We start from the raw sequence: 72,089 nt of genomic DNA on the forward strand, positions 1-72,089 counted from the left end.
GGTATTTCTGTAGAAATTGGTAAGCAGATAATATTTACATCACAATACAAATAAGCTAGTATAGCCACAGCAAACTTGGGGAGAAAAAGGGAAAATGAAGAATTTACATGATTTGCATCCTTCAGGGTTCACTTCCAGAATAATCAAGAAGAACAATAAAGGTTAGTTTTGGACAGAGAGAAGTGTTTCTTCCTGTCAGATGAGACTATTGCTTCCTGCTGAAAGTCCTCTAATCCTCTACCTATGGTAGTTATTTTTTTGTAAGTGTTACAGGCTGAATATTTGTGTCTCTACAAAATTTACATGTTAAAATCATAACCTCCAATGTGATGGTAGAGGAAGGTGGGATCACTGGGGAGTGAATAAGTTATGGGGATGGAACACTCCTAAGTGGGATTAGTGTTCTTATAAAAAAAAGACCCTGGGAAGTTATCTTGTCCCTTTTCACCAAGTGAGGACACTTTGTGAGAGAGGAGAGCTTTCACCAGACATTGAACATGCTGGGGCCTTCATCTTGGATTCCCCAGCCTCCAGAACTCTGAGAAATAAATGTTTGTTACATCACCTAGTCAATGGTATTTCTTGTTATAATTGTCCAAACAGGATAAGACAATAAGGGAACACAAGTAAATTTCTGCTACATATGGTCATTTAAGCTAAGCTCTCCCTGAGAGCTAGAATCAATGGCCAGCAGTGTGAATGAGCTGCAAGAGCTAAGACAATTCTTCTGTACTATGTGTTCAATGTGCTAAGTGGTTAAATTCTTTCTTTCAATGTTTTACAACATGCATATAGAATAGAATTGATTATATATGTCCACTTCTTTACTCTGACTTTACTTGAATCTTTTAATTATTGAGTGATTTTGCGGTTGATTTTGTGTGTTTTATTGATTTCTTTGGATATTCTACATTAAAAATTGTTTTTTTTTCCCTTTTAGTCTTTATGCCTTTTTCTTTCTTTCTTTTTTTTTTTTTTACCAAAATTGCCACACACAATGTTGAATATTAGTGTGAAAGAGCATCCTTGTATACTCCTTACCTCAGAAGGAAAGCCTGAACTCCCTCACCATCAGATACAAAGTTAGGTGGAAGGATTTCAAAGATGTCATTCACCAGGTGGAGGAACATGCCTTATGTTCCCTGCTTGATAAGACACTTGGATCTTATTTGAGCACCTACTGAAGTTTGTCAAATGCATTTTCTACACCTGGGGAAATGTTTACATGGATTTCTCTTTTATTCTGTTAACATAATGAATTGCATTAATTTATATTCAGAATGTGAAACCAACTCTATTTCAGAGATTACCACCATCCTTTTGTGATATAGTATTACTTTATATAATGCTAAAATTGACTTAAGGTTTATTTTTAAAAAATTTTTATCCATCCTTTCTTGAAATATTTCCATCAAGTTTTGCTATCAGGAATGAGCTGATTTTATTGAGTTGTGAAGAATTTTCTCCTCTATTTTCTCAACAATTTTTAAAAACAAGATTGGCAATAATTCTTAAATGTTGAATAGAATGTATCATAGAAGCTGTCTGGGTCAAGAAATTTTTTAGTACAAAGGATTTTAATTATAAATTTAATTATTTTTTCAGATATAGAATATTCTTAATTAATATGTATCTCTGTCAACTGTAGACTTTATCTTTCAAGAAATGAGTCTATTTCATTTACATTGCTGCAGTTACTAACACAAAGTCGTTTATAACATTACCTTATTGTGTTTTTAGTGACTAAAAAACATGTAGTGATGTTTCCACTACTGTTCATATGGACCATTGGTTGTTTAGTAGTGTGTTGCTTAATTTCCATGTATTTATGAATCTTTCAAATTTCCTTGTTATTGATTTCTAATTTCATTTTATTATGTTCAGAACACATACTTTGAACATTTACTTCTTTTAAAGTTAGTGAAGTCTTTTCACGGCCAAAATGTGGTTTAAATTGAAGAATATTCAATGTGCACTTCAGTGGAATGTGCATTTGCTGTTGTAGGTGAAGTGTTCTACAGATGTTTGATCAAGCTTTAATCCATTTAATCCATCTTTTCAAGTGTACATTTTGCTTGGAGTGTTTAATACATTTATATTTAATGGAATTACTTGCAACTTAGGATTTATGTTTACCAAATTCGTATTTGATTTCTATTATGTCCTGTTACTTTTTCACTATTCCTCCATTACTGCCTTCTTTTTTGTGAAATACATATATTCTACTGAACCATTTTAGTTCACTTGTTATATCTTTATGATTTTTTGTCTTAATATTTTAACAGTTGTCCAAATTTATGTTCATTTTTAAATTAATTTATTTATAAAAATCTAGCTTTAATTAATACCATAGTATTAATAGTACATACAAAGTTGTTACATCTTTATTCATTGTCTCTTCTATGTGATATTGATAAAAAATTACATTTTATTCATTATTTATATATCAACACAAAATCATAGTTATTAATATAGTCTTATAAATCAGGTAGAATATGCAAAAAAATACTTACCTATGTATTTATCATTGTTATTGCTCTTTATGTCTTTATGCAAATTTGAGCTATTTGTATTGTTTAATTTTAGCCTGAAGGATTTTGTGATATATTTCCTGTAGAGAAAGTTTGCTAGTGATAATTTCTCTCAGTTTCTCTTTATCTGCAAAGGTCTTAATGTCTTCCTAATTTTTGAAGGAGTTTTGCCAGATATGGAATCTTTTGCAGATAGTCTCTTATTTTCAATCCTACAGGCTTCCAACTGTATGGTTTCTGAACAGAAATTGTTACTTATTTTTTCTCTTTATGTAGTATATTTTTATTAGTTTGTACTAATGTATCCTTCTATTACAAAGGCGATTTAGTGCAAGAATCTTTCTTTTGATACTTGAATCATATGAAATAACAGAACTGTACATTGTTTTTAAATCCCTCATTTGTATAATGAGAATAAAAGCTAAAAAAAAATTTTCTTTCTTACAGGTGGACATCGAGGCTGATCTAATTTGGTTTTCTTTTTAAAAGCCTCCAAAGACAGAAGCAGCTGAAATCTTAATTAAAACGAGTTTAAAAATTGTTTACTAAACTACTAGTCTCCGGCACCATCTCCTGCTTGCTGCTGTTTTGAGGCAGGCTCTTCTGTGTCTGTTTCTCCTCTTGCTCTCTTTACCGGTTCAGATGCACCATCTTCATCACATTCATCATCACTATCAAATTTAGTTTTCTTGCCCTGAAACTGTATCTTTCCTTTAGCAATCCAGTCTGGGCTGCTTTATTCTCTTTCCTATTCCTTTAAATCTGCAACATTTTGACTTCCATTTGTTTAGGGATTCTTGTTAATCTTCTACTACAATAGCAAATTAAACATAAGCTAATGGTAAAAATAACAATGATTAGATTTTATAGGTTTTACCAGGTACCAAGTATTATTCTAATTATACTACGTATTTTATTTGCACAATAGTTTTTTTTTAGATGTATGATTATTATACACACTTTTTAGAAGAGGAAGCTAGGGGACAGAGAGAGTAAATTACTTGGCAAACTATCGTTCTTAGGATTTTAGTCAATTTTATTTACAACGGTATAAAATATGTTAAATATGGACTGATTTTAAGTGAACACTTGGATCAACTCTAAAAACTATATGTAATCCACTCTAGTTAACATTTGAAATATATGGAAAAACAGAACCAACATTCCAATCACCCCAGAGAGCTATCGTGTGCTCTGGGCTGTCCCTCTCCTCACCTCCCAGAAAACCACCAACAATTTTATTACCCATGCTTACTTTTTCTTTCTAGAACTTCATATAAATACACATACAGCATGTATTCTACTGTATTCTGTTGTGTTCGGCATCTTCTGCTCAGTAAAACGCTTTGAGATTCATCCACATTTGTCTGTGTGTGTGTATGTGATGTACAGTTTGCTTTTTTAAATTGCTTAATAGCTTTACACGTTCTGTGCATTACAGTTTGTCCATTCACCCCTTGACAAACTTTGAATTTTTCCAGGTTTTAACCATTATGAATAGAAGTGCTATAAATATTTTTCTAAAAGACTTTTAATTGAGATATTTAACTTGAAGTGTTTATTTTTTAGGGACAAATATCTGGGCTTGGAATTGCTAGGCCATAAGGTAAGTGCAGCTATAAAAATTTATTAAGTTCCAAATTATTTTCCAACATCTTGTACTACCTTAAATTTTCAGCAGCTCAATGAATGTTATAGGTACTGCATATCTAAGCCAATAAGTATTGCTTTAGTCATTCTAGTGGGTGTAAATGATATTTCACTCGGTCTTAGTTTTTATTGCTCTGATAACTAATGATGTTCAACAACATTTTATTGCTGGCCACATTGGTCATCCTTATTCTTATTTATTCTTTCAAGAAAGGTCTGCTCAAGTCCTTTTTCCATATTTGGTTGTGCAGCATGTAGTTTCCAGAAATGGTTCCTAATGAAACATCCCTTCCAGTATTAATATCTTTGATAATATCCTCCAACATTGAACTGGGTTGGCCATGTGATTCATATTAACCATTTCAACATGCTAGAAGTAACGTTGTACTAGCTGTGGGTCTAAAGCTTAGAAAGCTGAGAGGTGGATTTTTCCTCAAGAATTCTGGGAATTTTAACACAGGGATTTTGCTCCAGAGTCTCTTCTGGTAATTGCACTTTTGTTTTCCTCCAAAAATAGGACCCGATAGAAAGAAATCATGACACATTATTCTTGGATGTGAATTAAGAGCTTCATGCTTCTGTGCAATGTACTTAGACTTTTTAGCTTGTGGGCCCTTATGTGTGATGAGAATAATTTGGCAAGCCACTTCAACAGTTTGCTGTGGGAAGAAGTGTGATTTATAACTGCCTAATAAAGTACAAATAAATTGTATTGTTACTTATTTTCCACCACGTTCAACACTTACAATGAACTCTGCTATCCTTGCTTCTTTCATTTCTGACACAAAAACTGCAAGAGAACAAGTACCGAACAAGAAGAGATCAATAATCTCCAAGATATTGCAGAGCAATAACTAACATTGTCCTTGGCCTGCTTCCATGAGATCAAGAGCTTGTTCTCATTCATCTCTTTTAGAGCAAATACTTAGATATGTCCTTATTGTATCAATTCATAACCAACTTTTTATGGCTTGGAAGAGCATTTAGGATTTCCTCTGGTGTACATGTGGAAAAGCCCTGGACTTAAAACCAGGAAACACTGATTGCAACTCATGGTCGGTACTTTACTAATCATTAAACACTGAACAAGTTGTTGTGTGTCTCCTCAAGGCTTGTTGCTTCCCTCGAAGTGAGATATTGGAATCTGCCCTTGTTACCTTACAGGGTTATTATGAGGACAATGTAAATAAAGAATGTAAAAATAATTTTGAAATAAAAAATTAAAAAAGACATGCTACTATAAAGAATAAAATGTTTCAATCACCTCAAACTTTTTTTTGACATTTTGTTTAAGAGATTTTTTTAATAGAACCATCTATGTTTTTTGTCATGAAGACAAAATTTCATATCTTGGCTGCATTTCATTTCCTTGTCTGCTAATCAAAAACCGTATCTAAAAGCCCTAAATGAGCACCTTTTATGTGCAAATAATGTGTGGCAATGGCCAGAAGGAAGGGGTGGGGCTGAGGCTGGGTGGGGCTGGGCTTTTTGTCTTGCCATTTTTTATTCCACTTTATTTCTTTTAGACAGATTTTCTTGACTGATTGCAAACACCACCAGTCACCCCTTTAATCTCTGCTTCACCTACATCTTTAATTTTAACATCATTTACTTGTTTGTGGTAGAGAAGTTTGTGCTCAAACACTGTTGCCAAGATGTCTTAATTGCTTAGTTGTTCTTAAATAAAGTTGATACTTAATAAAATTCTAAACACATTATTTTACTGAGTGAAAGAACAATCTGTCACATGATTTTACCAGTGGCCATGAGAGACACTACTAGGACTCTAGAGGGCAGTAGTTAGGATTCAGTAAGTTAAAAATACACATGTATGAAATGGTTGCTGTTATTATTATAAAGAAAAATACCTTTCCTCAATATCCCATTGTTATAGGCCCCATGGCAAAATATCTCCATTTCTCAAGAAAAGTTCCACTGGTACTTACTTATTAACATTTACTTGTTCACTTGTCTACCCAACCTATTTATCTGTTCTTTTCTTGTGTTGCTGTGGAGAATACATGCCAAGCTACAGAGTTTGTTGGCAAAAAAGTCAAATAATAAGTAAATATGGTTTTTAAAAAATCCAAACCATTATTTAATGGCAGCTGGCTGACTGATTTTCCCACTAACATTCAAGCTCCTAAAAAATAAAAGATTTACCTGGAACCACAGATTTTATAGAATTGAAATGAAGTCCACAAATAGCCTAGGTGTTTCAATTTATTCTACATGGGCCCAAGGTGATCCACTGAGATACTCCAGAGAATGCTTCTGAGGTGACAACAGTGATAAACAGGCAAGATTTTGGACCTCTATGTCCATTTTGATCAAAGCGGCTCCACTTTAATGTTTCTTATTGATTTTTCCCTCAAGCTTTCACTTTAAGAAGCCTGGAAGGGCATAGCTGCATATGGGGAGAAACTGAAGTGTGTGGCATCAGGGCGCGTGCTGGGGAAGAGTTTCCTCCTGGAAAAAACTCCAGAGGCCAGGCAGTGGCATTGTCCCCTTTCTGAGCCCTTCCCTACACAGAGCCACAGAGCCACATAGCAGCGACACCATATCAGAGACTCCATCAACCTGGTTCACATAGATGGCTCCACCCTGGCGATTACCTAAGGCTCAGCTCCATATAACTTACTGGTGCACTTTTCTACAATAGGCCACGCTACTAAGACAGGGAGTCAAAGCAGCTCTACCTAATACATAGAAACAAACACAGGGAGGCTGCCAAAATGAGGAGACAAAGAAATATGGCCCAATTGAAAGAACAGAACAAAACCCCAGAAAAATAACTAAACAAAATGGAGATAATCAATCTCTTGGATACAGAGTTCAAAACACTGATTATAAGGATGCTCAAGGAACTCATTGGGTACTTAAACAGCACAATAATACCCAGGCAGAAATAAAGTTTATACTAAGGAAAATGAAGAAAAATTTACAGGGACCCAACATTGTGGGGGATGAAGTCAAGAATTAAATCAATGATTTGGAACATAAGAAAGAAAAAAAAAACCATTCAACCAGAACAAGAATTTTAAAAGAATTTGAAAAAGATGAGGATAAGCTAAGAAACATCTGGAACAACTTCAAATGTACCAGCATTTGAATCACAAGGGTGCCAGAAGGAGAAGAGAAAGAGCAAGAAATTGAAAGCTTATTTGAAAAAAATAATGAAAGAAAACTTCCCTAATTTGGTGAAGGAAATAGACATAGAAGTCCAGGAAGCAAAAGAGGAGCACACCAAAACACATTATAATTAAAATGCTAAATGTTAAAGATAAAGAAAGAATCTTAAAAGCAGCAAGGGAAAAAGCAGATAGTTACTTACAACAGAGTTCCCATAAGACTGTCAGCTAATTTTTCATAAGAAACTTTGCACGCTAGAAGGGACTGGCAAGAAGTATTCAAAGTGATAAAGAATAAGGATATACAACCTAGATTTCTTTATCCAGGAAAGCTATCATTTAGAATTCAAGGGCAGATAAAGTACTTCCCAGACAAGGTAAAATTAAAGTTCATCATCACCAAGCCATTATTATATGAAATGTTAAAGGGACTTATTTAGGAAAAATAAGAAGATCAAAAATATGAACATTAAAATGGCAATAAATTCACAACTATCAATAATTAAATCTAAAAAATGAGCTAAGCAAACAATCAGAACAGAAACAGAATAATAGTTATGGAGATCATTTGGAGGGTTATTAGTTGGGAGGGGGAAAATGGGGAAAACATGTAAGGATTAAGAAGCACAAATTGGTAGGTACAGGATAGACAGGGGATGTTAAGAATAGTATACAAAATGGAGAAACCAAAGGACTTATATGCAAGACCCCATGGACATGAACTAAGTGGAGGGATTGGCGGAAGGAATGGGGTGTACAGGGTGGAAGGGAACAAAGGGGGAAAATTGGGACAACTGTAATAGCATAATCAATAAAATATTTTTTAAAAGCATAGCACAACCTTAAAAAATTTTGAAAATCAGTCATTGTTATTCTCCTTTAATTTATAAATAACTTAACATAAAGAAGTGCTGTATCTTTTCTGATGTTACATAGCTAATTATAATCAGTGGCAAATGTTTACCCTCACTTCCTGGTGTGGGATCTTACAATTCTATGCCAAAGCTCCATCAACACAGCTCCAGATTTTTCCATGTAGGTAGCTGCTAAGTAATGCATGGCAATAATGGCAGGATCCCTGAATTGAGGCCTTTAAACAGAAAGAGTTGAAATCTATGATCAGAAACAAAAACAAAAATAAGAAATCTCCAAAAAACAACAGAGAAGATCAGAGACTGGGCTTAAGAATTTCTGTCTAAACACACAGGACTAAAGAAATATCAAACGATGGTGGAAGAAGAAAAAAGAAAGTGATTCAAGAGATAGAGCCAAGATTAATTTCAAAAAAGCCATTTGATGATATGATGAAAGGATAAAATGCAAAATCCAATGAGGAACCTCAAATTAGTATCCAAACTCCAACCACCAAAAAAAGGAGGGGCGGGAAGCAGTCTGGAAAGGAAATCCATCATAATGAATGGTTCAACACCAGCAACACATCAATGTTTCATCTGAGAGCCCAGGATCAAGGTGAACTTCTCTTGGTGTTGATTTTATTTGAAAAGCCCAAAGAGCTAGTGCTTACTCTTCTGTTAGGTAGAAAGCCAGACACTCCTGGATTGCCAGGTGGTCTTAGGGTAGAGATTGGGTTTATGATAGATATGATAGTTGGCAATGTCTTGACTCCAACAAGAGCAGAGAAAATCCTTGGAGAATAATAAGTGCCTTCATTAAATCAAAACGTAATCGTTTGATTTCCACATCTTGGCTCCAGTGAATAATTTTTTTACTTATGTTGAGACAGGTCAGCAATCTCAATATCAATTCTGAAAGGCTGAGGAGCTGCTTAAATGCTCATAGCTCGGGGCCACTTTAGGCAATAGCAGTCTATCTATTTTTGACAAAGGCCAGGGAGTAGCAGAGAATGTATGCTCACTATAGACAAGAAATGTAATTTACCTGTAGCGAAATATTATTCTGAAATAATTTGGCAAGGTCATTTTCTTAAGGTGGACTAATTTCCTCAATTTTGCTTGGCTTTTATTGCCTTCTCAAAATTCGGACACATAATATCAAACAGATGGCTTGAACCAGTGAATAAATAGGTCATAAAAGAGTTTTGTATACTTCATTGTTCTGGTTTATGGCTAAACACAGCAATCAGGCTCTGTTGAAACCTGGATGAAATTGCTAGTTTCACTTTGTTTGCGTTCCAGATGATCTGGAAGAAATAAAACTTCTCCAGGAGCAAGTGTTCTTGGAATCCCTTCTTTATGTAATTTGCCCAAGAAATCAGTTCAACCTCTCTGAGATTTTCCAAGCTATAGCTTTTTTTCAAAAGACCTAGGAGAATCATGTCTTTATTATTATTCATCCATAGCAAACATGCTAACTAATTAGTTCGCTACCACGGATATGCAATGGAAAGAATTCATATGACAGAGTGGGAGATAAGTTATAAAAAATAGAGAGAAGTTGTGTGGGCACCACAAATGCAGAACTCAAGTCAATGAAAACATACACTGAGCACCTACCAGTCCAAGTCCATTCTTCCCAGAAGGCAATAGACCACATTGAAGTAACTTTCTGTGAGGGATTGTATTTCCTTATCTCCCCACTCTGAGAACCAGATTCTGTATTAAAATTGTCAGCCATGGTCTTTCCTTATGTCTAACTGAAGAGGTTCTTTATTGGGATTTATGAGGACCACCGAGGACTGAGACACACATCCATGCTATACATTAAGCTATCTGAATTAGGCCAGTTAGGTAATATAATGAATTATAAACTATTAGGGAAATGTGATGACAGTGGTAACCAGAAAAGTTAATGTTCCATCTAAAGCAACCGATGCTGCTAACCTCCAGCCAGTGATGTCATGCATGTTTTGTCAGAACTTCTGGTTTTTTAAGAGAAACCAAAAATATTGTTTTTCAGATTCAGTTAGGTTACAGTAAGAGAAAACCTGATTGATTACCCCTTAGTTTTAAGTTAAACTGCCCAACGTGCAAACAGGTTATCTGTAACCTAGGACTTTCGAGTCCCAGATCACTGAGTGAGCTCTGAGAAGAGCAAGGAGCCAAGGAGTATCCAAGTCTGAAGGAACCTGAGTGGTGACTTGGTCTGACAGTTCTGCTGACGTAGGAACCCAACTGCAATGCAACATCCCTAACAGGTAAACTGACTGCTCAACCACTGTGTATATGCCCCCAAGGAAATTCACTGTTGAATATAATGAAATGCATAGGTTTATATTCAAGATATTCCCCTTGAAGCAACATAAACCACTATCAAGATCTCTATCCTGCTCAGACATAATAGTGATGAAACCAGAAATTGATGCATTCAATATTTGTATGGTCCATGGAAAGATCTTTCTATCTGAAAAAATCATCACTAAAAGAAGTTTCCATTGAAAACTATATAATGAGTAAACTATAGTTTGTATAGTATGTAATACTATATATTTAAATAAATACCATAGTAAATATCAAAGTATTTATTTAATGCAATGTGGTTGCTTGCACTGTATCCTGGAATAGTCAAAAGACTGTTCAAAATCCAAATAACATCTGTATTTTAGTTAATAGTTTTGTATCATTGTTAATTTTTTAGTTGGGATAAATTATTGTGTTCACGTAAGGTGCTAATATAAAGGAAGACAAATGAGTAACATATGGGATCTTTGAAATATCTTCACAACTTTTTTGAAATCTTAAATTATCCCACAATAAAAAAATAAAAATTATATTTACATACAGTAAATATATGCAAATATTGCAAGAATGTGACACTTATTAAAGGAAAAGTAAATGAAAACAAAACCTAGGTTGACACAGGAACACGAGACGATGTTACCCCAATAAGATAACCTGAGCTGTTAACTCCTGGCCAAATAGTGAAAGTCACAAACTAATGAGTTTGGTAAATTCAACCAGGCCACTGTACAAATTTCCAGCTTCACCAGTTACTAATGGAAAAATTTATGAGGTTATTTACTTTGTTTTATTAATGGAACCATTAATGGTGGAATGTCTACTATTTGTCAAGATGTATTCTAAGCCCTGGGGGATTTCAAGGTGACCTAAATAGACATAGGTTTCTGCCTTCATGGAGCTTAGAGCCAGCCCCAACAGGGGACAAAGACATTGAACTAATAAGACAATGACATTGAACTAATAAGCAGCACTCAAGATAATTTCTGTAAAGACCAGCGCTAACATTAACAGGATAGCCCACCCACCAGAACAGTTAGTGCACATACCAAATCTGAAAGAAAATGTAAACTAGGCTACTCATCTCTTAATCATACTTTTCAAATCAATATATAGTCCACAAGGAAAGTAGTGCATTATTCATTCTGTCTAATGATCTTTTCTTCTTTCAATTTTTTTTTCACTATTCTTCAGAATGGTTATACATCTCTGTTCTCATGGCAGTCAGGAATTCTTTCCTCTTAGACTTTTTGTTACAGGCTTTTCATCTGGAAGGAAGGAGGAAGGAAGGAAAGAAGAAAGGAAGGGAGGGAGGGAGCCTGGAACGGGAGGGGAGAGAAAGAAAAATGATAATATCCTATTTATATCTAAAGCCATCTATCTGGGTTTCTTTGTTTTGTTTTGATGTGGTCATTCTTATCATGTGCTTTACATTGGTTTACTCTTTCTCTATTGTTTGTATCACTGTAAGTTTCTTTATATCATATTTGGAAAAGGATGGAAGAATGTCACCTTATCTACTACATTAGCTGCCTAGATACAATATACTAAAATACCACAACCAGTGTAGTTTAAAATTTATGATCTCCTACTCTTAGAGGCTAGAAGTCCAAATTCAAGTGTACAAAGGCCCATGCTCTCTCTGGAGGCTCTAGAGAAGAATTCTTCCCTTCCTACCTCATGCCTGGTAATTACAGACAATTCTTGCAATTCTTGGCTTATAGATGCATTCACTTCAATTCCTGTCTCCGTGTTCACATGGCCACCTTCCCTTTCTGTGTGTCTCTGACTCTGCATCTCTATGCCCAAATCCTTTGCTCCTTTCTCTCATGTTAGGGCCCACGTTAATCCAGTATGACTTTATCTTAATTTTATTACATCTGCAAAGACCCTATGTCTAAATCAGGTTACATTCACAGGTACAGAAATTAGAACTTGAACATATATTTTGGGGGGAACACAATTCAACCCACAATATTCACCTACTCAAATGAGTCCATCAAGACCAACATAGCCTTTCAGTTTTCATTGTCTTCTGTATAAGCAGAACATTTTTATTTCTATGTCATTCAACAATCATTTAACCTCACTAAAAGGGAAGCACACGTTTAGAATGTTTTGATATAATACAGTGAAATGAAAATTGCAGTGGACTTGGAGGCAGAAAAATTGGGGTTTCTATCTGAATTTCCTATTTACCATTTATTCTAAGGACCATAAAACATAAACCATATGCCAATTGAGTTAAGTTTGGCCTGAACCCCAGTTCCACCCTCTATCAAAGTCCAAAGCCCTCCTCACAACATTGATTGATTCCCAGATGTTTAGTTCCTCAGGCTTCTCTCCAACTTAGCATGCATGCTTCACGTTTGTGTCTTTAGTGCCTCCCACTGTCAGAAAAAACTGTAAAAGTCTTTCAAATGGGCAAAATGATCACCAGGTGTCCTATCTAGTTATGCTTCTGGGTTACCTGGGTCTTTCTCATCTTTGAGCTATTTTACAATCTGCACCCCCAAGTTCTCACCACAAATATGTAGTAGAGTCAAGACATATAATTGTTTTACCTGTCTCAAAAGACAATCCTTTTAAGTATTATATTCATTTTTAGAATTAGATAGTACATTAAAAGAAGCTATGAAATTGAAGGAATATGTGTGAAATGGAACCCTGACACTGTGTATACTGCATGTGTACACTTGCGCATGTAAGTGCATACATGAAGAGTGTCTTATCATCAAGTATTATGGTTTGATGACAATATCAGTGATTACCTAGAGTTCTCTCAACTCCAAAACATCAAGATGCTTCTTTAGGAGTAATCTTGGAGACACTAGTCCTAAGAAATTTAAAAATTTATGGGTTTACACCATTAGGTACCACCTCACACCGGTCAGAATGGCCATCATAAACAGATCCACAAACAACAGGTGCTGGCGAGGCTGTGGAGAAAAGGGAACTCTAGTCCACTGTTGGTGGGAATGCAGACTGGTGCAGCCACTATGGAAAGCAGTGTGGAATTTCCTCAGAAAGCTGAAAATGGAACTGCCTTTTGATCCAGCGATTCCCCTGCTGGGACTATACCCTGAGAACACCAAAACGCCAATACAAAAGAACCTATGCACCCCAATGTTCATAGCAGCACAATTTACAATAGCAAAGTGTTGGAAGCAACCTAAATGCCCATCAGTAGATGATTGGATCAAAAAATTATGGTACATATACACAATGGAATACTACGCAGCAGAAAGAAAAAAGAAGTACTAAACTTCGCAACAGCATGGATGGAACTGGAGAGCATCATGCTAAGCGAAATAAGCCAGGGGGCGAAAGACAAATACCATATGATCTCACCTATAAGCGGAACCTAACCAACAATGCAAAGAAGCAAGGCAAATATGACCAGCAACACTGAAAGGAAAAGAAATCAACAGAGACAAGAGGGAAGGGGGGGGCAGGGAAAGGGAAGGGAAGGGGAAAGTCAAGGAACATATAGCAAGGACTCATGGACAAAACCAAAGGGGAAGAGCTGAGGGAGGGAAGGTGGGAGGGGGCAAGGGAAAGAGGGGGGGAAGGCAGAGACAAATGTATTTAAAAAGTAAATAAATTAATTAAAAAAAAAAATTTATGGGTTTAGTGTTTTCCAACATGGAAGTGTCTCAGTGCACAAATCCATGGAACCCCTGTATCTCCACCCTAAGCTCCAGGGGAAACAAAACCTCAGCACATCTCTGGGTCATTCCTACTGTCAAGTTAGCACATTTTCACTCGCAAATTCTTCAATACTAAAGAATTTTTACTTGTATGTATTCGCTGCTTTCACCATGTTGTTTGGGGGGTAGGAGTGAGGGGAAAGGCAAACAAAGTCTCCTTGATCTTCTGCAGTATTCTACAGATCCATATCAAGTGTCTCTGTCTGGGAAAGTTATGCACTATTAACATTTTCTTCCATCCAAGCTCTGAATTCCCATTGTCCTGCTGAGAAGACCTCTGTCTTGCTCTGGTGAATGCCCCTCATCTAGCAACCACAATGAATGGCCTAACCTACCCTCACCCCCTTCACAGATATGAAAGCTAAATGCAGCCCTAACCAAGTCACTAAACAAGTTAGAGTCACCTGCCACCTTCACAAACTAGTCATTGCATAAAGGTGAAACATACTTATATTTTAAAATTATAGGAACTAAAGAGATGAAAGGAAGGGGCCTGAAAAGTCAGGTCATAGACAACTGTCAAATGCATGTTCATGACATAAAAAAATCCCTAGGAATTTATTTCCTATGATTGAAGAATTAAAACTTAAAATTCAACTGGACGATCACTTTGTGGCTCAGGTAGTTAAATAGATTTATAATAAGGTTTTTTAAAAATTCAATACTACGAACTGTTTGGCCAAAAATAATTTTAGCACCTAATATGGGGAAGCTGAGAAGGATTCTCCCCAAATGTATATCTGACAAAATGAAAAAAATTTATTGGACTCCCCACTAGAAAAGGACCCTTGACAGCTGATAAGAGACAGCTGATCCACAGAGGAATGTAACAAGATCTGAGTGCTGTTCAACTGCTTAGGGAAATACTAAAAGTATAGTGAACCACCAGGAATTTTGTCTACTTGACATCAACTATCTATATGTTTTGAAAATTCACTCTCCTATTTTTTTCAATCTCAGATAGATTTCTTTTTTTCCTATGCAGCATCTTTATCAATGTTTTCAGTGGTTGAAAAAGCAAAAGTATTCAGGTTCATTACAACTCTAACATAAGAATTCTGCTGAGGAGATTAATTTCTTTTAAAGTTATTAAGGTAAGATCCATTTCCACAGATCTTCACATATCTAGATATTTGACATCATGTAAGAAAAAAAGAAGAAACATACGAATAATTGTCAGCATTAATTCCTAAATAACATATCCTTTAGTTAACCCATTCAGTGGTCATTTGTCAAAATCCAATACCCAAAATTTTCTAGATATCTCAGTTTATAAGGTCAGAATGATTCTTTCCTTAAGGAAAAAATATATACTGTATTTTGCCATGTATAATGCTCATTTTATGCCCAAATTTATGAGGGAAAAATAAGGGTGAGCATTTTACATGGGTAGTACTAATTCCATATTTATGTAATGTTTTTAATTTTTAATTTATGCTTATGCATTAAAAGTATAACTGTAGAAAACAATAACGATATCCATATGCAAAATAATAACCTTGAATATGATAATCGGCTGTGTTTCTAAATATAAATAAATAAATTGAATTAAAAATTAAAATGAAAGATATTTTTCCCTGAAAGTTTGGGCCAAAAACATGGCGCATTATACACTGGAGTGCATTATACACAGCAAACTATGGCATGTCCTTTGACAACAAGTACTTACCAAGCAATTCCTCCCCATTGAGAATCTTATGGAAGCCAGGTAACTAAAATATTTTACCAATAGAGGATAGAACTGAACAGAGGAAATGGTAGACTTTCATGGTTTTACAATACATAGTTTGATGTCTCAAAACTATCAATAAGTATGAATTATTTTCATAATCTCAAAGGTAAAAACAATTTTTTAAAAAGCCTTTTTTAGGAGTTTCCACCAACTCTAAAAATCATCTTGGAAAACTTGCCTTTTATGAGCTCTTTTCGTTCCTAAATTTTGAGTTAACTCTCTTCTAGGTCTAAAACACCATGATGATTAGCTGTGGCAAGACACCTAGTACCTTAATACAATTTAATGACCATTCATTGAGCTTTTACTATTATTAGACAAGGTCATGTGCAGTTTGGGAGACACAGGAATCCTAAATAAAAATAGGAGCAGTAAGTGCCACCATTGACACTGATATAGCTGCTTCCCTTGGAAAATGATCACTGTCATTGACAGAAAAGTTCTCCACCTGTACCCACTTCCCAGGTAAAATCCAGAGAGAGGTCATTTCATTGTCTGAGTCTAGGTCACCTGCCCATGCGTTAGCTGTAAGAAAGCTGGGGGATGGCAGAGGGAGGGAAGTGACATCTGGAATTTCCAGCTTCTATAGTGGGAGGTAAGCTTTATCTTTTACTAAGAGCATTATGAACTCCTCCTGGGTAGGAAAGAAATCCAGATGTTGGCGTATTAAAAACAGAAAGACCATCATGATAGTCGTTTCCTTAGCCTGGCCAACATCCAATATGCTCCTCTTTCTCATAGATACTCAACACATGCATACACACACAGACACATTGTGACACAAAATTATATTCCTAATAAATTCAATCATTCACCAAAGGAAGCAACCCAAAAGTTTTGCAGTTACTTAATCTAGCAGAGGATCTAGGAATAGAGAGAAAGAATACAAACACTCCAACAAAAAAAAGCAAAAAATTATTTATTCAATCCCCTAATCAAACCTGATTGTTTCTTAAAAGATCTAAAAATATATTTATCATAAGGTTCTGAGCTTTACTGACAGGGCTAACAATGGTCAGGAAGAGAGAGAAGTATGTGCTCGGGAAAAGATATGTCAGACAATAAAGCTGTCCCCTCAGTTAACCTTTTTACCTGATGCCACTGAAGAACACAACTGTTCAGAGTTATGCTTACTGCAGTGGAATATTAGGTAGCAAGTAGACAGATGGATTCCATGAGCAGGGACGGTGCGGGGAAAAGGTTCATTTCAGAGACACAGACAACATTGTGGTGCTAGCCAGAGGGAAAAGGGGGTGGCAGTGGGTGATGGTGGGCAAGGGGGGGTAAATGGGGACAGAAAGAGGCTTTACTTTGGGTGATAGGCATACAGTGCACTGTGCAGACGATGTTTTGTGGAGTTGTACACTTAAAACCTGAATGGGTTTTTGAGGCAACATCACCCCAGGAAATTCCATTAAAAAATAGAAGTTTAAAAAAAGACACAGCCTGGTGCTATCTCAGTCCCCTAGAGCAGTCCTTGCCAAACTTTTTGGCACCAGGGACTGGTTATCCACAGACCAGAGAGTCGACAGGGGGAGGTGAGGGGGCGAGGAAGGAGGGCAGTGCTGTGAGAGGGACAGGAGGCGGAGCTAAGGTGAGCTTCCCTTGCTACGCTGGTTTTTCCTGGCGGGGCAGGAGGAGGGAGAGGAAGGAAGATGGAGGTGGTTGGTGCCTCCCTGTGGCCGTGGCTGGGTTAGCAGCTGGGCGTTTGGGGACCCCTGCCCTAGAGGAAGAAGCTCCTGATTTCTCAGAGAGCCATGAAGCGGAGGAGAAAGCCGTCACATATCTTGATCTGGGATTCTTGTGCCTAAACGAGCATTTTCCACTAAATAACAAAGTAGGACTTTGAGACATCATTGCAATAATAAACCTGAACACATAATGGTTCACTCCTTGGGAAAATGGACGAACTGTTCGTGAAGTGCTGCTAAGCCATGGGACTGACGTGTCCATTCAAGTCCACTTAGCATCAGCTCAGAGGATGATTTCTCGGAACCTCCCTAGCCAGAGACCACACACACTGCAGAAGGAGGAAAAGAACCTAAATGTTTGGTAAGGGACTTTCTCAATCTAGTCTAGCTCTGGGTGTAGAGCTTGGTCATCTTTTAGAACATCCACAAGAATCTTACGAATTGGTTTTTTTTTTCCAAATAGATTTTAATGTTATTTTAGACAAATAGCCTTTAATTCAATAAAAATAGCCTTTGATGTGGAATCAGAAAACTTAGGTATGAGTCTAATGCCACTATACAATTATTGTTGGGCTTTGAGATCAACTTTATGACACTGCATTTTCACACATTAGCAGGTAAAATAATTATGATAATGTAGTGGCTAACATTTTTTCTCACTTTTTTCTATGTACCATTGTGCTAAGGCACTAACTATATGCACATCATCTTTATTTAATTACGTGGTGTAAGTTGCATTACCGAACTCATTTGAAACATGAGGAAACAGGCATAGAGTTAAGTAATCCACCCAAAGCCATATGAATAAGTGGATTTGCCAGGATTGAACCCAAGTATGTCTGATCTCTCCAAGCCATTTCCCTTGTCTACTCTGCTTATCTCACAGATGTAAAGAGCCAAAAGATAAAAGAGTTGCCAATTACCATTCAAATATTAGATATAATCATTAATATAAATAATTGCAGCAAATGAAAAATGAAAATTATATTCTGTTCAAAATAAGTACAAAAGAACAAAATGACTGCATTTATTCAGGGAGTGAGCTGAATAGCAACAAAGGCGCATACTGCTTGAAAGTATTGGAGCTCAACAGTCAGAGTTGGAAAAACTCTGCTGAAAGCCCCAGGTGTTCGGTTGAACTCCAGAAAGGTTGCACTTGAAAATGAAGTTCATTCTGGCCTTACAGAAAGGGCTGCTGGAGCTCTTCTCCAATAAATCCTAAAAACAAGCTTGGCAGGATAAAATCAATTTGTCAGCAAATTACCTACATGCCAAGATAAAACTCAAACTCACTAAAAGAAAGTCCAGACTACCAATAATGAAATAATTACAATGTCTCCAACATAATAATTAAAAGAATTATTTAGACATTGCAATAGAAAAATAATTATCATCATTTGGTAAGGGAGAAAAAGTCATTTAATACTGACTTATCCCAGAAATTATAATTAACAGACAAAAAACTTAAATGCTATTATAAATATACTCAAAGATGATTTTTTAAAAGGTGGATATAATAAGTGAAGAAACAAAGAATGTCAGCAAATAAATGAAAAGTATGGAAAAAGATCAAATAGACATTCAAAGCCTAAAAATAAAATATGTGGAATGAAAAATTTCCTGATGAGTCCTAACAGCAGTTTAGATATGCTGGGAAACAGATTCTTGTATTTAAAGACATGACAATGCAGAAACTATGCACTGTAAATTATAGAAAGAAAGAAGACTAAAATATATGTGTATATAAAATGAGTCTCAAATACCAAATACTGAGCAAAATATCCAGACACAGAAGTATATTTACTGTATGGTAATATGAATACCTAAAACAAGAAAATGAATTTATGGTGATAGAATTCAACACAGTGCTTATTTCTGGTGGAGAGGAGATTGACAAGGCTGAGGCCTGAGAAACTTTTTAGGGTGCTATAAATGCTCTGTATCTTGACAGGTATGTGGGTTATATGTACACATTTATCAAACTCATTGAACTCTGCTCTCAAGGTCTGTGCATCGTGCTGTAAGCAAATTATACCTTGTAAAAATTATAGTAAGACAGTAACAGGGACCTGGCTGGTGTGGTTCAGTGGCTTGAGTGCTGGCCTGTGAACCAAAGAGTCTCTGGTTTGAGTCCCAGTGTAGGGCACATGCCTGGGTTGCAGGCCAGGTCCTCAGTAGGGGACACATGGGAAGCAACCACACATTAATGTTTCTCTCTCTCCCTCCCTTCCCTTCTCTAAAAATAAATAAATAAAATCTTTTAAAAAAAAAAGACAGTAACAAGGACATGAAGTGGGCATGTAAATTAAGTTAGTTTCGAAGAGGTAGGAGGATATTTTGATTATTTCTGAGGAACATATACATTACTGATGAATTCTTAGGTCCCCCCATTTGATAGAAGAAATGAGTCTAATACTAAACTGAATATATTGGAAGGTGGGGCTTGTCTTTGAAGTAATTGTATAGTTTCCAGGCAGATGAGGAGCAGGCTGTGGAGGGATGTGAAGTAGTAGTTTTGGAATCCCCATCTGCTCCCCACTTGGTGTCCCCAGAAGCATAATGGGATTTGGCATCGGATTGACACACAGATGGAAGAGAAGCCCTACAAACACTCTGAGGGGAAAGAGCCAGTATGAGGTTCCTCAGGCCTATGTACAAAATTCCTGGGACATCCCGCAATTTCTTTAGCCAAGATTCCTCTTGAAAGGCTTCTCTTGTGCAGTCAGTCCTATACATTATGATTCATGATGTTCCCCACTCCCTGATCCTACCCTTCGTAATGGTGCCTCAACTCCATGACTGTGTTATTGCCTAATGGGCCAGATTCTCAGGCTCTGTAAAAGCTCTGGGGACATTCAGGATGGCCTGGAGCCCATGTTAGCCGAGCTGATTGCTGCAAATCTTTGTCCAAATGCCTGTGTCAATTTTAGGGCTCCCACATGATGTGGGTGGCCAGAAATACATTCTTCTGTGGCTACTAAGCCAACTAACTGCATGATTTCCCATTAAAACATATTCCCTTAGTGACCCTGAGTTGGACACATCTAGACTAAGCTACTGTAAGTAAATGTAGCTGGTCCTGTCTACTAGTGACATGGCTAGTGCTGTCTACAGAAATTCTATATTATAGGACAGGGGTTACTTGCTCTAATCAACTGGCTATAGCTTCCTGAGTTGCATTATTGACCATACTTGCAAAGTCTGTCCGGGCTTACAGGAAAGGAGATTGATTCATAGCAATTACCAGGAGATAAAGCCGTGAAGAGAATGACAGTGCACCATGCTACCTATTTGCCATTTCCAGTACTATTAAGAGAGCACTGGACTTGGCCATGAAAATGCCTGAATTCTAGACCTGCTCCTGATACTAACTCTGTGACATGGGGAGTACAGCATCATTGTGCATCTGATTTTATTCTCAGCAACAATAAAGGGATAAAAAATTAGTTGATCTCTAAACACCATTCTCCTGTACTATTCTGTGAATCATCAGATTAGCACTCCTCTGCTGCTAGGGAGGCTCATGCCTTCTTGGCTTTTTCTCTAATCCCATAATACTGATTAAGTGTATATAGGAGCAAACTCAATAAAAAATTTTATACTTTATCAATTTCCATATAATTATATTCACTCAATATAAAAATCAACATATTTGGGTGAAATGTTTGGGGTTTCTTATCAATTATTTATCTGATCCATATAGGGCTTATAGGTTGTAAACTAATGTTATTATCAAAAATTTGCTCCTGCTTATTATGCTTGTTTTCTGAACAAGCATATAATGAATGTTTTATCTATCATAATATTGCCATATGCTTCCTACTTTGCAAACAATTTTGTCCTCAATATTATTTGAATCATACAAGTCTATGGAGTTGTATGGTAAATTACTATATCCTATTCTACAGGTAAACAAACTAAGCTTTGGAGAAATGAAGCCACTTGCTTCACTTGCTTTGGCTCATCCATTCAACTGGCAAGTGGTATTTTTAGGACTGGAATGCACATCTCTGGATGGCCAACCTAAACGTTCTCTGCTCTGTGAGGACAGGATTTCAAGTCTTCTAACTTCAGGACCAATGGTGTTTCTGTCCCCCGAACTGCCCTAATTGGCTGGAAACCTAAAACAATTGGTCATATGTCTGAAGTGATCAGAGGCTAAGGGAGCCACTGGGTGGAGATTTGGTGAAGGGAATTCAAGCACTGACAGGAGGGTCAGATAAATGATCTTTAAGGCACAAGGCCTGAAATGCTAGCATCAGCTGAATAACAAAAATAAATATGCGTTATTTCCATGTTATCCAGGTCATTTTTTTTTTAAGTTTTGCAGCCCTTTATTTTCGTTCTTTCTCTCTCTGCATTTGCTTTCCTTATAAGGTAGAGAAAGATAAGTTCAGCAACTCACATGCAAAAAAGCTTGGACTATCAAGGCAAAGTCACTGGTACTGACCATTCCCCAAAAAATGAATCCACAAAGAAATTAGGAAGATTTGGGGACTTGTACCATCACCTATTGTTCACTGCTACCATCTGCCTCAGGGTTCTAACCCTCCAGGATACAGAATCAGTGGCCTCACAGAAAGAAGATTTGTGTCTATATGACTGAAGAATAGAGGGAGGGTCATTTAAAAGTGCTCATTGTTAGAAGACATCACAGGCAGCAAGAGGGAGTGATATTAGAAGAACAAGAATTAACCTATTTAGTATTTAGCAGTGTGTTACTTTGATCAGTTACATTTTGCTGAAAAACTGATGTTGTTAGCATTCTCTAAATACTAAATAATGTCATTTCCTTGAACAAAAATGGAAGATGGCTGAGACATTAGAAGACATAACAATGGCTGCTGCAAATCTGTGTGTATGTGTATGTGTACATGCATGTGTGTGGCCGCGGGTGTGTCTATGACTGTATGGTTATTTGGGGGGGTTTTCTTCAGAAAAATAAATGATTAGATGGAAGCATTTATTGAGTTGAAGAGATACAAACCAACTCTCTAAATGTTACCATTCATCAAATGTCTGCTAAGATAACAAAAAAAGCTATTAAGATTATGGATGTTAGGTCTCAGAGAAAATTTTTTAAATCTGGGAAAGGCACTTTTAAGAAGAGGAAGCTCTCTACCCAGGAAGTGAAGAAGTAATCTCTTCCAGCAAAACACAAGAATGACACCTCAGGATGCCAACAAAGACTATTCTATAGAACAATGGATGTATCCAGATGTGTTAAGATCAGTTACCATTAAGCTATACAGTGGGAGAAGGTAAAATGTGTGACAATATTTATTTCCTTATTCATATTTTTCCAGGTATAAATAAAGTCAGGGTTTAGACATCCTCTGCCTTGAAAGCTGACTCCTATACTAACATGATTATACATAGTCATTACATATGCCAGTTCTCATGGACAAAGCCAACTGTAAATATTATATCATGTTGAATGAGCCATTACACAAATGTCATTATTGCAGCAAAATATAATTGATCAAAGTAATACAGCAAACCTTTAAATGGACATAAACCTAAATTTAAGAGACTAATAGCTCCCAAAATGGAGACACATAACAAAAAAATCTCTATTATTGATAGACATATGTTCACAATGCAATTGTACACAATAGCTTTATTGCATCTGTCCCTAATTATAAGTGTTTCACAGGTAACAGTCATCACAAAATCTGACCCACACTAAGTATAAATGTCTTCACAACTGTAACTTCAATATTATACTTAAAATGAAATTATATGCTGGAGACTTTTTAACAGTGCTATTTTATTTAGTTTAGCTTCAGCTTAAAATTATTTTAAACATGATATAAACTACAGGGGTTTCCAACCTGCAGCCCATGGGCTACATGCATCCCAGGATGGCCATGAATGCAGTCCAACACAAAATCATAAATTTACTTAAAACATTATGAGATTTTTTTGTGATTACATGTCATAATGTATTTAATGTGTGGACTAAGACAACACTTCTTCTTCCAGTGTGGCCCAGAATTAAAGCAAGAAAAGAGATGTATCATCAGTAAAGCTTTCAAATGCATTATCCCTCTTCAAAGAAATGCGGAAGTCCACAGGGAATTTTTTGGCACTTGATGTTGCAACAGAATGGACATTGCTCAGCATGGGAAAACAGCACCTCACATAATCACAGACATGCAATAAGGAATCTGAGAGCTCTACAGCATCCAGAACTCCAAGGAGATGATTATTTCTAAAAGATTATTTCTTTAAAAACAAATAGAGCCTAAAGTCAACAAAGCATTATTTGAATAATATTCTTTAGAAACTCAATGAGTTTTATACTTTTGATTATATCTTGGTAGAAAATTTGGTAAGTGGGAGGAGGGAGCCTAAAAAGGTCGCTAAAGCCATAGAATGGAGAATTTTAAATATTATATAAAGAAATACGTACTTACTACTTTTATTCATTCATTCATTAAAAGATTTATTGAGCACCTACTATGTGTCAGGTACTGTGCTATGGTGCTGGATATGTAGCCATGAACATGTTCCACTCAGTTCCTGCCCTCGTAAAACTTGCGTTCTAGTAATGATACTCCCAGTGGATTCAAGAGAAAATATTAAGTTTGAAAGTGCAAAGGGTGAATATAGATAACTCCTACAGGCAAATGGAAGTCATGAACATGTCTCAGCATAAAAATAGAGGAGAAACATCTAAGAGTTTGGGGGTGACTATCACAACCAACCAACCCACTACCAAATTCAGAAAGAGTTGACGCAGGAATTAGAAAACGGAGGTCAAACTTTTAGCTTCATCCTTGATGAATCTTCACGGAAGAAGTGGTCTGACCTGGCCCTGCTACTGGACTTCCTTGGACCCCAGTATCATCACATTTGGACGTGGGATAACCATTCACAAGGGAGTTTGGTTTGTCGAGTCAGTTCTTTGCAAATCACTGCCCCCCTTTATTTATTTGCCTCAATCATTCAGGCTTTACTGATGAGGGACTATCTGTATCTCTAGAAGGCAGACCTCTGCTTTATCCCAGGTAAGTTTATTGGGAAAGGCAGGAGGGGGCTGCTGCCTCTCTGGGCAGGAGAAGAGGAAATGAGACGGAACCTGAAAGAGGCTGAGACTTTTCCTAGTCTCACTTATCAAATATCATTTTCTTTCCTAGTAAGGGGAGAGTACTGGACAGAGAGGGTGCAAGGGTTCCTGTACTAGAAACCCCCACCTCGAAAAGAGGAGAGAGGAACATGCTCTCATCTCCTTGAAACAAATATTGAGCTAACCATGGAGCATGTGATTAGATTTAATGTGAAAACCAATGATATGAAAAAGACATTTCTAAAACAGTTCTAAAGATGGGAAGCCCAGAGGAGTCACCCAAGTTCACGGGCACGGAACTAGTCTCCAGGCCCGAGTTGGCCGATCCTGGTACCCAAGGCCTTTACTCAAGACCAGGGTTTCTACTGTTATTTCCCAGCATGCATGGGAAAGTCTGCACTGTCTCCAAAAGACAAAATCACCTATTATTAAACTGTTCATTTGAATTTTATCAGTTTTATAATTTTTAACTAATTTATACATTTGATTGTATAGTTATATAGAAGCTATAAGCATAAGGAGCTTATAGATTTATGCTGCTAATGTTCATGTAATATTAGAGTGAAAAAATTTCATTCAAAGTAAGTTTATGAAAATATTCTTGAATTTTAAAATGCAATACAGAGGACTCATATTTGGAAACTATTAACTCAGCTCCTTAATGGCTCCCAAGATATGTCTCAGACAAAAAAATTCTGAAAGGAGTAGCTAGTGTGGTTTCTGGGGAAGTGACTAAAAAAATTAAGATATTCTTTCAGAGATTTTAATAATAATGTAAAGAAAGTGAAACAATAGTATTAAATAATGATATATTAGTAACTGGTGGCCAGACACCCTGGTCACGGGCTAATTTACAAATCTATCATAAGAAGGACATTAAATATAATGGGCCCTCATAGTTCTCCTAGCTAAATATACACTTTCAAGCAAGAGTATCAAGATATCAAGAAAAGAAGCAATTACCAATTACTTTAATGTTTATGAAATTGCTCACAGAACAACTGAATAGGCTCCTGTGGTTTCTCCTGAGAATTAAATCATCATGGAGAAACAGCTAAGAAAAATACATGTAGTTAAAAATTATGTTAGTGTCATTATCAGTTTATAGATTAATTTACATATAAATTACTTAATTCATGCATGTATGCACACATATACCATATGAATATAACATATATATCATATGAATGAGCAAGAGGAAAGAAAAAGACAACACTTCTCTGAATCTCACCATTCTCGGAGTCTGCTTTTATTTGTAGATGGGTTTATAGCCTAACACTGCATTACTGGAGATTTGTAAGTACAGAGTGAAACTATCAAGTCTAAAAACCTTTCAAAATGAAATCCCAGTGTCAACACATCAACATTAAATAGTTTTGTATCTGAACACCCAGTGAATCACTATTTCCTGCTTTAGAACTATCATTAGCAAGCAAGGTAAAAATGTGAGTTGAGGGGTGGAGGAAAGAAAATTCTGTGCAATGTTTTCCTCAGGTGGTTATTTCTGCTCACTGTTAAAGTTTAAAAAATAAATAAATAACTTGATACCACCCAGTTTTCCAGTTACAATAATTGGTAACCTGAAATTTAAAACAAATAACTAATTATCTACCATGTGTCAAATTTATAGGCACTCCAAAATGACAAAATTCTAAGATTGTTATAAAATTGACCAAAAAATACTTACAAGAGATGTGATCAGATTTTTAATTTTGAAAATATCTATTCACCCATTGAATCAGATTCCAGCTTTCAACATCTGATATGATGAAACAGTTAATCAAGTGATGTTAACCATTAAAAATAATCCCAGGATGCAATGTTAACTTTGAACAAATTTGCAGATCAAAAGAGAATGAGGATGCTCCATTCTTTAGCAAAATAGGAACATGTTAACAACCAGCACATTCAAGGGCACTGATTGGATGGCCTTCTCGGGGGAACTTCTGTCAGCACAGCTTTTGGATGATGAGTTTTACTGTCATATGGAGAAACTAGCTTCTATCTGTGGGCCTGAAGTCTCAGCCTCCAAACTGATTGATACATTTGCTCAAAAATAAGCAACCCCAATACCAAGCATGATAATCCAGATGGGATTGTGGGTAACGACTATTTCCCAAAATCCCAGAATCTGAAGTCATCTATCAAAGCATCCTTGGAGATTTCCAAATTTGGTAGCTACTCACAGCAAGCTCTTGTCCACAAAGTAGCAGGCACTTTATGGAATCAGCAGTCAGTCTTTGCTGTGGCGGAGACCTCCAACCTCAGGCTCAGACAGGCTTGAGTTTGACTCCTGCTATGCTTCTCACATGGCTATATGAGCCTAAAGAGGTCTCTTTAAATCTCTCAGCATCAGTATCTTCATCTTTAAAATGAGAATAATACCTACCTTGCAGGGCTGATACAAGATTTAAGTTACATAATGGAAAGCACTTACAACCATACCTGGCCCGATGTTCTGCGCCGCATGACCCTGTCTGGAGCCAGCAGGCAGGGCTGCACCTGGCCTCCCGTAACTCTCTGTCTTACAAACACCTTATGATGGCACTTCATCACCCAAAGTGCCACTCACACCAGACACCAAAGTGAAATCCAGATAAATAAAGTAAATGGAAAGCCTCCAATGATAAAAAGTAAACAAACTTTTAGGTGGATCGTTATGTGATCTCAAGACGGTGGTGAGATTATGGGAAGAGAATTCCTTTGTATTATTTCCTATATTTCAATGTTTTCTATAGTGCATTTCTTATTTTTCAAAATGAAGAGTGTAATGAAAAATAAAATCACTAATAAGAACACATTCCCTAGATTATGGAAGCAAAAGAAGTGTATAGTAATGTCTGGCTCTTTCTTTCTCCTATTTTTCTCACCTGTGAGCAGTCTAATAGGTAGTTCCCTATTATCTGACATATTTTTTGCCACTGTAGGTCTGTTACTTCTCTAATCCTCTGCACAGTAATGATCTACTTCTTCTGTTCATTCCCTACAGAGGGAAAAGAACTCACATTTTACTCTAAACATTGGATCTCATGCCTCAATTGACCATAAAAAGTGCCAGTTGTGGCTTCTTTCTTCCAGTGCCCTCTAGTTACCTGTAGTACTGGTCTGATATCTCAACCTCAATACTAGTGAATTCTGGTTTCTACTAGAACAATACTATACTTGGATATATCCTCTAGCTTTCTACTAACTGACTGTAACCCAGAAATGTTTCTATTGATAGTGATGTCTAAAAAAAATCTTTCTCAACCTATATTTAAATTAGGTACAGGAGGCTGTAACCTATGTACCCCTAATATCAGAATACCTGCCAGAAAAACCTATGGAGTAAGCATTTTCCTAATCAGGGGTGCTCTAGGAAATACATATTAAGTAATTAAATCTTTATGGTAAATTAGTTTGTTGGACAACTTTCCTTGAAGCAAGCACATTCAGGGACAGGAAACACACATACACACGCACGAGAGTGAAGCCAAACCAACCTTACACTTTTTTTCTAGGTATGTGCCTATTGTCAATAATATTCTCATAACTAATTTTTGAGTCTAGAAATGTTTTAGATCAAATGATTCTACTTTTTAAAAATCTTATTTGGACCTGGAACTCAAGAACAATGAAGAAGTTCATGGGATTCTGGTCTAAGCTTTACCACTCTACCCAACATCTGCCTTACATACAGCAAAATACCTCCTTAATTCCTGGGTTACTTATGGGTACAATGAGAAGTTGAAGAAAGTCCAAAAGGCCTTTGACAGCTCTAATGTGCTGTGCTTTAGTAGTGTACTCACTTTAAGTGACACATGAGCAAAAGTTAAAACTAAAATGGTATATTTGATTTATAGACTCAAACTGGAAGAGACCTCAAAGATTATCTAGGGGTCATAAAATCTAACCTTGGCACTTGAAGATGATATATTTGTTTTTTAAAAAATTTATGCAGTAAATAAATGTAGCTGAAGAATTTTAACATAATTTTCTTCTCTACTATTTTGTTTCTGAAATATTACAGAATGGGGGAAAACATGTCTTGACCATCATTTCACAAAGAGAAATACCATTTACCTTATGCTCATGATTTTATGTGTATTTTCCCAGGCTTTTCACACATTTTAAAAATATAGTCAATTATAACAACTTTGTGAGGTAGATATTAAAATCTCCATATAATTGATCAGGAAAGTGGAGTTCAGAGATGTGAGGTAACATGTAAAAGGTTCTTTAATTCATTCAAGGTTATGTACCTGGCGAGTGAAAATCCTGGAATATTCAAACCCAGGTCTGTTTGACCCTAAGAATCCAGGCTCATTTTACTCAATGACATCACTTGTCCTACTCTGAGATTTTCTTGGCAGTCACATTTTCCCACAACATGAGACTAGATATGGCTTAGCTTTGAAGCCCAGAGAAGAGGAGGGTCATCTTAGATGAGGCAGATGTCATTGCATTTTATTTTGTTTCATTGTTCATTTCTCCTTTGGAAATACAAACCAGTTCACAAGGGAAATAGTCTAACTAATATTCAAACCTCCCTAACTTCAAAGGTATGATTATTTCTATAAAAGCTACTTCAGAGTTATACTGAAATCATTTGAAATTCTCTCTTATGTTTACCCTTCATCAGTTATTACAAGTGTCTTGGAATTTCACAGTTATGTCAGAATGTTTATAGTCAAGAGCCATAAGGGCATAATGCCATATATTTTAACTCCAGGGGATTTATACATACATTTTGTTGCAGTTTTACATTTGTTGTTTTATTTGGCATGTCCTAATAGCAAAAACTATACATAGTTCTGAAAATATCTTTGTGGTCATATGTGGACTAAAAGAAATTTATGTCTTTGTTTACAATCCTCTTAAGTTTGTGTTCTTTTTTCTTAATTATGTGGTTACTTAAAGGATTGGGAATATAAATAAGATTCTATCCGGAGTTGGAATGCAAAAGACAACAGATCCAAGAGTAGAAAATACAAAATTCTTAGAACCATATCAAAACACAATAAATTTTCAAATTAAGATACTTATAATTGAAAAATTTGAAAATTAACTTCTGGTTTTGGATACCCTTGGATGTTTGAATGCCCATCATCAAAATAAAGTGATGAAGAAAATGTGTACATATATCTATGTGCATGTGTGAATATGTATAAAATTTAAAAGATAAGGTTAAATAGATAATTACGATTAAATAAAACACACACACAGCACATTCCTACACATATTATAGAAAAACTAGAGAACTCTAAAAAAGAAAAGATACTTTAAAAATAGCCAGAGTACAGATCACCTAAAATCTACTGGTTATTATACTTACAGCTGACTTCTTATTAGTAACAATGGAATGCAGAAGATAGTGGAATATTATTTTTAATGAGTTGAAGGAAAATGACTCTACACCAAGAAGTCTAAACTCAGCAAAACTATCAAGAACAAAGTAAAAATATTCTTATAAAAATTTAACAGAGGAGCTAAGATGGCTGAGGAGTGAATGGGAATCACGCTGACCTCCTCCCAAGACCAAACTGGAATTGTGACTAAATAGTGGAGAAATCATCTGGAAAACAATGGAACGATAGAGGGAGAGGAGCCTTGGAGCTGCGGACAGACAGTGGATTCAACTCTCACACATCCCAACGGGTGAGAAGTGCGGTGGAGGCTCCAGAGGGTGGGCTGGGCGCCCACAGGCACCAGCACCAGAAGGACATTGAAATGGCTAGTTGGATCCCCCTGAGAAGAACAGGGTCTGAATCATAAACAGGGACCCCTAGACTACAGAAGCTGAAACCAGGAAAACACACAGACAAAACACAACCCTGAAAAGCTTAGGGGCGCTCTCTGCCAGAGACAGGTGGCTGGGAATGCAAAGAAACACTTACAGGGCCAACGCAAAAATTTGCAGTGCCAGCCGCCCTCCTTGATCTCTGGGTAGAGACAGTAACAGAGTGGGCTGGTGGCTGGGAAAAGATTGGTGAGGAAAACTTTGTGAAGAGAACTGAGACGGTGGCTGGTGGAGCCCCGGTGATAACTCACCTCCCACTCTGCAGCTACCATCTCGCTCAGGCATAAGGGAATCAATTAACCTGCCTTTTGTGCTCTCTGCACACAGCTTGTGCGCGTGTGAGCTGGGGTGCTAAGTGCAGACAAGCTGGAAGAAATAGAGGATCCCTGGCCAAAGGAGTCACACAGCTTCATAGGGAGCCTTGAGGAGAGACTAGAGACGCAGGTGTTGGGGAAAGAACAGGAGGAGGAACCAGGGAGTCCCGACTCCTTCTCCTTTCCATAGTCTCCATTGTGTGGGAACAGGCCACACCCCCAAAGAGCCAAAAGCTGAAAAGCACACAATAGACAGCCCAAAACCACCCAGTGCAGGCACACACACTCGTGCCAAGTGGCTGGTGAGGGTTGACAAGTGTGTGTGGACCCGCGTGCGCTGGTGAGGGCTCGCTCAGGTTGGCGCCAAGGGGGCCTGGAGGAGAGTGCGCAGATCGGCGAGGGCAGGCGAAAACCGACCCACGCAGGCCTGCGAGTGCAGAGCAGGCCACAGAAATAGTGGATCTCAGGCGGAAGGGGTCACAGAGTTGCCCAGAGTCCCTGGAGGAGAGACCGGAGACAGGATTAACCGAGAGTCCTGGAGCTGACTTCCTCCCATTTCTGTAGTCTCCATTTGGTGAGAGCACACAACGCACCCAAAGAGCCAAAAGCGGGGAAAGCACATAATAGAAGACCCTAAACTGACCAGTGCTTGGGTGCCCGCCCACCTGGGGGGCCAGACGACTATGCAAGGTCATGAATAAGCCCCCTGGGATGGGGCAAGCACGCGAGAGCCAAGGCAGGCAGGGGATCCTGTCAGGCCAGGGAGCACGCTCAAGGAGCCGGTGGGAGAGTGCAAAGCGATCCACAGAAATAGTGGATCCCTGGCTCAAGGGGTCACAGAGCTACCCAAAGCAGGAGTCAGACACAGACAAAAGACTCCTGGAAGGTTCAAACAACAACCCAAGGTCATATAGGGTCAACAACCAACATCATCAGAGGTAGGCCCAGAAAGAAAGATAAATAAATAAACAAACAAACAAACAAATAAATAAACCTGCCTACTACCATAGAAGTTTAATTCACAAAGTTAGGAAATCTAGATGGCCCAATTGAAGCAGAAGCAAAAATAAATAAATAAATAAATAAGTTACTGAACAGACTCTCACAAAAATGGGAAGAAAAAGAAGTTCCCCCCAAATGAGTGGAAAAGGGGACTCCCCACAGAGAGAGCTAAATGAAATAGAGGCAAGGGAACTATCAGATATTGAATTCAAAACAGTGGTTCTAAGGAAGCTCAATGAGCTCAGCCAGCTCAAAGATAACTATAAGAAACTGCAGAGAAACTATCAGGATCTTACAGCAAACTATATCAACCTGGAAAAGGACCTAGAAACTATCAAGAAGACACAAGAGGATATGAAGAATACCATTTCTGAATTGAAAACAGTAGAAGGAATCCAAAGCAGGCTGGATGAAGCCGAGGATCGAATCAGTGAGATGGAGGATAAGGTAGAAAAAAGCTCCCAGAAAGAACAAGAAATGGAAAAACGACTCAAAAAGAATGAAGAGGCATTTAGGGAAATGCAGGACAACCTGAAACACAATAATATCTGCATAATAGGGATACCAGAAGGAGAAGAAGAGGAGCAAGGGATAAAGAACTTCCTCGAAAAAGTAATGATGGAAAATTTCCCCAATTTGAGGAGAGAAAGGGTCTCATGGCTCCATGAGGCACAGAGGACCCCACTCAAGAAGGACCCAAGGAGGTCCACTCCAAGACACATCATCATTAAAATGGCATCTATCAAAGACAAAGAGAGAATCCTCAAGGCAGCAAGGGAGAAGGAGAAAGTAACATACAAGGGGGCCCCGATATGGCTAGGAGCTGACTTCTCAACAGAAACACTACAAGCCAGAAGGGAATGGCAACAAATACTCCAAGTAATGAAAAGCAAGGGCCTAAAACCAAGGCTGCTCTACCCAGCAAGGCTCTCAATTAAAATAGAAGGGGAAATAAGGAGTTTCCCAGACAAAAGAAGGCTAAAAGAATACAACTCTACCAAACCAGCACTCCATGATATGCTAAAGGGACTGGTTTAAAAAGATGAAGGAAAAGAGTGAGAAAGAGAAAAACACAGGTACAAAGAGAAAAAATGAATAAGTTTTTCTATAACTCTCATATGTAAATGGACTAAATGCCCCAATCAAGAGACACAGGGTAGCTGAATGGATAAGAAAATATGACCCACACATATCCTGCCTACAAGAGACCCACCTCAGAGCCAAAGACCTACACAGATTGAAAGTAAATGGATGGAAAACAATATTCCAAGCAAATGGGCAAGAGGAAAAGGCCGGGGTTGCCATACTTGTATCAGACAAAGTAGATTTCAAAACAAAGGCCATAAAAAGAGACCCAGAGGGGCACTTTATAATACTTAAAGGAATCATCTATTAAGAAGACACAAACATTGTAAATTTACATCCTCCCAAAATAGGAGCCCCCAAGTATATAAGGAAATTGTTGGATGACTTCAAAAAAGATATAGACAGCAACACACTGATAGTAGGGGATTTCAACACCGCACTGTCAAAAATTAACAGATCTTCCAAACAAAACATCAATAAGGATATTGTGGAGCCGAATGACGCACTGAATCAAATAGACTTAACTGACATATATAGAACCTTACATCCCAAAGAAAAATACACATTCTTTTCAAATGCTCATGGCAGTTTTTCAAAGATAGACCACATGATAGTACACAAAGCAAGCCTCAGCAAATTCAGGAAAATTGAAATAATACCAAACTTTTTCTCAGAGCACAAGGGCTTGAAACTGGAAATCAACCTCAAAGAGAAACTTCAAAAACTTGCAAACTCATGGAGACTGAACAGTAGACTATTGAACAATGAATGGGTCAATAATGAGATAAGAGAAGAAATCAAAAAATTTCTGGAAACAAATGAAAATGAACAGACAACAGTCCAAAACCTATGGGACACAGCAAAGGCGGTCCTGAGAGGGAAGTTCATAGCAATACAGGCTCACCTAAAAAAGATAGAAACATTTCAAATAAAAGACCTAACACTATAACTTCAAGAACTGGAGAAACAACAACAAATAAATCCCAGAGCAAGTAGAAGGAAGGAAATAGTAAAGATTAGAGCAGAACTGAATGACATAGAGACAAAAAGAACAATTCAGAGGATCAACCAATTCAGGAGCTGGTTCTTTGAAAAGATAAATAAAATCGACAAGCCTTTAAGCAGACTCATCAAGACAAAAAGGGAGAGGACCCAAATTAATAATATCAGAAACGAAAGAGGAGAAATAACAACTGATACCACAGAAATACAAAGGATTGTCAGAAACTACTATGAACAATTACATGCCAAGAAATTTGAAAACCTTGATGAAATGGACAAATTTTTAGAAAAGTATAATCTTCCAACACTGAAGGAGGAAGAAACAGAAAGCTTGGACAGACCGACAACAGCTGGGGAAATTGAAGCAGTAATCAAGAAACTCCTGGCACACAAAAGCCCAGGGCCAGATGGTTTCACAGGAGAATTTTACAAAACATTTAAGGAAGAGCTAACCCCTGTCCTTCTCAGACTATTCCAAAAAATCCAAGAGGAGGGAAGACTCCCAGACTCTTTTTATGAGGCCAGCATCACCCTAATCCCAAAACCAGAAAAAGACCCTACAAAGAAAGAAAACTACAGGCTAATTTCGCTGATGAACATAGATGCTAAATTCCTCAACAAAATATTGGCAAACCGCATCCAGCAATACATTAAAAAGATTATCCACCATGACCAAGTGGGATTCATCCCAGGCATGCAGGGATGGTTCAATATATGCAAGTCAATAAACGTAATACATCACATAAATAAAAGAAAAGACAAAAACCACATGATCATCTCAATAGACGCAGAAAAAGCATTTGATAAGGTACAGCACCCATTTATGATCAAAACACTCAGCAAAATGGGAATAAATGGGGCATTCCTCAACGTAATAAAGGCCATATATGAAAAACCTACAGCCAACATCATACTCAACGGGTAAAAACTAAAAGCTTTCCCACTAAGATCGGGAATACAACAAGGATGTCCCCTTTCACCACTTCTTTTCAACATCATATTGGAAGTCCTAGCCACAGCGGTCAGACAAGAAAAAGACATAAAAGGCATCCAAATAGGAAAGAAGGAAGTAATCATTGTTTGAAGATGACATGATAGTGTACATAGAAAACCCTGTAGACTCTACAAAAAAACTCCTCAACCTAATAAGTGAATTTGGCAAAACAGCAGGATACAAAGTCAACATTCAGAAATCAAAGGCATTTTTATACACCAGCAATTAAATAGAAGAAGAAATCAGAAAAAAAATACCATTCGATATAGCAAGAAGAAAAATATAGTACCTAGGAATAAATTTAACCAAAGAGGTAAAAGACCTGTATGCGGAAAACTATACAACATTGAAGAAAGAAATTAAGGAAGACACAAATAAATGGAAGCATATACCATGCTCATGGATTGGAAGAATTAATATCATCAAAATGTCCATACTACCCAAAGCAATTTATAGATTCAATGCAATGTCTATTAAGATACCAATGACATATTTCACAGAATAGAACAGACATTGCAAAATTTTATATGGAACCATAAATGACCCCAAATAGATGCAGCAATTTTGAGGGAAAAAAAACAAAGTAGGAGGGATCACAATACCGGACATCAAACTGTACTACAAAGCCACTATACTCAAAACAATCTGGTACTGGCACAAGAACAGACCCATAGACAAGTGGCACAGAATAGAAAGCCCAGAAATAAGCCCAGGTCTATATGGGCATCTAATATTCGACAAAGGGGCCAGAAGCATAAAATGGAGCAATAATAGCCTCTTCAACAAATGGTGTTGGGAGAGCTGGATGGCTACAAGCAAAAAAATTGAAATTGGATCATCAGCTGACACCATACACAAAAATAAACTCAAGATGAATAAAAGACTTAAATATAAGTCACAACACCATAAAAGTCCTAGAGGAGACATTGGCAGGAAACTCTCAGATATCCCACGCAGCAATTTTTTCACTGATATGCCTCCTAAAGCAAGGAACATAAAGGAAAGAATAAACAAATGGGACCTCATCAAAATAAGAAGCTTCTGCATGACTAAAGAAAACATCAGCAAAATGAAAAGGGAGCCAACTCTATGGGAAAATATATTTGCTAATGATACATCAGATAGAGGTTTGATCTCCAAGATATATAAAGAACTCACTCGACTCCACTCCAAGAAGACAAATGATCCAATCAAAAAATGGGCAAAGGACCTGGGCAGATGCTTTTCCAAAGAAGAGATACAGAGGGCCCAGAGATATTTGAAAGGATGCTCGGCATCACTAGCCATCAGAGAAATTCATATCAAATCCACAATGAGGTACCACTTCACACTGGTCAGAATGGCCATCATAAACAGATCAACAAACAACAGGTGCTGGCAAGGCTGTGGAGAAAAGGGAACTCTAGTACACTGTTGGTGGGAATGCAGACTGGTGCAGTCATTGTGGAAAGCAGTGTGGAATTTCCTCAAAAAGCTGAAAATGGAACTGCCTTTTGATCCAGTGATTCTCCTGCTGGGACTATACCCTAAGAATCCCAAAATGCCAATTCAAAAGAACCTATGCACCTCAGTGTTCATAGCAGCACAATTTACAATAGCCAAGTGTTGGGAGCAACCTAAATGCCCATCAGTAGATGATTGGATCAAAAAGTGATGGTACATTTACACAATGGAATACTATGCAGCAGAAAGAAAAAAAGAACTACTAAACTTAGCAACAGCGTGGATGGAACTAGAGAGCATGATGCTAAGCGAAATAAGCCAGGGGGCAAAAGACAAATACCATACGATCTCACCTATAAGTGGAACCTAACCAACAATACAAACATGCAAGGAAAATAAGACTAGCAACACTGAAAGGAAAAGAAACCAACAGAGACAAGAGGGAAGGAGGGGGGCAGCGGGGGAAAAGGAAGGGAAGGGGCAAGTCAAGGAACATATAGCAAGGACTCATGGACAAAACCAAAGGGGAAGAGTTGAGGGAGGGAGGGGGCAAGGGAGAGTGGTGGGGGGAAGGCAGAGACAAATGTATTTGAAAAAATAAATAAATAAAAAAATAAAAATAACATGTTAAAAAAATAAAAATAAAAAGTTAACAATGGTTATTTTTTAGTATTGTGATTGTCATATTATGTTTGTAAATAAATACTTATGATAACACACAAGCAGCCCTAGCTTAGCACAATAGTGGAGGACCATAAAAATATGCTAGCTGAATTTTTGCAAAGCAATCTTAGTAATCACTATAAAAATTATAATTGTTTCATGACCTTTAACAAATGTTTGTCAAAACACTATATCCTTTCTTACTGTAAGTTATAAATATGTAGAGAAGTAAAAAAATAGTAAAACTAATATTCAGTACGCTATCATTGAGTACATTACAAACATTGAGAAATGAAGTGTTTTATTTTTGATAAAAAACTTATCAGGGTTAGTTTGAGAAGTGCTTGCTTTCCCAGTGTATAACATTGACTGAACATCTTTATATGACTTACTGAATTGCAATACTTATTTCTAAGTTTATATAGGCTTCCAAGAGTATTCTTTGTCCTTTCAACACCATAAAATATCTCCAAGAGTTGTCTCAATGTGGGGATTTTTTTTTCAGTATCACTTCCTCTGCGATATCTTTTGTCACAACAACGTATGTTGATAAGTTCATCTTTACTTAGGCTCATCTAGTGTTATATCTCTAGTCTCAAATGGCAGCTCTGTTAACATTCACACAGACAACTATTTCTTCTATCATTCCATTTACAGCATGTTCAAATTTCACTCACAGCCTTGTCATTTTGTGCGTGTGTTTGTTGAACTTCCATCTTGTTTGGTCAGTTCTCTTTGGGTCATTTACTTTTGTAAAATGCTGCATGAGATTATCACTGAGAGAGACAAGGAAGAACACAACTATTATGCTTTGCTCTCCACAAATAAACTGAGCAAGAAGAGGAGAGGATGTTGTGAGCAACCACTAAGAGATTTTAAAAGAGGTGACATGGTTGGCCAGAGACCACAAGTTGCATGTGTTACTTACATAGTCATTTGTGGGATAAAGCACTAGAAGCAAAATTTGTATTTTATGAAAATATTCCCTGTTAATTTAACACAGTAATTGAAATTTGAACTGTGTTGATGGGAGATTGGTGTTATTAAACTGTGATTACTATAATTTATGGATATAAGAAACATGAAAAGTGAGGATTGCCTGCATCTGATAATATGCATTGTTCTGTTTGATTTTCCATATCTTCAACAATAAATATTTATTACTTTTGTGATAAGTGAAACAATTTTTAGACCAACAAAAGCTGAGAGTATTTACCACCCACCAACAGTCTTTTGGAAGAATAATTCTAAAGGACTATGCTTCTGGCAGAAAGAAAATTAAATGATTCCAAATGGAAGGTCTGAGATGCAAGATGAAAGGAGAAAAAATATTGGTAAATATACATATGAATATCTTTTTTAAATGACCTTACTAAAATGTGTAATGTGGAAGAACAAGGAAGAATTATATTAACTTTACAAAAATTATATTAATTTAAAAGTGTTGTGATCACAGGTAAATTGTTTTAATACAATATTGTATAAAATAAAAATATCAATTCTTTTTAAAATATTGTATATGTTAAAATAGCTTGGGTGAGCACTAAAGAATAGGTATAGAGCATGTATATTCCAAAGAAAGAGGAGAGAAAAATAAGTGGAAAGAAATTAGAAATAATCCAAAGAAAACAAGAAGGGAGGGGATAAATATAAACCAAAAAAAAAAAAAAATCAACAGTTAAATGAAAATAACAATATCTATTTTACATTGCACAAAGATAAAATAATATAATGCATATAAAAGTGACAGTTGCATCCCAGGCTTTTATCAAGTGTTTAATAAATGTAAATTGAATCTGAATCAGAAGTTCATCGTGCATATGCACTAGAACAAGGATCTCTCCATTTCCACATGTCTGAGATAGAGCTTGGACCCAGATCAGACTTCAAAATAAGTGAAGGCAATATTTATTCTACAAAATCAAAATGTGTGAATGCTTGTGCAACAAGTAGTATCTCCAATCCATGTAGAGTTTGCCTATATAGTGTATTTATGATGCATTCATTGATATTGGACCAGCTTGTCATGATTATAATACTAAATTCTTAAAACGCACAAGACTCTGACTCTAAAAGTCACCACTAGATCTCCTCACTAGGTTGTGTGCATATCCAGGGGAAAATGCATATGTAGTGTCTATCTGTCCTTTCTTGGAAATCCAAGATTTGGGGCAAATAAAATTTTGGTACTTTTTTGGTGTTGACTAGGAGTTCCCACCTTGGGGTACACAAAATGACTTCAGATCTGGTGATGGGACTAAGTTCAGAGTAAGTTTTTAATAATCACTCAACAAAGCAGACTGGGTTGGAATGGACAACTGGAATAAGGCCCAGAGAAAGTTAAAATTATTACAATTGGGAAAAATAGCTGCCATGAGAAAGACAAAAGAACTTTGTTTGCTTATCCTAGGAAAAGAGGAATCAGCATAAAATGTGAGAAATTTAATAAAGATTCTCCAACCCCACCAAAGACTTTTGGTTGATATTAAACAGTGTTGCATTTTTCATTTGAGAATTTACATGGCAGTGATCTTTATAAGGCACTAAGCATAAATTTCTCGATGTAAAAATTAGCAAAAGAAAGAAAGAACATAAAGCTCCTTACTCTGAAGACTTCTAGGAAAAAGAGAACCACTTTTCCTTGAGTACCTATTTATTATGTGGTAGACTTTCCCATATAAGGTAGAGAAAGAGATATGTCCCTATCTATGTATCTGTCTATCCCCCTATCTATCTGTCTATCTATCTATCTATCTATCTATCTATCTATCTATCTATTTCTATCTCTATATAGCTTTATCTATTGCTATCTATATAGATGTATATACAAATTTAAGGTTCAAACAGCCCATTGAGAGTGAAGGATTATCTATTTCATTTTACAGTAAAGGAAATGGAAAACCAGAGAGTTAGCTCTTAACAACTTCGCCTGAGTCAATACTACTAAACAATGGAGAATCTAAGATTCAAACTTATGTCTCTCTGGTGCCAGTTCTGCCTTTGACCCTGCCCTGTCCTGAAGGTCTCTTAGGACTCATTTTGCTGATTTTTCACTATCAAGAGAAAGGTCCAGTGGTGGACAACTTAAGCTTTCCTAAACTCACACTTAAGACTCTCTAGTATAGGAAGCGGCAAACACATTCTGTAAAGAGTCTTTTACACTTTGCAGGTCATATGGTCTCTGTCACAACTATGCTGCTGTTGTTTCACGAAAAGAGCCATACACTTGTACATGAATGAGCGTGGCTGTGCTCCAATGAAACATTACTTATAAAACAGAAATTTGAATTTCATATCATTGTCAGGCATCATGAAGTAGTATTCTTGTTTTGATTTTTTTCCAACTATCTAAAAATGTACAACACATTCTTAGCTCATTAGCCATACAACAAAAGGCCATGGATCACATTGGGCTCATGGGCCATAGTTCACCAACCCTGCTCTGGAGCAAAGCCTCCAGGAAGACATTGGCCTCTGCTGTTTCTATTGCCCAGTTTGTGGGGAATCAAAGCAGTTACCCCTGGTAAGACAGTTGAGAGAAATCTGGACAAGAGCCTGTTGGAAAGCAAACCATTTTCATGAATAGTCTCCCTTCGTGTCTGGCAAGACTGTTTGCAGTCAGCCATGTTCCTTGAATTAAATTTAGCAGTTGGAGAGTAAACACAGCAGGCACTGGTTCATTAACTTCACAGTGAGACTCTCTTGGCATCAAGAATTTAACAGTCTGATACGGCCTCTGCTAGAAAGAACGAATTTATCCTTTAATCCTAAATTCTCCTGAAAAACTAAAATGTCTGTCTAAGTAAATATTCATAAGAACTCACTTGTCAGAGTAAAATAGTGCCTGAGTCAATATGAAATTCATGAAAATTAAAGTTGGACGAGTATGGGCATATCTTGATCTTCTGGGAATTTAAAAGGAGATAGACCATTTTTCTTGAAAGATTTGGGGATTAGGGAGAGGCACATCAGCATTAGAATCCAAGTCCTCAGTGGTTTTCAGGCCTTTCAGCTCTAATACAAACAAAACTTAAGACATGATTCAAGCCCTGTGGGGTTTACAGCAGGAAAACAGTGATTATAATTTTAGGTTTACCAGTTTGTTCATATCACAAAAGTTTTGGCATGTAATTATTGTATAAATCCCCAACTCTTATTTAAGCCTCCACCTGCTAAATAAAATAATCTACCAAGGGCAGCTTGAGATTTGTTGCTTCCTCTAAAATCAGGGTCCTGAGCCCAAACCAGTTTTTATTCAACAGCTACCAACAGTAGCAACCCTGCTGACCTCAACTGGGAGCTACCTGTTGCTTATGCCTCTGGAAAGGGGCACTGGACAATTACTGGCCTTAAACACCCCTGCTAGCCATTCAATAAACATTTGTTGAATATCCATGGTGCTGGTTCAAATATATAAACAGATAATATACTTTATTGCTAATATACAAACAGCTCATTTTCTTGCATTCAGCGGGTGTTTAACATTAATTGTTTAAATGAATGATTTGATTGAGTGAATTTGTTACTTCCCAACGAAAAGGATTTTGTTGCCAAGGCTGGGTATTTGGCAAAGGGTACTATTAATGTTGGCAAAGTTCCTCTTCTTACAGGAATTCTTATTCTTATAAATTGCTAGCAAGCTCTTTTGTGCCAGAAACTCATTATCCCTGTGAGAAAAGTGTGAATATGGTTCTTATTTTACAGATAGGCAATTGAAACTGAGAAGATAGGCAAAGAAGATAAGTAAATTGGCCCAGATTACACAGAAGGAAGGGATCAAATTAAGACTCCATATTTACTTTTGTTTGAGTCAAAACTCTAGGGACCACTCTTGGTCCATAAGATTGCTAATTTTCTTTATTGGAGAGCTGACAAGAAGACAATCACGTAAACTCCACATTGATTCCTTCACAAAGCCTGTTCACCCCCATTCACCTTCAGGGCATTTCCCTCAGAAACAGATGATTCTCAGGGACCTTTCGAACCCAAATGCAGGAAAATAAAAGTAATTGAACTAGTCTCCAGGTAAACTAGAATGCCTCCCTTCACTTTTACCATTTTCTTCCACGGAATTAACTATCTATGGACTCCATTTGCCAATTTCCAACCCTGCCCTGTCCTGACAGCTTATTCCAAACCTGCCTTTTGCTGCCTTCTTGGAGTTCAGTGGAAGCAGTTTGCTACCTCAAAATATTCCTTCTGGATTACAAATTCTAGTTATTTTTAAGAAAAGACAAACTCAGGAGAAAACTTGGGCCTTCCCCTAACTGCTTCAAAGAATTTATATAGAGGATTCCTCGCAGGAAGGGAGGCATCATCATAGATAACTGCAGTTTAGTCTGAAGCAGGTGTGGTAGACAGGGAGGGAGCTAGCAGGGACCCAAGGCCTCTCAGTGTCCCATTGTTAAAGACGGCCCAGCAAGCATTTATTTACCAAAGTTTGCTTTCCCGTCTCCATGTGAATTGCCTCCCTGCCCTCTGATGTTCCAAACCACAATATCCCGGGCCCTTCTTAGTTCAAGATGGCGTGTAAGCCTGAACTGAGTAATGTGTCCCTCGGCCTCATATTTTTATGAAACCCCTGTATGTACATAATAAATTGGGTCATGTTCCCCGTTAATATGTCTAATGTTAATTGGATGATTAGTCCAGCCAGATAATGTAGAAGGGTATTAGGAAAATTATTTTTTTTCTCCCCCAAAGAGTTTAAGTCCTTCTTTTGGGTAGTAGAGGGATAGTGGTAGAAAAGAAAGAGGAACAATGATTCATTATGCACTTAGACAACGTCTAGCCAAGACTGGGATCAAAATCCATTGCATGGATTAGCCAAACATGCAATACATTTTGAAAGCAAGAACTATTTTTTATGTTGAGGGTGGAGTGTGTAAAAGGCAGTAAATGTCTCCTCTGTTCTTAGGCATTTTTTCCAGAAATAAGCTCATTCTTCCACAGAGAACAATTTGATAAACAGGGTGGGGTCAACACACCCAAATAAAGATACATTAGGCACCAAAGAACATATAGCTTCAGCCAAACACAACATTCAATAGAGACTTTTAATAAAAAATGAATTAAAAATATTGCTCCCTATTTCAGGCTATTATGTCCTCTGGATAGTTTTTCTTTGAAGTATCTGTTTTATAGAATCTATGTGATTGTTTTTGTACATTCTATGAGTTTGGACCAAATGTTAAAGGAAAAAGAAACAGTCTTCCTCAAGAAAGTTAATAATAGTACAATTATTCACCATGCATTAATTAGGTAAAACAGAGGTCACGAAGGGTAACCTGTGGCCTTTTTGGACTATAGACATGCTTTTTATTGAACATGTTATTTTTTTTTTCATCTGGGTTTCTAATGTTTAGAAATCTACATAAAAATTCAGTTCTGATTCAAAAAACAAAATCTCTCAGATGATGGATGCTGTGTGGCAACAGGCAGCAGAACTGAATAGAGGCTGCCCCCTGCAGGTAGAGTGGACATCACCCAGTTCGCCATGACACCCAGCCCAGGGAACACAAGGTCATGACAGGCCATACCCCCGAAGAATTTCAGTTTACAACCTCTGACGCCAAAACTTCAAAGATTTCTCATTAAATCATACTCAGTGTGGGGGAAAAGGAGATATCATTAGAATTTTAGAAGAACCTGAGAAACTTGTACAATGTAAGGGATTTTTCTCCACCCCTCTACCTTTGTCATATTAACTCCCTCTTAAGCTGGAATTACTTTCTTAAAGTGGGTCATGTTGTTCAGGTTGATGGGAAAAGACTGAGAATATCTTTAGGTACCCCAATCAATGGAGAAATGGGCAAACTTTCATATCTGTTGTTTATTCAGAATATTCACCTCAAAGATTATTGAATAAATTTCAGTTTGTGCTCTTGGTTTACATTGGCAGAGATGAGTTAACATGATTGTTGGTCATCTTGGCTTATTATAACACTGGGAAAGTAGCTTTTTTATAATAAAAAAAGTGAGTCAGAGCAATTGTTTGGAAACTTTTTCTAACATAGGAAATGTTTTCTCTTACAGAATCTCATGTCATCCAAAATGTAAGACAAATAAACACAAGTCTGCTCTGCTTGAACATGAGGAAGGATTTCCCACCTCTTTTGGAATACCTGTATAAATCTTAAGCTCAAAAAATAAGAGCTTGAGAACCATGAAGAAAGAGTATACATTATAGTTTTAGGTCACTTTCAGCTCTCAGTCTATAATTCATTAACACTGGGAGCACATCTGTTTTTCCTAAAGTCCTCTGTCGATGTAAGAAACATCCAAACTTTCAGAGAATTTTTATGAGTTTATTTGAGCCAAACTGATGACATATGCCAGAGAGCAAGATCTCAAATGCTCCCAAAAATAACAGTTTTTCAGCTTCTTTTGTGCATTTGAAATTAAGGAGGGGAGTGAGGAAGATTACCTGGAAGTGGGAGAAAGCAAGGCGGGAATTGGATTATAGGCTAGTTACCGAGGTCATTGTGCTCTCTTGAGGATGGTTATTTCAAAGGTGTGTTACCTAGATGCACAGAAACAACAATGGGCAGGTCTTGTTTAAGGCAAAACTAAACTTTTTACTAAAAAGCTTCATGCCTGGGGCATGACCACCCACCATGACATGCCCAGTTAGAAATGTATGATCAAATCAGCCTGTGAGGTTACTTTCCATAGGACACCTTTTTCATCCACACCTCTTACTATTAACATCATCTTAGGCAGGAAACAATGTCACAGCATCTCCTTTTTATAAAATAAGGATAAATAAAACCTGACTGTAATACATACAAACACATACACACATACTGAATGTGTATGTATGTGTGTGTGTTGTATATTTTGGGTCCATTGCTTCCTTACAACCAGCCTAACAGATTCAAATAGAGCTGTGGCTGACACTGCTGTCTTGCAGGGACATACTAATAGAACCATGAGTATTCCCTGAGCAGTGTTCTGGCAGAGCATCAGAAATTTTTTAAACTTAACCAAGGAAGTGAAAGACTTGTACACTGAAAACTACAAAACATTGATAAAAGACATTAAAGAAGGCACAAATAAATAGAAAAACATTTTTAAAATCCTCACTTGAGGATATGTTTACTAATTTTAGAGAAGAAGGAAAAGAGAGGGAGAGAGGAACATCGATGTGAGAGAGAAACATCAATCAGTTCTCTCCTGTACACATCCCATCCAAGGATCAAACTCGCAACCTAGGTATATGTTCTGATTGGGACTCAAACCTGCAGCTTTTTGGTGTAAGGAATGATGTTCCAACCAACTGAGCTACCTGGCTGGGGCAATAGAAATACATTCTTGTTTCATAGATTGGAAGACTTAATTTGTTGAAATGTTCATCCTATTGAAAGCAATCTGTAGATTCATTGTAATCCCTGTCAAAATTCCAATAGCATTTTTTTTGCAGAAATTGAAAAAAAATCTAAAATTCACAGGGAATTTTGAAGGACATCAAATATTCATAATGACCTTGGAGAAAAATCAAAGCTGGAGGCTTCATATTTCCTGATTTCAAAACATTGCAAAGCTACATTAATCAAAATGCTATGGTACTGGCAGAAAGACTGTAATACATATAAATCCACTGAGCAGAATAGGAAGTCCAGAAATAAATATTCATGTACATAGTTAAGTAATCTTTGACAAGGGTGCCAAGAATACACAATGTAGAAAGGATGGTCTCTTCAACAAATGGTATGGGGAAAACTGGATATCCACATGCAGAAGAATGAAGTTAGACCCTTACCTCATGCCATATACAAAAATTAACTCAAGATGGATCAGACACCTAACTGTAAGACCTAAAACTGTGAAACTGTTAGAAGAACACATAGAGGGAAATTTTTATGACATTGAATTTTAAGGAATGATTTCTTGGATATAACACCAAAAGCACAGGCAACACAAGTGAAAATAGATAAATGGGATTAACTTCAAACTTAACTTCTATGCAACAAAGGAAATAACCAACAAAGTAAAAAGCAACCTATGGAATGGGAGACAATATTTGCAAACCACATATCTGATAAGGAGGTAATATCCAGAATATTAAAGCACTCCTACAACTCAACAACTAAAATAATAATAATCTGATTTAAAATATCAGCAAAGGATCTGAGTAGACCAAAGAAGATATACAAAAACAAGGACATGAAAAGATGCTCAACATCACTAATCACCAGGGAAATATACATGAAAACTACAATGAGATAGCACCTCATACCTGTTAGAATGTTCATTCTCAAATGAAGAGAAAATAACAAATGTTGGAGAGAATATAAAGAAATTAGAATCCTTGTACACTGTTGGCAAAATGTTGTAGCTTCTATGGAAAAAAAGATGGAGATTTTTTAAAAAATTGAAAATAGAATTACTATATGATTTAGCAATCCTACTTCTAGGTATATATCTAAAAGAACTAAAAATGGGACCTTCAAGAGATATTTGCACACCCATGTTTATTGTAACATTAGTCACAATAACCAAAACATGGAAATAACCTAAGCATCTATCAATGAATAAATGGATAAAGAAAAGGTGGTACATACATACCATGGGATATTATTCAGCATTAAAAAAAAAAAGAAGAAAATCCTGTTATACGCTACAACATGTAGGAACCTTGAGTATATTATGCTAAGTGAAATAAGCCAATCACAAAAAACCCCACAAATACTGCATAAGTTCACTAACATCAGGCACCTAGAGTAGCCAAACTCTTAGAACCATAATGTAGAAGGGTAGTTTCCAGGAGCAAAGGGAGTCATTCAATGGATATAAAATATAAGTTTTGCAAGATGAAAAAGTTCTAGCAATCTGTTGAACAACAATGTACATATAGTGAATGTTACTGCACTGTATACTTAAAAATGGTCAAGATCATAAGTTTTATATCTCAGAAGTGCTCCAGAGAGCAGTTCTCATTCTGTAATGTGATACACACAGGTCCCAGGGAAATTTCATTAAAATCAGACTCTGGGTCATTTAGTCTGGGGTGGGGCATGAGGCAAACAAGCTCCCAGGTGATTCAATGCTGCCAGCTCTCAGACCTTCATTTTAAATATTTTTGTATTTTAAAAATTTTATTTATTTTTAAATTGTATCAGATTTTGAGGGGTGTCTATATAGGTTTCACATGTCCAATTCTATAATACATCATCTGTATTGCATTGTGTGTTTACCTCCCAATGTCAAGTCTCCTTTCATCACCATATAGTTGACCCTTTTTACCTTCTGTTGCCTCTGCCCCCTTTCTCTCTGGTACCAACTACACTGTTGTCTGTGTCTATGAGTTTTTGTTTGTTTGTCATATCTGTTTGACCAACTTTGAGTATCAAAACTCTAAGATCAGTTCTGAGTGGTTCTGGAAGGTTACAACCTGTTTTTGTGACCCTTTCAATCATTTTACAAGCATCTGATTACCTGTAATAAATTCTTTCCTACTTAGGGTACCCAATGTGATTTCTATTTCCTGACTTAATCTTGAATGAACCTGGACAATAATAGTTCAGCTAATTCATTTAGCATATTGCTAAGAATCTACTATATGCCAAACTTTAGCCTAGGAGTTTATGCTAGAGTAGTAAACAAGACAAGACAAGATCTGTGTTTTCATGAAATTTATCTAATATCAGCAAGAGACAGCCAATAAATAAATAAATAAATAAATAAATAAATAAATAAATAAATGTATTAGGTAGCCCAAAGAGCTCTTAGGCAAGAGGTTGATAGGCTCATCAGGGACTCAGGCTTACCAATCTCTCAATCTGATACACACATGGAATGGTACTTGGGTCTCACAGAAGGAACAAAGTAAGGGTCTTGTGATTTCCATGCTAGGAATGCCAGTCTCCCATGTGCATAGAAGGCCAAAGCTTGAGAAACGAGAACAGAAGGGCCAGGTAGATATCTCCCTTCCCCTAAAAGTATTGGTCTGGGGAAGTGAGTCCTAGGAAGCTTGTCCTAAACTGCCAGGAAACCTGACAGAAAAGTCATAGGTCTCTGAAGTCTGGTGAAACCTTTACAATTGTAGGAAATGGGCAATGTGACAATAAAGTTATGTGAAGCAAGAAAAAAGGGTGAAAATTATAAGGGAAAGAAGAGGAGAAGGAAGGAGGAGTTTGAAAAAAATGAAGATTCAAAAGAAAATGAGTGAAGGGAAAGAATGGTTATCTGCAAGTCATGAAGTTTCACCTGCTGATCAGAGAAGGTCTTGCATTAATCATTTCGTCCCAAGGAGAAAAATGACCCAACAAAGCCAATTGGATTTACAGGCAGGGTCCCCATCTTTCACTCCTAAGTGTGAAGCCTTGGGCGAGCCATAACTTGGCTGAGCCTTGGTAGAACCAGTGTAACCAGTACCTCCTGAAGAGGATTTCAGAAAGTGTTCATCGAAATGGCAAGTGTGAAATCCATGACAAATAAGAGGGCTCACTAGGATTTACATGCCACTTGTTCTGTTATTTTCTACCCTGAGGTGATACTTTTCTAGTTGCCGGTGGCCCCCAAAGAGCCTCACCCTGAAATAAAAGGTTGGTTTTGTACTGTAAGCAACCAAGTTGGGCTCCAACTCACTTTGTTCTCCTTCTCGCCCACCTAAAGCCCTACTGAAGTTACAGTTATGGCAAAGGGTAGCACTTAAAGTTTTCTTTTGTAGTTTCAAGTGGATTATGGTTAACTTTTATTCGTTGACTATATTCTATCTTGTTTCATAAGTATTTCAAGACTGCTTAAAAAGACATATATAGTAATAAAAGTATAAACTTAAAATTAACATAACATGAGAGTGGAAGGAAAACCATGAATAGGGTTATTAAAGTAGGGTCGGGAACGAAATGAGAAATTATTATCATGGCCCTCCAGGTTTGGGCTGAGCTTTCTGCCCTTCAAATGTATGGGCCACCATCTTTCAAATGAGAAACCTGTCCATGAAATGAGAATGAGACAATTACCTACTGGAAAGACAGCCACTCTTACTTCTAAGATCAGACATTAGAATCTTGCCAGAAAAGATACTACAAGAAATAACAATCAATATCATTAAGAGATGCATAATGGAAGCTCCTTCATGTAATTGTCAGTGTAGCCTGTTGAATCATGCTTGAATTAATTCAGTAAAATAGATTTTGAGATGATGGTGGAGGTGGGACCTATATTTTCATGTGTACCCAGATTATCTGCTACACTTAACCGAAATTCTTTTTGAGGTCATACAATGGTACTTAGTGTGAAATAGAAGAGTTTTGCAGTGAGATAGTTCTGAATTTAAATACCAGATTTTGGGTTCTCTGTAATAGCTTCTGAAGGAGCCCCCAGTGACCCCTGCCAGCTGCCCTTGTATAACCTCCTCTCCTTGAGGGAGTGGTCCCCAGTGATTTCTTTCTGACAGATAGACTACATCCAAGGTGATGGGATGTGACTTCTGAGATTAGGCTACACACAGTTGGTTTTCATGTTCCTAACAAAATCACTACCCTTCTCCTTCCCAATCCCTGCAACTGGGTAAAGAAAAGGTTTGGGGTATAATAGTGGTGATCAAGAAATAGCATTGTGAATGTATTTAATGCCACTAATTTATACACTTATAAGAGTTAAAATGATAAATGTTTTGTACATTTCACCACAATTTAAAAGAACTTTTAAAAAAAACTGCTAATGTAGAATGATCATTTATATTCAGGGAAATTAAAAATCAGCTTCAAATATAAATTTTTGTTCCTTTTTAAGGTGCACAGTTTTATGAGAGCATTATTTATTTATTTATTTATTTATTTAGTGTTAGAAAATAGGATGATGGGGAAAATCCCTCATCTAAGAAGTGAGGAGACCTGGATTTTGGTCCTAATTCACCATATGAGCTTAGACACCTTATTTCACTTCTTTTATCCTCAGTTTCCTCATCAGTACATTCTAAGATTTTCAGTAATAGTATTATGATCATTTGCAGCTGTAAATTTCCATCTTGTGTAATTCTGAGAATGATACTGAAAATCATTACCAAAGAATCCATGGACAACCCAGATCATAAGTAGCATGGCCTTAAGATACAATTTTTTTAAACCACTTCTTTATGCAGAAGTATCAAAAAATGATTAGGCATCATATGGAATCTTACAAAGCATAGTGATCTGTAAAGTACAATCAGAAAACAATAATGTTTTCATTGTCTGAAAACACATGAAGACTTCAGCTTTTTTGGTGGGGGTGGTGTTAACTTTACTTCCCAACTTAAGGTATGATTTAAAACAACATCCTTGTGTTCTTTCTTTTCTTTCTCCATCCTGTTCCTCATTTCTTATTTCCTGTTCTACCTTTCACATAACAGAAAGTTCAAACTCCTATCACATGGTCAAATAAGTTCCAGGACCATTGTATTACTCTATTTCCCCATCTCCTCCTTAAATTCACAATGAACATGAGCAAATTACAGGCTCTGGAATATCTAGTTGTTTTTTAAAAACTTCATTCATTTATTTAACAAGTATATAATGGACATGCACCATGCCCTAGTATTACTATATTAGGCAACAAAGACAAATTCCAGCTGGAGAAATAACACTTAAATGATGTTATAAATTGATGCATAGTATATATGGAAATGCATACAATGTGTGAAAAAAACTTATATGAGAATATCATTAAAAGTATATTTATTTGGGGGATAGAGTACACACGGATAACAATAATAATGAAAATGACAATGATTATACATAATAGCTAACAGTTTTGAGAATTCATCTGTGTGGCAGTTACTCTATCACTTTTTTAGTGTAATAAACTGTTTAAACTTCCTTACCATCATATCAATAAATACTACTGTGATCCCCACATTACAAATGCAGAAGCTGATCTCATATCTATTAAAGTGCAGGATCTGGGATTTAAAAACTAGACATTTCTGAATACAGAGCCTGTGTCCTTAACCATTTCTAATGTTTGCGCTGTTTCCAGCCCAGAACCATCCACCAAGCTCCTATCACACATGGAAAGGAAAGTAGCATGTCATGGTATCTGTTACTAGGGAGTGAAAAAGAAGATGGCTTCCTCACTTTTCTGAAAGAATAAATTAATAAATTAATGAGTAATGGATGAATAAAACCCCACGATAGGCAGCATCATTATTATCCTGAAAAGACGTGTTATTAGAAGGGGCCTCACTGGATACTGACCGCCACGCTCTTTATGGACCAGAACATACTACAAGCAATTAAGTATTAAAGATTACTTTGGACAAAAATAATGTTTGGATGCTTGGCAAGGAAGGGGTAGAGATCACGTCATCCACTATACACATAGATTTTTTTTTCTGACTTATAGAAACCTCTGCCTCACTAAAGAAAACCACCGCACATGAAGCCTCACTTCCTCCTCCAGGCACCAACACACAGTTCTGTCAGCTATACAAGCACTTTGCTTTCTAGGCTTAGGCAGCCAACAGGCAGCACAATTCTGCAAAAACTCTGTCTCTCTTCTTGGCCACAAGGCAGACTTCTCAGGCTCTCCCCTTCCTCATGGCCCCTTGAGTCCTTCTGCAAAGATGGCTGCTCACATCTGGGTGGGTATTCTAGTCACTTACTGGCATTTGCACATCAGGAGACTAACTTTTATAATGAGTCAGAAAGGCCTGTTGACTTACAGCCTCTTGGCAACACATTTTGGCAGCCAGTTCGCCTGACAACTTACCAGGTTAACACGTGTGTTTCTGAATCCCTCCCTTCCCTTTAAGAGAGGGATAGATAATCCCCAGGAGTAAGGCTACATGGATTAATTTGCAGGCACTTACCCCTTGCCTAGAGATGCAAATAAAAAGAAATAGACAAAAATGTCATAATGTTTCAGCAAGATACAGCATTGGCAGTGTTGGTTTTTTAACATACATCTAAAAGACTGTGTTTTCCTCATTGAGGAAGGCTGAAAAAGTGGGTGCCTTTGAAGCAAGAGAGATAAGACTTTTTTATATACAACACAGTCAATGAAGACCAAAAACAATGAAAAGAAAATGAAATGAAAAGCTTTAAATTCCTCATCCTTTTAGCTCTTTATTAATTAACTTCTGAGATGAATTATTGTCTGCATATAGACATATGTTTCCCCTGACTTTGCTACTCAGGGTTTTGATTGTTTTGGGAGAAGATGATTGGGACCCAAACCTGGGAAAAGAATCATTTCCCACCCTTTTCCAGGTGTAGGTATTTTCTTATCAAAGTCACTATCCCAAATGACCCAGGCAACCAGGTTTTACAGCTCTGTCAATTTAAAAATATTTAACACAATGAGAAACTTAATAAACCAAGAAAAATGAACATTTCTGTGCTGCTTAAAAACAGGAAACTGTTTAAAAACATGAAGCAGAACTTCCAGTCAAGATGGAGGCATAGGTAGACATGTTTCACCTCCTCATGCAACCACCAAAAGGAATTACAACTAAATCTCAAAACAAATAACACCCAGAACTGTCAGAAAATCATACTGTATGGAAGTGAAGAGAAGGAAGCCGGTATTCAAATCAACAATTTGGAACATAAGGAAGAAATAAACAGTCAACCAGTATGGAAAGAAGAAACAAGAATTCAAAAAAACAAACAAACAATCAATGAGGAGAGAATAAGAAGACTCTGGGATATCTCCAAATGTGCCAACATCCAAATCATAAGGATGCCAAAGGAGAAGAGGAAGAGCAAGAAATTCAAAACTTACTTGAAAAAAAAATAGAAAAAAAAAAACTTCCCTAATTTAGCAAAGAAGATAGACATACAAGTCCAAGAAGCACAGAGAGTCACAAAGAAGTTGGACACAAACAGGACCACACCAAGACACATCATAGTTAAAATGCCAACAGTAAAAGATAAAGAAACTTAAAAGCAGTAACAGAAAAGGACACAGTTACCTACAAAGGAGCTCCCAAAAGACTTATCAGCTGATTTCTCAAAAGAAATTTTGCAGGCAAGAAGGGACTGGCAAGAAGTATTCAAAGTGATGAAAAGCAGGGACGTACAACCAAGATTACTCTATCCAGCAAAGCTATCACTTAGAAAGGAAGGACAAAGTGCCTCCCAGATAAAGTAAAGCTAAAGGAGTTCATCATCACCAAGCCAATATTGTAAGAAATTTTAAAAGGATTTATTTAAGAAAAAGAATATCAAAACGATGAACATTAGAAAGACAACAAATTCACAACTATCAACATCTGAATCTAAGAAACAAACAAACTAAGCAAACAAGCAGAACAGGAATAGAATCATAGGTATGGAGATCATTTGGAGAGTTACCAGCTGGGAGGGGGAGGAGGAGAATGCAGGAAAAGGTACAGGGATTAAGCATAATTGGTAGGTACAAAATAGACAGGGGGAGGTTAAAAATAGCATGGGAAATGGAGAAGCCAAGGAGCTTATATGCACAGCCCATGGACAGGAACTAAGGGGGACTGCTGGAGAGAAGGGGGATACCAGGAAGAGGGGGGCAAAAGGGGAAAAAATGGGACAACTGTAATAACATAATCAATAAAATATACTAAAATAAATGAAGCATAGGCCACTTATCCTTTCAACTGCCCTATGGACACTGACAACAAAAATACAGGTATGTCTCATCCTGCTTCACAACAACCATTTAAGGCAGGAATTAATGTTAATTTTATAGATAAAATGTAAATTTCAGACCCCAAGGAAAAAAGTCTTCCTAGTGTTAACATAACAGTAAATGCCCCTTAAGCATATTCTATTTTAAAGCAAGGCACTGTGATGCAGCAGAAAACAATAGTCAGCAAGCAAGGTACTCATTTCTTCCTTTATTAGCAACTAGCAGTATGATTCTAAGGGAGTTATTGAACTGCCTGGTTAGTTTCATCATCTGTAAAATGAAAACAATGTTCATGTCAAGTTTGCTGGGGCAATTTAAAAAGATAATATTGTTGAAATAGCACATTAAAGAATTCTTAAAATGTTTTGTAAGGCTCAAATTTTATAAGTTGTCTGGAAACTGTTGTCATTATTAGCATTATAATTTACTCCTTTAGTTTCTCGAGAGATGTGCATTTTTCAAATAGGCAAAGGGTACATGAAACCAGTAAGAGTTTGTTTGGAATTCCACAGTTTACCATCAGTAGCCTACAATTTCTACTTTCAAGTACATGGATTTTGAGTCCCTGGTCTGGTTTCCGAAATTAAGTCTTCCACAATTCAGTCAAAATGATACTCACAACCAAAGGAATAAGAGGTATCTTGAAATGTACATACTCCCTTTGACTCACACAGGGACCAATCTAGGGACAGAGTCCTTTGCAGACTGAAAGGTATTGAAGACTTTGCTCTGGTTACATCTGAGTAACTGGAAAGATACCCCATATCCTTTGTCATCATGGAAGTACAAATTAAAACTACAATGAGATACCCACTAGAATAGCTAAAATTCAAAAAGGCAAGAATGTAGAGCAACTCAGACATTGCTAAGGGGTAACTAAAATGTTACAATCACTGCATGGTTACTTTTTTTTCCCTTTGCAACTAATAACCAATCAGAGGTCAAACATTTTAAGATCATGCAAACATGCTGCTTCTTTTAAAAATTTCTTTCCAGATTAAATACTTATTAATAATTCTTACCTGAAACAATCTTTACTATGATGATTATAAAATCAGCATTCCACTGGGAGCAAGCACTCCCTTCTCCCCCATCGTCTGTCCATCCATCCATCCACCCACCCACTCACTTTTCTGTTCTATTTATTTATCTATTTGTTATCAAGATAAATGCAAAACATGCTATTTTTTAATAGTTCATAATTCACTACTATAGGCTATTGTGCACTCAACTGGTCCCAGATTTGGCCAGTAGGAATCCCTTCAAGTTGACACCTGCATCCTTGGGATATGCCACACCATTTTATTTTTTTATCACATTCTTACCTTTGACTCTTCACACTTTTAAGAATAAACCCATCAGAATTGTATCTCTTCTGTTTACAAACTCCTTAATATCCAAATCCTCCAATAGCTGTCTTTCATATTTGACTTAGCCTCCCTATTAGGTCAACAAAATCCCAAAGAGAAGAAAAACATTGTTGCAATTCTATACCCAGTACCTAGGGTATAACAGGAACTATTATGTGCGTGCACACACACACATCCTCCCCCTCCCCCATTTCATTTATAAACTTCATAAATTTGGTGACTACCTTTTATTTACATATTTCTATTTCCCTGGTTCCAAGCACAGTGTTTTTCATGTAGCAAGTGCTCAGTAGGCATCTGTTGAAAGAAATGAAAATATCACTTACAGAGAGAGAAAGGAAGGAGAGAGAGAGAAATCTTCAAACAGAAATTCATAAACACATCTGGCAATGCTGGGCAATGAGGTGTAGGGTGTGATGTAAAAAGACCAAAACTCAACATGTGGTTTTTCCAATCAGCTGTCCCTTTTGTCCTCTGTCTTTTGCATGTGGAAGTGACAGTAATTTCCATGGCCAATGCCCAGGTTTCCTGAGAGACTCAGGCTTCTTGCCCCAATACGCTGCCAAAAGCTAATTGCCCTTCATATTGCTCTAAGAGTAATGACAACCACTGTTTTCTGAATACATTATACGTGCCAACTCCTAAGATGGGTGGTGACCCTCCTCAATCTGTTCCCGGAGCAGTAAAAGGAGCCAAGGGGTGAGCCATTACATGGCTCCAAGTGATTAGCACTAAGTCCAATTCTACCACAAAGCCTTTTTCCTAGTCACCTTACATAGACTCGGTAGTGTTCTCTAGTTAAATAGTTGGAGTCAATGTTGTAATTTGCCAGATACTGCCTGCTAATAGGATCCCTATTGTACCTGGGATCTGAGAACCTAGGAAACACATCTCCCTGTCCCTCTTGACAGGTAACAGTTGGTTAGATTCAGATGAGAGACCCTTGTGTGAGATTTAAAGGTGAAAGAGAAGGAAAAGCCATTCTCACCTCCTGACATTTCCAACACACAAACACACAATGCCCACACATAGTTACACACAGTACAGACTTAAACACACACACTGCACTCCTCAGAAGCAAGGCTTTCATTGGCTCTTTCTTTGCGAGGGGAAGGCAGCAAAGTGGATTCTTAATGATTCCTGAATCAATTGCTTTATTTTGCTAATCAGGGCAAATTTTCTAAGTCAAACCATGATTCTAGCTAAGACACATTAACCTACACAAAGTTATCCTTTTTTAAAATTTAGGCAAAATCAGTATGTAACATTATATAGGTTTCGGGTCTACAACATAATTTAACATACGTATACACGACAAAGTGCTCACTGTCAGAAGTCTACCGTCACCACCGTCATACACCGTCCCCCTGCTCACCCTCCCTTCCAACCCCTGTCTCCTCTGATAACCTCCAATCTGTTCTCTGTGTCTATGCATTTGTTTTTGTTTTGTTTTTCTTATACAAAGTTATCTCTGATCCATCACGCATTTGGAGCCTAAACAGTCTCAACAATTTAAATTCTAAACATTTGTGTAAACTTGATATTTTCAAAGGAGAAAAAAATTGTCATCAAGGGGATTTTCAACACAAATGTTAATTCCTGCCTTATTTTTTTCTTCTAAGGTTACAGAATCACCAAACTCCCAAACACTTAAAGGACAGGGAGATGGTGATGGAGAATAAGGACCTTTCAGTTTGAGTGAATATCCTGAATAAATGCATAGAAAACAAACAAACAAAAAAAAAAATAGGAAGGGTTTTCCGGAAGTGGAGAGAATAAATGTGCATCCAAACACATTTAATTTAGTTAGGAGTTCTGTTCTTTTAACTTATGGGTCACAACTGAATATCCCAGTATTTTAAGAATAGAAAAAGAGATTTTTTTAAATGTACCTTGAGGTCAATAAACCTGACATCTTATTGTAAAATAAGGCCTACAGTAACGAAACTTAGCCATTCAGCTTCGATCAGGATGGAGGGATTGCCAAGAAACAAATTTTCAGCTCTGAAACCAAGTAAGAACTAGGAAGACCAGGACAAGTCAGTCACCCTACCTGCAGGCATGAAACAAAGACCTCATGATGTTTTGTTTTACTTTTATAAAAAAGCTAAATTAAAATTATATTCATGTAACCCTTTTTTGTTTGAGTGCCTATATACACCTATATAGTTCTTAAGTCAGTAATTCCCAACATTGACTGCCTAACAGAATCGCTTGGGGAGCTTTTTAAAATCTGAATGTCTGGGAATTACCCCCACAAATTAAATCAGGCATCATATTTTGTAAAACTCCTTGGAGTAAAACCTGCAGCTGAGATTGAAAACCTCTAACTTTGGTTTAATACTAAAGAGTTCAACTTTACAGAAGAATGTCGAGTTTTAGAGTGTCTAAGGTCACACCACGATTGTGTATCAGAGTTGGAACATGATCCCTACTGGGATCCCTACTGATCCCAGAGCTGCAATTGCACTGACACCTACAATTGCTCTGATTCAGATAAATAATTAAGAATCAAAATCTCTCTCCTGCCAGACTACAGTTTCTCTTAGAGGTAGATTAAGATGTCAAAGAAAGAATTTATCTTTTAGAAGAGATTTTACTGGATATATAAATTGTACACTTGAGGTAAAAGAAAGATTCCTACCTCCATCCCAGCTACCAAAGAGCATACTTCAGGGAAAACAAGGAAGCACAGTTCCGCTAATGACTAGGTTCATGTTCTACTGTGTGAGGGTAACATATCTAACTCAGAGCTGACTCATCTACACAAAATTGGAGTTTTTAGAAAGGAAGTCCAGCAGACAGAAAGGGGATAGGAGCTGAGAGAAAGAGCAAAGATGAGTAATGGTCAGGGGAGAGGATCAAATTGAAAGATCGATTGTGGAATCTGATTCTGCTTCTCTGTCCTCCCCCCAAAAATTATTCAGTAAAATCTTCTTTCCTTTTTAATGAGTTATGGCATTAAATCAGGTTTGGGGATGCAACTATGTGAATGGGATAATTGTCCCATCTAGGTTATATTAGGAATGCTTGAACATTTCTATATATACTTAGTAAATATTCATCAAGTATCTACTATGTATGAGGCACCAGACTAGCCTCTGGGGGTGAGAAGACATAGAGTGCCTCCTCTCTGCCCCAGGGAAGGTTCTGGACAACCCAGTTTGCTAGGTCCATCTTCACTTAGTAACAATTTAGTACCTTATCATTCCATGGGAAATGGGACCACACTGCAGTTTCTGATAAACCAAATGCACCTCCAAATGAATCATCCTGGGTGATACTGTTTCCCCGCCCTATTTCCATATGCTCACCATGAAGTATTAGAAAGAATTGGGCCCTCAGCCCATCATTTCACTGAGGTAAACATGGACCCATTGAACCTGGAACTTCCATACTTAGCCTGGGAAGCATGTGAGCAATATTCAGCAGGTGCACAGATTTCAAACAGAAGCTCCATGACAGGATAGCCACGAGGGTTGTGTGGTCTGTGCAGTATCCAAATGATGGAATGCAGCCTGACCCCTGCTCTGGGACCTGGGGCCTGGGGTCTGGGAACAGGACTGCATCTGGCCTGTGGGGGTTTTTGTGGGGTTTTTTTCAATTCATCTAATTCACACAAAGGCTCAGTTTGTTGACAGTGGTTCCCGGACTCTGATTTAATGGGATGTGATGTAACAAAGATCATCGAAACATTTTCCCTGTAAACACGAAACAGTGCAGAAGAGATGCTTAAGGAGTTTAATTTAAACGCCATGAGATGATCTACAGAGTTCAAATAGAAAAACATTTGAACTCTATAAATCATCTCATGGCGTTTAAATTAAAGGTTATTTTGGAGAAACTAGGAGCAAGAAGAAGAATTGAAACACAAACATCACTATTATAAAGGAAAGTCTTTAAAATTATATAGGTATTTCTTTAAAAGCACAATAATAACTGTTTAAACTATGAAACCAGAGTAAAGTAAATTTTCAGAAACCTTTTAAAAGATACAAGCTTATTGTTTTTAAACAGAAAGTTTCAAACTTTAGAGCGTTCCTAGAAAAGGAACCCTGCCCTGGATGAACAAAGTTCAAGTTTTCCCAGTAGTCAACAAAGCAACAACCATCCACTTACACATGCCACTGGCTCAGGGGGTTATCCAAGGTCCTGAACTACTATGGTCACATATGTCTTAAAGTCTAACCATACAGCAAGAAGTCTTGGAATTTACCAGCCTTAACAAGGCTTAACAAGGGTATATCCATGGCCAAAAATACACCATTATGAAAAACCAGGCGCTTATCAGAAAAGACTGCATATAACTGTACATTAACAAAGGAGTCTGCTGGTCAAGCTTTCTCTGTATTACATTGAAAAAAATTGTGACAGAGAACTAGAGACCATAAATGATGAGAAAACAAGAGGGTGAAGGCTTCGGGACATAGGAAATTATTTGAGAAATCGAAAAGGGGAACATCCTCAGCAATGTACAAGTTGTACATTTGACTCAGGTGCTGGAGGTAACAGAGCAGAGATCCTTAAAATTAAGGACAGAGTTAAATACATTCCTTTTTGAAAAAAAATTTTTCAAGTGCAATTAAGTGACTCTAGTAAACAAACTTTAAAACAACACAAAGTCTCAATTTGCCACTACGCGATACAATTAGCATCATCCGCTTAGGATCAAATGAGATAAAACGTAGAAAGTGCCCTGGGACAGTGTGTGATACACACCAGATGCTTAGTGTTACATTGCCAGAATGTTGACCCCTCAGCTAAAGCAAGCTCTCATCTCCAATATTCTGTATCATCAAATTTCCATCTCACTACATCCATCATTTTTACTATGACATGCTTAATGACTTAACTAAACCCTTAACTTCATAAAAGTTGGGGGGTTTTGTAGGAGTAATTCTTTCTCACTTGGTCGCATTTACAGAGTTTCCTTGGAGCTAGCAATGCATGACAGCCCTCCCTTCAAGAGGTGGAGCCCCCCTCTAAATGGTGCATCCATTCACTCACAGTTTGCCTCTCACATGTTTCATGGTTAAGGTGAGAAAGTTCTTGGGAAGAATTTCTCTCTTCTTGCCACTCCATGGAAGCCTATGCTGTTTAACTGTAGTCATGGGCTACAATTGATTGGTCATTCATTCATTTAGTTATTTTCATTTCTTGTTGAATATACTGTAGGTATGAAATTCATGAGGGAATGAAATATTTTTAAAATTGAGTCTTGGACACCAACAAAAATAAAAGCAGGCAAATATATAACACAGAATTATAATACATAATACAAAAAATACAGAGCACACTATGACAGAATGACACAAACTAAGACCTTAAAGGATGCAAAGGAGACCTTCATGCAAAGACCAAGGCTGAGAAGAAGATATGGGGCATGTTCAGGCAGAAAACCAGTTTGTATGTAGTTTCTGCATCAGGAAAAAAGCCTCAGGTATTTGAGGAAAGGGCCTGGAATGGAATGGTCCAGGAAGGGATTAATATCTAATGATGTTGGAGAGATCATCAAGGGCTTCATAGAACAGAGTAAGAGTTTCTTTTTAATTCTAATTGGAAACATTTAGGGACTTTAACCAGGAGCATTTTGTAACTAGATTTATGTTTTTGAAAATCACTCTGGTTGCTGTGTAGAAAATGAGCTGTTGGAATAAGAAAATAATTCTGTTACCAGACAGCAAATCTGACCGAAAGTCAGTAGGAGAAGTGGGATTAACATGTGTTGTTATCATTTACTAGAGAATTTTTAAGTCAGGCTTGAGTTCCAAGTGGGAAAGGAACTGTCAGAAACATAAACTCGTAGGGCAGCTCATGTCTATATCAATGTATATTCATTAACTGTTGGGGAAAAATAAAGGAATTAGAATTCCTCCTCATTCCATGGAGCAGAAAGACGTCATTTTTTCTCTGTGTTCAGCTACCCCTGGAGAACTGGGAGAGGTGGGCTGATGCCATATTATTTCCTTTGAATTCCAGAATCAGAGTAAATGGGGATTTACAATAGTCACATGTGCCATTATTAACAGACATTATGTGTATGTTCCAGGAACAATGAATAGTAATGCGGGAAACAACTAAATGACTTATTCATTATAATCACCAGAGATTCAGACATGCACCTCCCAGGACTGGTACTTTTATTAGTCTCTGTGACCTACAGTTTTCCAGTACATCATGTGACTGTATTTCACAACTGAGTCAGTAGAACAGTTACAGGAGCTATTATACAGGCACACTACCATGCAGGGCCTGGGGTCCAAATTTAAGATGAAATATCAGTTAAATATTCTACCCAAAAGGTCTTGAGCACTTCTTGGAAGTTTGTGATGTATTCTTCTAAATCGTAATTTTAATGAGATTCTTGAGTATCTTCACCTTTGAGTTTGCACCTATTTTTGTACTTAAAAAAATCAAGGATTCTTTTGTGTTGGGGTTTATTGTAATATACATACAAAGTACTGATCATTACCTGTGACATCAGACATTGTTTTGAACATCAAACTCCATACATGCATTCTTTTTTTCAAAGATTTTATTCATTTATTTTTAGAGAGAGGGGAAGGAAGTGAGAAAGAGAGGAAGAGAAACATCAACAATTTGCCTCTTGCACACCCCCAACTGGAGACCTTGCCCGCAACCCAGGCATATGGCCTGACTGGGAATCGAACTAACAGCCTTCTGGTTCACAGGCTGGCACTGAATCTACTAAGCCACACCAGCCAGAGCAGCACATGCATTCTTACTTCTAGACTTAAATAACTCTTAAAATACAATGACAACCTTTGAAATATCTGTCCTCAGTGAACAAGTCATATTTTTCATATTCTATTAGAAGATTTTGAGGCCAGCAAAACCAAATTTACACATATGGCCACGGCAAACAGAAAAGCAACCAGTAAATTCTTATAAATGTTTTGACAATTGATTCCAACGGTGAACTACAGTAAAGTTTTATAAAATAATTAGAGTTTTATTTTCTACAAAATTCTAAATCAATAGCATTCAGTAATAACGTATAGACCACAAAAATTTAATTATGCTCAAATATGTCCTCAAAATCTCTTTTCAACAATTCCTCTGTGTAAAGCATGAAATCTAAGAAAAAGAGACTACAATAAAAGTTCATAAATACCAGAACTCCATTACACTCACCTCCTAATTTTCTTTTCTCTGTTTAAAATTTGTATTTGTTGACTAATACACTAAGATTATATTTCTCTTTAGGGGCAATCTCCACTTCTCTCTGTTGATTGCAATGAATACAATCATTCCACAAAAATTTTTTTGAAATGATCATTATTAACAGTGCCCTCTTTGGATGTATAAAGTCATTTAAATGTTTAGATTTATTTCAAATATTAACTGGAGAATTCAAGTTGTTAAAAGAGATGTTTAAGAAGAAGTTTTGATTTATAACTTTTGAAATTACTTGTATCATATATGGCAGATGGGAGAAAGGAAGGGAAGATGAAAATAGAACAAGAAAGTGAAAGAAAAAATAAGATACATAGAAATTCAGGGGACAGAAAGAAACTTTGAAAAAGTATTGGGGAGATGTGGCTGACTGGGACTAGTCATAAATATTTCATTTTAAAAAATAAGTAGGTTTAATACTGACTATAAGTGTAAAGATTTAAAAAAGAAAAATTCAGGAGACAAAATAAATTTAAAGAAGTCAATGAAATTATCATTGTTGCTAAAGAACATACTTGCAAAGTTATTAGGTTTCAAACTAATTGACATTCTTTAATTCTAAGTTGGCCTTATTTCTTTAAAGACAAAAATTGAAAAGCCAACCTACTAATTATTCATTAACAATAATAAGTCAGCATAAGAACATTTCACATTAATATTCTTACACCACAGACCATTATATGAGAGAGGAATAACATCAATGCAAATCACTTCCAATTTAGGTGCACCTTGAAAAACTTGTCACCAATGGCAATTTTACTGTCAATCACTGATAGCTATTATTGGCAGATACTTCCTTCCCAAACAGCTCTCTTGCTTTGAAATATTAAATCAATTATTAGAACTAATGTTCCATTTTGATTTTTATAACTATGTGACCCAAATGAACAAAAAAGAAACTTTTTCGAGACTCTCATCAGATGGACAGTTATGAAAGTGGGAACCCAGAAAGAAATTTAATATCGGAATAAGGAGAGCAGGCTGACGTAGAAGTCCTGACAGCCAGAAGCCCAGAGCGCAGCCCATGCCTCCTACCATGATTTGACATGCGGCCTGCACAGATTTCCTCCTGGAAGCTTTGACATCACCCACACACAAGAGGTCCAAGAGAAATATGTTACAATAGGCTTAGTCAGCATTAGTCATTATCATATCAATCATAGGCTGGTTCATTTCTATCCAACGTAACGTAATAGGTTTTTAATGACTTTTATTATATCAAAATGAGCTTTCCCCCTATTTACTTGAAGCTTACTTCTCATATTGTAACGTATTTGTTCTTACTATAAGATAACTATCATCCCTTTGAAAGTGGAATGGCTTGGTTAAAATCAGTCACAGGATGATTTGTTTTGATTTTGACCTTGTCAGATGTCGTCAGTGTTTAACATATCATCCTTTGTGCCATTGGATAATTTCTTTATACTCAAAGACAAGACCATGGAATTGGACTTGGCAGCCTCCCTTTTTAAGCTTCTGACACAGCTAATATTTCATGGCTGTGTTGGGCAAAAGGAGGAATCTCTTCTAATTCAAGGTAATACTAGCACCCTTGGATAAAAGGACTCTTCTGACATGTTAGAGACTTTCTTATTATGTAGAAACAAATGACAAAAACTCCCAAGAGCCCTAAGTTTCTGCAACCTTGATATCTTTCACAAGAACTGCAGGAAAGCTGATAAAGGCATATGCCCATTTTCTTTGTTGGTAAGACCGTAATGAGAGACTTGCTGAACCCCCACTGTTAAGGTGATTGTGTAAACAAGGCAGTATGGGATGCTTTGTTATTTTTTTCACTAATTCATTTAGTCAACAAACACCTTTTGAGTTACTGTTTTGTGTGAAGGGTTGGAATAGGACCCGGAGATACAACAAGGAAAACTAAAGAAAATTTCCTTCCACAGGGCAGGAAGATAGCTAGGCAATGCTAATACTGGGTGATAAAGGCTACACTAGAGGAAGTTCAGGAGCAAACAGCAGGAACATCTAACCCAGTCCAGGGGGAGCAGTTAAGATGTGTACAGTCGATTCTTATTATTAGTGAATTATGTATTTGCGGAATCCTCAATCACTACCACTTATTTGTAACCCCTCCCCCAATCAATACTTGTATTTTCCTGGTCATTCACAGACATGCTTAGGGCAGCAAAAAGTTTTGAGGGTCCCAACTCACACATTCCCAGCTGAGCTACCCATTTCCCACACGTCTCGTCTCTTTATCTGATGTGCTCTCCTTACACCACTCTCAGTACCAAAGACTACACCACATGTGTATGCGTATTGGGTGAGAACAGGACAGACAGCTGGTAGAGGCGCCTAACACGGCAGCTCTACCAAAAGGCAGGGAGAGAACAAAAGAAGTACTTATTGAAGAAGACATTTTTGACGTGATTGTCATCAGCAATAAAGTTAACTTCTAACATTTTCTCTCATCAAGATTCCTTCAACTTGATTTACTTTGGAGAAAAATTACACTAAAGAAAGCTAATTTTCCTTTCAGTATCTTGTCATTTGAATGTCTATAGCAAAAGTCATTTGGGGACAGAAACAGAACTGAAAAGCCAAGTATCTGGGGCTTTATATTATGGGTGTTTCAGGGTCTTCATTTGTCCATTCAGTCAACAGTTACAGGATATTTCCATGAGCCAGGTACCGGGATGGATGGGGGCAAGCCATAACTTCTTACATTTAAGTGGCTCACATTTATGAGACAACAAATTGGTTATAATACAATGAAAACTGCTATGAATAATGTTTGTGCTATGATCAAGACAGCCTTAAAGATCCCCTCAGTCTGATTAAACCTTAGACACTAGGCCCCTGGCCCCCCTGTTCTTAGAGCATTTCCTTTAGGAATTACAAAATATATGCATTGTTAATTTCCATTGTAAATTTTTTTTCTTGGCCCCTTTCAACTGTAAATCTCCTCCCAATCCCCAGCCTCTAGCCAGTGTTACACCCAGGAATGTCTTTCTCAATAATTTAGGAGCCATCACTTCAAAATGCAATCAAGATAGTGTCTTTATCTCCTAGTATTTGTGGGAGAACAGGAGTTTAACTTCAATAAGCAATAATCCACAAATGTGGTTGCCCTAATCACATTGACCAGCCTCCTCTGCTAACATCCTAGCTCACTTCAGTGCTTAAAAATATTCCCAGCTTTTGTTTCAGTGGAGTGGAGTTCACTCTCACCCCGCTGTTGCAATAGTTTCAAATAAAATCTTCTTTGCCTATTAACTTTGGACCAGTATAATTTTTCTGGTCCAAAGGAGGAGGAACAGCTAAGTCACTGGTGACTGAAGAAGAAGGATGCAAACTACATAAGAGAGGCTGTAAGAAAGGAACTTTTGGAAGATGAGCAGTGAACTGCCCTAATCAGCCAGGTTAGTACAGGTATGCCAAGGGGAGGGTCTCCCCAGCACCTTCACAGGGAAGCCTGACACTATGTTTGGAAAGTGAATTGAAATACTCACAGGCTGTGAAAAGCTTGAAGCTGCCATTGCAAAAGTTTTTGTGGCTCTTAATTCTGCTCCACTTCTCAATTCTGGCTTGAAGTTTTCATTTTAATTTAATGGTTATCCTAATTTGGAAAAAACATACGGGACCTGCAATGGTAGACAGTGCTGCCAAGAATCCTAGTAATTCAATAACTAAACGAATGTTTATTGAGTGCTTATTGTATACCAAGCAAACAGATGCAGGTGCCCTTGTGCTAAAAAGGATTAAGAGCTTCTGTGCCAGCTGTGTGACCGTGTGACCTTGAGCAAGGGACCAGGCCTCTCATGACTTAGCTTCCTCCTTTGGGAAACAATAGACTTGACTTTCTTTGTTGTTATAAAAACTAAATGAGTTAAAACAGAAAAAGCACAATGATGCCTGGCACATACTAAATGCTTAATAAATCCTAGCTACTATATGAAATGTATTAACACCAAGCTTAAGCCTTATTTGTGGCTAGATAGTTCTCATACTTCGAAAAGCATTAGTATTAACAGTAGAGCCTTAGGAGAAGTCACTACATTTTTTTTCTAATACAGTTGACATTCAATATTGCATTAGTTTCAGGTGTACAGCATAGCAGTTAGACATTTACATAACTTGAAAAGTGGTCCACTGACAAGTCTAGGACCCACCTGTTACCATATATAGTTATTATAATGCTATTGACTATATCCCCCATGCTGTACTTACATCCCCAGGGAAGTCACTACGTTTAAAACCTGCCTTTCATACACCTCCTCTCCGAGCATTCTCACATTAGAAGAAGAGGGAGGATTCCCTGCCGATGGATATCCCCAGCTCTCTCAACCACAAACACACACAGTACAAGACCTTGTGCTAGCATGACAGTTTCATCCCAACTCTCCTCAGGGTTTCTCTCAGCTTTCACTGAACCGGTGTAGCCTCTCTTCTTGGCCTGTCACAGTTGATTAAGGCAAGACCAGACTTAGCCTCTCGACTCCTTCTGGTCTATGAAATGTCCTATCCCTTCATCTATGTTATTTGCTCTTCCATTCTACCGTGGAAAGATAGGAGAGAAAGAATGGGAGAGCAAGATGGGGTGGGAGGAGTAGGGGGCATAGAACCAGTGTGAACAAGCAAAATGATGCTTTGATTAGCCTGGGAGCCCATCTTGTGTTGTGCTTTTGAGCTCATAGGGTCTGGACAGAGCCAAGCTGCCTGAGTTAAAACCCGGGTGCACAAGCCATGTGACCCTGAGCCAAAGACTTGCTCCTCTATCCCTTAGTTTTCTGATATGAAAATCATGGAAAATAAAGTACCCACATCATGTGGTTACTGCAAAAAATAAGTAGCTATATCATATAAAGCCCTCAGAATTGAACCTGACACATGTAAGCTTTTGTCATTAATCTAGTTAAAGTTCCCTGCCAACATTCTTCCCTTCTTCAGGCTAAGCCTCCCAATCCTTTCTGATGAACTCTTCACTTGAAATGAATATTCTGAGTCCTGTACACTGCACTCAAATCTTTGAACATCTTATAAACTTTTCCATAGACCAAAATGAATTCTACTTCATAGTCATTGTTTCTCCCAATAAACTTTAAGCTCTTTACTAGACCTGGTAGTCCCATGCCTGGCACAAAATTGCCAGTAAATGTCTGTTCATTTAGTTATGTGAACTTTTATGAACACAGATTTCTAAACTTATGGTGCAAATTGTACATGTGACTTCACAGAGGTGTTAGCTAATGCTATGGTAGTAAACATATTGTAATATATAAATGTATCACATCAACACCTTGAACTTATACAATGCCATATGTCAATTATCTCAATAAAAATTGCACTTCAAAAATGTTTTAAGACAGCCCTGACTGGTGTGGCTCAGTTGATTAGGCACCGTTCCACAAAGCAAAAGGCTGCCGGTTCGATTCTTGGTCAGGGCACATGTCTGGGTTGCAGGTTTTGTCCCCAGTAGGGGCGCATATGAGAGGCAACCCATAAATGTTTCTCTCTCACATCGATGTTTTCCTCCCTTTTTCTCCCTCCTTTCTCCTCTCTCTAAAAATAAATGAATAAAATCTTTAACAAATATTTTAAGACATCAGACTCATTAAAAACTTGGACATTACGAATATGCATAGCAAAGCAAAAATATTTTTTTTAACTCTAAGGAGTTTAACAGAAACAGTATACCGAATGACACGTGTATGTGAATTTAAATTTAAGAACAATATACACTAGGCAACACATAACAGGTATGAGTCTACTATAATATAGTGTGGAGAGGAACAGTTTATGCATTATTGTTCCTCCTGTGTTCGGTCAGTTCCAGAGGCTTAGTTGTATTCATATATTAATTGAAGCTTTTCTCCACCAGGGCTTTGAAAGGGAGAAGATGAGCCTCACTCCCAAGAGCTGAGTGAGTGATGAGTGCCGCTCTCAGAGCTGCCTGAACTCGTGTTGAGCCTGAGAGGCCCACTTGCTACACCAAAGCAAGAACGTCAAAGTGGTAACACAGTCTTTTAAAAATTATTTTTCCATTACAGTGTACATTCAATATTATTTTCTTTTAGTTTCAGGTGTACAGCATAGTGGTTTGACAGTCACATGCTTTACAAAGTGCTCCCCCTGATTTTCCCATTCCCCACCTGGTACCACACACGGTTATTAAATAACATGCTATACTTTACATCCCTGTGACTATTTAGTAACTACTATCTGTACTTCTCAATCCCTTCAGTATTTCTTAATAAATACTCTCTTGAAATTAGCAGAAGAATCAGAAATGTATGTGATTAATTAGAAACAAATAGTCTGAGTTGGCAGAGTTAAATAAAGGATTCACAAAATCTAAAGCTTCCTCCTAACTGTCCAAGAATCAGGGCTTTGGGAAGAATCCGAAAGATAATAGGAACTGGAGAACTTCAAATTGTAACAATAAGCAGAGAATTGAAAAGAAATGCCTATGAAGAAGACTTCAAAAGGATGACATAGAGATAGAAAATGAACTGGCAACATGATTGAGTCCCAAACATCTGGATTAAAAGCAAAAACTATAGTCAAACAACTGTAAATTATTAAAGATGAAATATTAAAGAAGACAAAAGTGTGTGAGAGAGAGTGTGTGTTGTAAAAATGATTATAAAATCTACTGGGCCAATGGACGATTAGATCATATAATTATGAGTCTTTGAGGCTCAATAAACAGTGACTACTATTTTTCACCAACTCATCCTAATACAAATAATCTTTCCAAGAATAAAAAATTTAAATTCAACTTTTAATGCACTTTTTATCAGCTTTTTGTTCATTTCCTTAAAGAAAATGAGATATAAAAGGCTAAAGCCATAATAATGAAATATAAAATGATCTTGTAAATTATCTAATTTTTAATTTTATAGGGAAAAATAACCTGGGAATCTAGAAAGTTTTGCCACATCTAGGTCATAAAAGTTATACATGAAAAACCTAACACTTAGAATCCAAGTCTCCTAACTATTACACTCTGTCCTTTTATGACACAACCAGTGAGTAAATTTTAATGCTGTCATTTTTTTTCATATACTGAGTTTCTAAGACAAGCCCTGTGCTGTTGTGTGTGTCAAGTATTGAGTATCATCTACAGAAAGACAAAACTCTTTTCTCATAGAGTTTGCAGTCCAGTGAGAAGACAAACACCACCAATTTTTTAAAAACTGCATGATTCAAACTGCCTATGTGCTATGCACATAACAATTCTGAAACAGAACACTGGTTAGATATGTATTTAGATAGAACAGTCTATAGAAATCTCTATACTTTAACCTCTGACCTAAAGAATGAGGGCATGTGAGGATGTGGGGGAAGAATTCTCTAGGCAGAGCGGAAAGCTTTGAAAAAGGTTCAAATGCAAGAAGGAACTTGGCCTCAATTTGTTGGAAAACTAGAAAAAGGCACATAGATCTGGTATCTACTCAGCTAAAGCCAACCCATGCAGAGGCTCCTGGGCCAAGATGAGGACTTGGATTTTATTCTATGATTTGGGTGTCAACTGATTTGAAGCTTGGAAGTTACATGGTCATAATCGCTTCTGTAAAAGAACACTCTGACATTGTACACAAGAGTGGAAGCGGGAAGTTTTATTAAGAGGCTATAGCAGGAGTCTGGGTGAGAGGAGATGGTAGCCTGAACGAGGGTGGGTGTGAGAGAGGGGAAGAAAATTGCACAGACTCAGGAAGGATTATGTAGTTAGAATCCGAAAATGATGCCACAACAAGTAAATAATGGGAATAAAGAGGGACAAGTCAAGAATGACTTCTCAATTTCTATCTCTTTTCAATTACAGTTGATGTTCAACATTGTATTAGTTTCAGGTGTACAACATGATGGTTAGACATTAGACTTACAAAATGATCCCCCAATAAGTCTAGTACCTGCCTGGCCCCATACATAGTTAATACAATGTTATCGACTATATCCCCTGTGCTTATATTACATGCCTGTGACTTTTGTAATGGCCAATTTGTGTTTCCTAATTGCTTCATTTGATTTCTGTCTTGAGTTGATGAGTATATAGTGAAATGGCTGAGTTGGGGAAGATCAGTGAATAAAATTTCAAAGGAAATCAAAGGTTCAGGTTTAGAAGTATTAAGTTTGAGGTGCTTGCTGTTTGCCCAAGAAGAAATGACAAATATACGACTGGTTATATGAAGTGTACAATCCAAGGAAAGGTCCAAATTGGAAAAGACTTTGGAATCCTTGTTAATACAGAAAGTCTTACAATAGATGGGATCACCTCATGACAGTGTGCAGAGAAGAGAGGAGGCCCAATTTTGAGCTTAGATGAATAGCAACATTAATCATCTTTTCACTTCTTTTAGATATATTGACTTCATTGCCTTTTTCATAACTTGTTTACTTAAACTGTGAATATGAATTTCACTTTAAAACCAAATAAACCAACTATGTTTTTATTTGAATTCTATTAATTCAGAAATCATGATAACTAGGATATTTCTGGTAAAGATTACTGTTGTATTATATAATACACACAAGAACTATTTATCATATTTAAGTATTTTAAGCCTTTTTTATAGTCTCTAGGCATAAAAATGGTAGCATTTGTTGAAGACTTACTTTTGTGTCACATACTATGCTATTTTACATGATTGGTTTATTTCATTCTTATAATAATTTATTAATAATGTAACTGCTATTATCCTGAGTATACAGATCAAGGAAAGGGTACAGAGAAATTAAGAAATATTACTTATGATTATCCAGCTAGTATGAGAGCAATTGGAAATAAATATATGAATTATAGTACCAGAATCCTACTTTAGGTAAATTTCAGGGTAGTTTCATATAACCCTTACAACTTCCTGGTGAAGTAGGAAATAAGAATGTAGACTTAAAAAATCTAAGGCTCAAAAATGCTATGTAATTTGCCAAGTGTACAGTGTGAGTGTAGAAGAGAATATTATCCACAGTGATGCTCTTTATTTATGCATACTCAATTGGGCAAAGACTTAGACGATATCAGAAAACGAGTATGGTTGGAGGTATACCCAAGAAAAGCAATGGATTATGATTAAATAACGGCAGTTTCATCCTACTTTATTACCAGAAAATTCAAAGGCCTACCCAAGTACCTTAGTGGTATAAACAAAGGTTTCCTCATAAAGATAAATATTTACATATTACCCTGTTTTAAAAAGCAAACAACTTCACTCTCAGCAATGGATGAAATGGAGATAAAGAAGGATGAAAGAGAGGAAAAAAGAGACTTGTCCTTGCTTGATTAAAATGTTTACAAATATTCCTTCCTTGTAATAATAACCCAACTTCATTTTTAGTTTAATTCAGCTTTAGTTTAATTTAGTTTAAGAAACAGTGTTTCTTAAAGAGATATAAAAATGGGCATTGTTTAATAATAAAAAAATTTCATCAAAAACGTTGTTTGGTCTGTTGAAGGCCCAATAACCAGCTGATGAATGAATTCTTCCAATCCCCATTGTTTATTTAGGCATTATAGAGATGAATGATCCTTATTCCTTTTGAAGTGGTAGCTTCAAATAGTGCCTTGTTTTTCAGTTTCTTAAAAAATACATTTACCTTAATTCATAAAAAAATCAGTGGGTGAAATTTTGTAACACGCCTGGAAACCACTGGAAGCAACAACAAATTGGGAAATCCCTGGTGTAGCTGCAGCCTGAATCACTCAGTTGTTTTTTGCTCTAGTGTAGACATCGCCTTCAGGGCCAGTGGTAGATGAGTGATGGAATCAGCCTGATTCTTTACAAAGGCCACACTTGAAGTGGCCGCCAAGGTCAAAAGATGAAGTTGGCTCAATCTCAGCACCTCATGTACTGTTCCTGTTCTTTCAGGGGCTCTGGGGAGGCCCTTCAGTGTGTGTGTGGGGAGATGAGGGGACAGGCTTATCATCAATCTACTCTTTTCCTACTCCCCAACTCAACACACATTGTTATCTCATTTTCAGGATAAACTCATATGTCTGATCATCTTGTCAA

This window comes from Pteronotus mesoamericanus, unplaced genomic scaffold, assembly GCF_021234165.1.
Source record: "Pteronotus mesoamericanus isolate MK-2021 breed Mesoamerican mustached bat unplaced genomic scaffold, CSHL_Meso_final scaffold_174, whole genome shotgun sequence".
In the NCBI taxonomy this organism is placed as follows: domain Eukaryota; kingdom Metazoa; phylum Chordata; class Mammalia; order Chiroptera; family Mormoopidae; genus Pteronotus; species Pteronotus mesoamericanus.